Below are 72089 nucleotides of genomic sequence, written 5' to 3' on the forward strand. Positions count from 1 at the left end.
GTAAAAGATATGGGCATATCTAACATGTTGGGAAGAAAAATGGAAAACACTAAAATTTGATTCCGATGGATTCAAGTTGTTAATCTCCAGATATCAAGTGTATTATATTCAAATCTTCAAGGGGACATTAAAGTCATGAGTTGAAGGTTCACGCTGTAGCAGATTACTATCGAAGACATCTATGAGATTCAGAGTTAACTCTAGTTAGATTCACAACGAATAAGATTATTATGATTGCAAATCTCTATCTAATAGTGAATTTGCTCACCTCGGGATTGATAATGTCAAGTCCCTCTAGATTTTTCCTATGAAATGGTTTATTTTATTCGTTTCTAGGTCATCATATCTTGTCTCATTTATATATCCACACTTACATACTATTGATGATTGTTTATTTAACCTAAGGCCTCCATAATTAATCTAACTAGTAAGTTACCCATGTGATGCACGATTAATGTTGTAATGTTTTATGTAAGATGATTTTAGAGAATGTTGTATGAGTAATATAGCATAATTTTTATAGAACTTTATTAGTAATGAGTTCATCATAAAAAACAACTATAAATTGCACACACATATTCATTATAATTATTCAATTAAGTAATGAGAAAAAAAAAACAACTTTAGAGGAATATTATAAAATAAAAGTTGATATAGAATGCGTCTTCTCTTTCTCTTTAATTCTAAAACAAAATACACATCCTAAATACCCACAGACAATCACATCATTTACAAAATTCACAAATCCACAGTAGCCGACCTTAACATCAAAATCGAATTTGCCGTTTTCACTCAATATAAAATACAAGCCGCCTTTCCTTGGTTGTAGATGTGGACAACTAAATTTTGAGTTTGAAATAAATCAAACATGTAAAATAGTTTCACAAATGTGATGTTGTATTGATGAATATATGTGGTACAATTCTTTGTGATTACAAATGAGTCATCCTCTGATTCAATCTCCTTGGAAAGGTTTTTTGATTGGAATTATAGTAATGTGATTTTGACTCGAACACCAAATATCTTTCAATTTGGTTGAAGGATGGATCAAAGATCTTTGAAATAGAATTACAACAAATCTTTGGCTATGATCTTGTTAGAAATCCTTTGTTCTTTGCATTCTTCAAGTGTTCTTCATGTTCTTTGTGTGTTCTTCATCTTCGAAGGTTTGTGGTGGAAGTTCTCCAGGGCTTTGGAGGCTTGAATCTGTAGAGCTTCACTGGGTTTGTGGTTTCTTGAAGTTTTTGGAGGCTTTTGGGCTTGATTCCAGCAAACTTTAAGATCTACGCAGGTAGTTTGGATGGTTCTACTTTGATTTCAAGGTTTGAAGTTCTGGAAGTTCTTGAGGGCTTTAAGGCTTGATTCCAACAAAGTTTTTGTACTTTTGAATGCTTTTGAATCTTCTTTGATGCTACTTGTGGTCTGGATGTCTTGGTACTTGTAGAAATGTCTTAGGAAGGCTTCTATTTATAGGAGTTTGGGGGTGGGTGAGCGACACGTTGTCGACGCCTTACTACTCCATCGTGGCAATGCCTACGTGCATATGTATGAGTATATCTCTCAATGCGAGAATGTGGAGGTGTGTCGTACCTCGGGTGTGTGACTGAAATGTAAGTCAATTTTAAGGGAATTACCAAGGGTAAGTGAATTCTCCACCAATCATTGGGTTTTTTCTAAGGTGTGATTGGTCACTTGACTCTATTTGATTTTATTATTGATCCTAGGTTAGGAAAAAGAAAAAGGACGTTTTTCCTAATCTAATGTTAAAAGAAATCTTTATTCTTGAGTTCGGAAGTCTGGTTACATGTGGGGAAGGTGTTAGGCACCCCGCAACACCTATCTGAAGACAATCCTTTGTTTTGGTAAAATCATAATTTTTAGAAAATGGCAATTAAAAACAAACTATTTCCATTAGCTTTCAGGGCTTTAAATGTGTTGGGCTTTGAGGTTTGGTTTCAGAATGGGTGTGGTCTTGATTGATGCTGTCCAAGAATTTGAAGTTACTACCAAATTTTCACAGTGAAAATTCGGCAACATTTCGCCTTATTTTCGTGGCGAAAATCTAGCAGCACTTCGCCTTAGATGCGTTATAGCACACCAAATGCTATTATCACTAAGCTTTTTAACGTGAGAATACGACAATGGGGATGCCCCATTTTTACAAAGAAAATCCGGCAGTGTTTCGCATTTGGTGTGCTATGGCAGACTGGCAGGGTTTCGCATCTATGTATACAGCGTGTATCGACATGCTTGCACCATGACGAGCCGAAGCCCTCCAAAGTGTTAGAACATGTTGATACATGTCACATACATGGGGAAACCAATGTCACTTGGTGACATGGATCAAGACAATCACATCGCGATGATCATGCATACAATATAGCATGAATATGCACCTATGACAATCGCCTTGAGCACATACCCATACTATAAGGTCAAGAGCTCTTATGACTAGAGAGGGTCGCTCACGTAGCCACTGGAATCCATCATACAAAGTGCACAATCTCCCACACACACATGCATCATGCACAATACTATCACACAAACTAGAATAGTAAACTAGACATTGCCAACGTCCCAAGGGTATGGTCGAGTAAGGTACAAAACCTGTAAAATAGACATTGTCATACCCAGGTAACATGACCCAAGCAAGAAGCAGGAAAATAAAAGGGGGTACATGGATGGGGACCCTAATACATGCTCTAGAGAAGAGGCTTGAAGAGAGGGAAAGAGAAGACTACTCTGGTAGGGATAGGCCCCTTAATCTACCGATCATTACCATTTGTGGCTTGCATCCTTTCACTTGCATCCTTACCCTTTTTGCTCGCACCTAGGAGGTCGTGCCCTTGCTCCAAGCATCCTTGCTTCATGCGTGTACATGCAAAACAAAAGAAATAAGCCAATAGACAAGCAAAGAAACACATAGAAGGGGAATCATGATAAACACAAGCTGGAAAAGATGCCAAATAGGAGCAAAGAAGCATGTGATGCACACGAAAAGGCAAAGAAGCATGTTATACATCTTGAAGTTCCCATTCTTTAGCAAAAGTAGCCCCTTTGTTAGCAGACTAGCCTACGTGGTCTTCAAGTGATGCATGGGTAGTCAAGATGCACTCTAGCCAACTAATATGTAGTTTTTTTTTTTGTTGGTAAATTGCAAAGTACACCATGTAGGCACCCAATTTTGTTCCGACCTATAACTAAGGTCCCCGGTCTTGATGACGAGAAATCAAATCAATACCAAAATTAACAACATTGTGTCTGGAGCCTAATCACTTAATAGAGCCCAAAATATGACCCAAGAAATGAAGCCTAAGCCCAAAAACTATTTTCAAGCCCAAAATCCATTTTTTAAGCCCAATTTCTAGGAAGCTTACAAAATATGTGTAAGCAGGGTTTTAGACGTATACGCACCCATTTTGTTGTGTAAGAATCTTTTTGAACAAAAGCCTAAATTCACTTATTTTCCATTTTGGTGGGATTTTTAGTCAATCAACCAGGCCAATTAGCTAACTAAAACCTCCTACCAAACCCTAGCCTTCACTAAGCCTATAAATACCCCCATTTTCCACAATCCAAGGGATCCCATTTTTTCACCCAGGACAGAAGCTCTGCAAAATCACTCCAAAATACTTATTGAGTTTCAAATAGTGTAGGAACAGGTTTTATAAGATCTTGATTGATTTTTTTAACATTTCGTAATTAGAATATTAAATTTTTCTCATGTTTTCTTAATTACACTCATTATTTTTATGATTCTTTATTCACCATTTTATTAGTCTTAGGTTTCTTCATCAAATACTCAAATATTCACATTTTTTTTAGTTGTTAATTTACACACAAAACTGCGGTAGTGTATTTCAGCCAAAGGACTGGTCATCTACATCTTTGTAAGGTGCTAAATGGGAGAGATATGGGTCTTTCCCATAACCCATATTCTCACCTTTGATTTTCTTTATTTATTTTATTGTCTTTTATTTCATCTTTTATTTTATTTGTTTATATGTTGTTCTTATTAATATAATGTGTGATATATTGCTTTTGAGTGATAACATGTTGTTTGATTGTGCTTTAATTTCATTTTTTGAGTATAATATAAATTTGGGAATCTGTTTGAAACCCAAATGCGTACACTGATATGATGGTGTGTACACGTTCATTATACTTATTTACATATTTTATTTTTAATGAAATTGAACAGATTTGATTTCTTTTCATTTAAGTAATTTGTTGTTTGTATGTATATATCTCTTTGTTTGTAATCTTTTATTTTTTTTAATTAATAAATCTAAAATACCAAAAAATTCAAAATTGTGTAGTTAATCTTCTTTTATTTTTGGGTGAACTACATAGTTGGTCCCTATCCTTTACACCATATGTCAATTTGGCCCCTAACTTTTCAATTGTATCAATTTGGTTCCTAATGTTTTAGTGTCGTGTCAATTTAATTTTTATCATTATCCACTTAGAAGGAAAAATCTAATGTGATGATGCACAAAAATCGTTAGTGAGTTGATCGTCCACACGTATCAATGGGTGCACCTGAAAAACAAAAGAGAAGAACCAATCAAAGGGCACCGGTGGGGTACCGGCCAAAAACCCTCCGAAGGTTAAGTTAGAAGAGAGCTCCAAAAATGCTAGAGAGTATAAGCTTTAGAGAAATTGTGCGTACCTTGATTTATGAGGGTTTTGGGGTATTTATAGTAGTGTGGAATTGACATCCGTGTCTTGGCCAAGAAGTTCTTTCCTTTCAAGAAAGAACCTCTTGGATTTTGTATATCTTCTAGAGTTCGTTTCTTTATAGGAGTCTTCTTGATTATGGTTAAGCGTGTGGCACAAGAGCTCTCCTTATACATGTATGGGTGGAGATCAAGCAAGGCTATAGATGGAGGATCGATACCTTCTTCAGCTTGTTCTCATCTTTGTAGGTCTAAAAATACCTTATCATAATGTGTCAAACAGAATAATAAAAGATGATTTTTCATGCCACCTCAATTGCCAACTATACTGCTAAAATCCCTAAAAGTCTCTTTAATCAGATTATCCTCTCATCTAACATGCTTCAGAATTTTCTTTAATTTTTTTCCTCCTGCATTCACTTTCTTGGAATCCAAACAGAACTCTGTTAGACTCACACATGACCATCTTGATTGTTCCTTCAAAATTTCACCTTAAACCATCATTTGGATACTCTTCATCGTCGAATCTCTCTCTTTTGGACTTCACATTTTTCTCTCTTTGAAGCCTTTTTTGGTGATCGATCGGAGTTGCAGTAGTTTGCTTTGAGTGAATGTCTCTGAAGTGAAGTGGCAGTGAGTTCTCTTATGAGGTATGTAGGAGATCGATTTTAGTTTTCTCATACTTTCTTGCTAGCCTATGGCCAAAGATTAACTGAGACAAGAAGAATCCAAGGGCCTACTTCTAATGGCGCTACAATTGCTACATAGAACTCATTGTTTTACATCTCTTCACAACAGATCTCAAGTCCAAGGAAGTGCTCCAAGATTATCTATATTACTTACTAGATAAAATTGGCGTAATGGTACATAAGTGAGGGAGATGTGATTATGAGATAAAGATTTAGGGATATTAGAATTTTTTCTGTAAAGTTGATCTCACGTGGGAATAAAAAATTTGGTTTAAAAAAAAAATTGATGTGGTCGTACAGTTGGCAATTAACATGGCATGTGAAATTTTTTTTTTTTATTATTTTGTTTGACATATCAGATTTTTCCATCCAAGGGAATAACGGTAGAGACCAAATTGACATGATACTGAAAGGTTAGAGACCAAATTGACACAATTGAAAAGTTAGAGGATCAAATTGACATATGGTGTAAAAGATAGGACCAACTATATAATTTACCCTTCATTTTTTCATAAAATCGTCTTTAATTTTAGGGTTAGTCAAATGGTCATAAAATTGAAAGGCTAATTATGAAAGGTAATCAAGCATTAATGGAAAGATATTTCCTAATGGATAATGGTCTTAAATGTATTAAAGACTAAAATATTTCCCATAAAATATGATAGTCAATTAGTATCAAATCCCATATTTGAATCTAATTCATTTTGTTAAGGAAAGTCTTAATGATCAAATATAAGATTATAATATTTCTAAGTTTGTGACAATCAAGCTTTAATGACAAAAGATGACTAATTTAAATGCGACTGAAATGTCAATTTACGAAATGATAAAGCAGTTAATGACTTAATTAATGTAATGATCCTCCCTAAAATATTTGAAGATATGGATTCAAACTAAATTGATATCTGTGGCGATAAAGATTAATTGATTGAAGAGATGTCATTAAAAGACAATAGCACATTTAAAGATTAAGAATATGTTTGACAACTAATGTTAAGTTATTAAAGGAAAGATATTTAAGACTTAATGAAGACTCCATGCTAATTAAGTGTCACTCTTCATAAGGTTTAATCATTAATTTTCATTAAACATTCAACCATTTGTTTGATGTCCACATGCATGTGCATTTGCATAGTTGCATACTCACATGCTCACATACTTGGGTGATAACATGTTTATGTTACTGGATGTTTATTTATATGTTCATATGCTTGGATGTTCACATTTTCACATGGTCACATATTTGGATGTCTACATGTCAGCATGTCTACATGTTAGCATGTCTACATGTTAGCATGCCTATGTGTTCATATGATTGGATATTTATGTGTTCACGTGCTTTGGTGATCATGCTTAAATGTTCACATGTTTAGATGCCAATGTGTTTTGATGATTGTATGTTCCATGCTTGTAGGCCAATATGCCTACACACTCCCATGCTTGCACGTCCAAATGCTCACATGTTTACATGCATATATGCTCATACATTCACATGATCGCATGCTTAGATGTTCATATCTTCGTGTGGCTTCATGCTTGGATGCTTATATGTCCACATGCTCAGATGTTTATATCCCATATCTTTATATGTCTACATGCTTACATGTTCACATGCCTAGTCACTCACATGTTTCCATGCTTGGATGCTTACATGTTCTTACATGATTGAATGCTCACATGTTCATATGCCCATATGCTTGTATGCTAACATGTTCATGTTGTTACATGTTTTAATGCTCCCATGTTCACATGTTTGGCTGCTCACATGCTTACATGTTTGGATGCTCCCACGTTCATATGTTTTCCCATGCTCACATGCTCGAGTGTTCAAATGCTTACATGTTCATATGCTCACATGCTTGGTTGCTCACATGTTCACATTTATGGACATTCCCATGATCCCATGCTTACATGATCAGATGTGCATATACTCATACATTCCTTTGATCTTCTCAGGATTGGTTATCTTTATCATGTTCCCTTTTATGCTTTCTGATTTATCTTGACTCACATGGCCTGTAGACAAACTCTCGGGCTTAAAGCATGAACTTGTTCATATAGGTTCATTAGGTAGACACTGCTTCATAACTATCCAATAACGATATATGAAGGCCAACTGTGGCTGGGTAGGCTTGGTGTTAAGTTCTTGGTAACTCAATGACTAGGAAATAGAAGATGGGAATTGAAGGAAAGATTGATAGTTACTTCAAGGGTAACCAACCTCCTGAACATGGGGAAGAAGATAGAACAATTTTGGCTAATTTTCTAAATAACCTCTCATTGATCTGGTTGGTAGCTTATATACAATACTATCCTATTTTCCTGCCTAAAGCTAACTAACAAATTAACTGAATTCAGCTTAACAGTAACTAGGTGAATTACTGAACTAACTTCCTAACAATACTAGCATACAATACACATATGATAGTTTCAATGCATACGTGACATTTCCAGTACATACAATAGATAGTTGATATAGCTAGTTTCCTAACACTTCGGGTGACATCCTTTTCCCATCATGTACCCTAATTTTGGACCTAGTTTGGTAGGTAGACCTTCATGGAGTCATGTTTTGGTTCCTAGACCTATAACCAGGTGGTGACTCCTTTATCTCTTTTTTAAGAGGCTCCACATACTCTTAGGCTCACAATGGCTTTTAGTCTAAAGTCTCTTTCAAGAAGATTGAGTATCGCGTATCTCGCTTTCACAAGAAGGAATTGACATGACGATGTGTCATAAAGGAGGTATAGTGCACAAAACTCACACACATCTAAAGTTTGGGGTTGTTTGGATTTTACACCATGAAATTTGAAAATTTTACATTTTACACCTTAAAGTTTCCCTTTGTTAGCAAAAGCAGCCCCTACATTAATGGACTCGCTAATATGGCCTTCAAGTGACATACTAGCAACTGAGACACACTCTAGCCGTTAGAAAATCACTCACCATTGATCTGGTCTTCTTGGACATGATGTCACATGGTTGAGCTGGAATTGTTACAGATGGAGAGATAGATAGCTTAAAGTTGAGAGCTAAGAAAAACAAGGGTTTGTGGGGGTTGAAAAAAATGAAACATGTTTGGGTTTTCATTTTTTGGAAAATAGTATTGTTGATTGGAGTGACACCAAATTTGAGATTTTTTTTTTCTTTAGTGAAACAACGTCGTTCAATGGGGTTGTAGCAGTGGAATTTGATTGAGGTGAAGCGGTGTTGTTTTAGGGAGGCTGCCTTGGCAAAAAGAAAAAAGGAAAAAGAAAAAAGAAAATTACATGTCAAATAGCTATAGTGTCTCAACAACTAGCGTGTCAGTTGACGGCCAAGTAAGTAAGTTCACTAATGTAGGGGCTGTTTTTGCTAACAAAGGGAACTTCAAGTTGTAAAATTTAAATAACCCTACACTTTAAGAGTGTATTTTGCAATTTACCCCAAAAACAATTTACACATCAAACAGTTGGAGTGTGTCTCGGCTGTTAGGGTGTTACTTAATGGCCACATTAGTCTACTAATGGAGAATCTACTTTTGTTAATGGTGGAGAATTTCAGGGTGTAAAATTCTTTTTTATTTTAATTTTTATTTCAGAGTGTAAAATTTAAATAACCCCAAACTTTAGGGATGTACATGGTAATTTACCCAAAAAAATAAAAGCGAATAATCATTGAGTTCCAAGTGAAAATTAGGTTGGACCAAGATCTTTCTTTTTCTTTTTCTTTGGGTGGGGGTGGGGGTGGGGGCGGGGCTAGTGGGTTTACGCTGATACGCATGTATGTACAAGCCAAGATTTTCTACTAGGAGGTAAAGAAAATTTCACAAGATATAATTAAAAAAAGAACAATAGTAACACTATTATTGTTTCTCTTTGAAATAAATAAATAATACTTTATAATTATACTGTCGCATAGTTAATTGAGCTCATAATGAAAATTTATTATCACCACTGCGCGTCTAGCGCGATAGTCACTCTACAAGTATAAGTGTTTGTGAGATGTGGGGGGGTTCAAGTCTTTAGGAGAGAACTTTACACACATATATACTTAGATTAAGGTAGAGTAGAATTTCTATCTTATATATAAAAAAATTATTATCTAATGTATATTTTTAGCCAAGCGATTATTTTAGCTATAAAAAATTATCACATAATAAATATTCTAAGCCATCAACCAATTTCTTTTTTTAGAGAGTTTCAACCTATGACATCCGCTCCTGATGATATCTCTTTATCTTTAAACTAGCCATCAACCCACTTCGTCATAGTGAAAACAATAATTATAGTCTATTAAAAATTATGGATCATAATCATATCACCACATTCATTGCATACAAAAATTAAGCAATTAACTTCATCGGAGTAAAGATTAGCTATAAGTAATATTGGTTGAAATTATTTTATTTTATTTTGTTGCTGTTGTTGTTGTTTTTTTTTTTTTTTAGAAGAGTAATATTTGTTGATTACATTAGGATGGTATCTTTTATTTAAACAAACAAAAATTAAACCAAAGTACACTTTTGAGCCTTAAAACTTATTTTCATTTGGTTTTTTACATCTTTACATTTTTTTGGCCCGTCATGCTTGATTTACTCTTTATATATCAATTGTCCATTTCTATAAATAATTTGGTGACACATGGCAATATATTGATGATGCGGTTTAATGGACAACTTATCTGATACTTAACAATCAGATTACTAACAGATATACATGACATAACCAATATGAAATCTATCTCTCTCTATAGTACAAATTTCTAAATAAGTGCTTGACTTAAATCTTTGCATTCAAACTTGCATTTTCTCTAAAATGTTAAAATCCAGAAAAGTGAATCTTTTATGGGTTTGTATTGTAAAAATTACATTTATATCCTTTGTTTATTGCTTTGATTTTTTTTTTTTGAGAGAGAGTTTCAACCTATGGCGTCTGCTCCTGATGATAATTCTTTATCATCAAATCAAGACACCAATCAGTTTTTGGTGTAGGCAGAGATTGAATTCTAGATCTCTTATTCAACCATCAGAGACTTTACCAGTTGAGCTAGCTGGAACCCACATGCTTTGATTTGATCATCATAAAAAAATATTTTATACCCTTGCACACATATGAATGCATTTATGAATAAACTCTTTTAAATAGATATTAAATGTTCATACCTATATTTAATCTTTGTTTTTACAATTGTTTTTTGAAAAAACCATATGATTTGATAGAATGTGCAAATTGTTCATTTTCTATTGTTTCATTTTAGGAAAAAATAGTTTGTTTATTAATAATTTTGATTATCTACTTGGTTTTACTACTTAACATAATTTTCATTATGATGATACAAATAATATTTTTAATATTTACATTTTTCAAATAAGTTATCAAAATTGAGTTTCTATGAAAACCTACGGATAAGGAACAACCAATTATTTCAAAACATGGTAAAACATTTCATTGAAGTTTATAATTGAATTAAAAATAAATTATAACAACTTCCCTTGAGGCTCATGTAGTGACACCTCCTTAATGTTTCATGAAAGGTTCCTATTAATTTACACATACCCAAGGAAAAGGGGAGAGGGAGTGTCATTTTGTCTATAGTTTAAGCATAATTCTTTTTTGAAAATAGAATTTCAGTTAGTTTAATCACAACTTTCGATGACATATGACATGGACTTAACTGATGCATGTATACAAATCTCAAAGGAGGTAAAATCTATTCAAATGTTTGATGAGAGTGTCAATTTGATAAACCTAAAAAAGAGCAATGTAATTTACTCTTGAATTAATAATAAGTTTTGTGAATAAGTTTGGATTAGTTTCAAATAGGTAGAATTTTTTTAAATGTTTTGGAAGCAAGTGTATATAGGTTTTAAGTAGAATAAGCTATAAATAATTTGAAACGGGCTTGATGTTGTTCTGAATTGAAAAAAAAAAAAAAATACTTGACACAAAATTAAAGTATGTGAAATTAATTGAAATGAAACTCGACACAAAATGACCAAATTGCCTTATTTTAAATACTTCCTGATCATGAAAGGCATTTTCCTAAAGAAATTTAGAATAAAAGTCAAATCTAATTTGGATTCTATATTGATTTCCACTTTAATATATCAAAATTAGAGCATATTGCCTGTAATTAGGTGATATATGTCTTCTAAAATAAAAAGTGATATATATGGAAAATCAATAATAAAATGCCAAGTCAATAAAATAGGCAATAAAAAAAGAGAAATGATATGTCCACAATATTTTCATAACATTTTTACAAAAAATTCTAAGTGGCAGGTTGTTACGGGCTGTTATTGTTGGGGCAAAAAAGTAATCTTAGTGTTATTTTCAAATTTGAACCAATAACAATTAATCACCTATGATTTGTTGTAAAAATGTTGCATGTCTCATAAAAAAAACGCACCCTAATTCTAACTCATTAAGCTAATATGACCAAAAAAAAAAAAAAATCTCAATCTTTCTCTATTCCCCAAAACCCTAAACTTTCACTACTTTTATCTATAACCAAACACGCCTAAATATCCGTTGTTGGAGGCACCATAAATTGGTGTTGGCCGTGGTGTTCACTTCAACAAAGTTATCGTTCACCCCCTTTAATGATTACCACTAGTTCTTTGCCCTCTTGATGGTTTCCCGACATTCTTTACATTCCATGAGAATGTATTGTATGCAAGCAGTAAAGACTAGGGAATTTTAATAAGTTTTAATTGTGAGCATGAGAGGTTTCGCAAACATCATTTTCACTTGGGATTTGCAATGGAAATGACTAATAGTGTTGTAACTTAATTAGTTGACACCTCTTCATATTTCTAATTGAAACATCTATAGCATTTTATAGATAGATAATATATACTACTCATGTTATGCATATATGGCCAATATTATGTTATTAAGTTATTTAAACTCCTTGGTTGATTTACAATGGAATTGGTAAACTTCTTATATTAACCAATCATGAAATATTGATTTGTACAAGTTAATTATCATAAATTAACAATCATTGCATGAAAAACAATAACAATAAGGTAAAGAACACAAGCATAAAGTGATGAACTGGAAAACCCAAGGACGCATTCAAAGGACAAAAAAATAAAAATAAACAAATAAACACTTCCAAGGGTCCCCAAATCCCTAGAGAAAATTCACTAATAGAATTGAAGTTTACAATCTAAAATAAACCCTTATTCCTAGACTCTATCCCGTAGAAAGCTTACTAACGTGATGCCATCATTAGCCCCAAATCACTTGGATTCTTTTACTCTAAAACCCCTAGAGAAAATTCACTAATAGAATTAAATTTTACAATCTAGAATAAAACCTTATTCCTAGACTCTACCATGTAGAAAGCTTACTGGTGTGATCCCATCGTAGCCCAAATCACTTGGATTCTTTTACTCTAAATTTCTTCCACAAACTGAGTCCATGACTTCAAGGACCACCTTGAAAATTTGATCTTCTCAATAAACACATACTGAGATGCTCTGTGGCTTTAGCCTCGATCATCAAACTGAAACTCCATGTTCAAATTCAATATTGGTACAAACGGGTTGTTGAATCTAGGTTTGGGGGTAGTTTGTGGTTCAAATTCTTCTAAACATCTTCCAAGCTCTCTTTAAGCCGACCTAAGTGTGTTCTTTTATAGTTATGCATACAAACACGATTTCCAAGCCATCAGCTGACTTAATTAATTAAATTATAATTCGGGAATTTTGGGTCTTGATCAAGCGAGTCTTAGTCAAGAGTGAGTTAAGAGTAATTCAGGAAATCAAAAACTTTTTGTCTAGCCGAGCAGTTAATAGTAATTAGGTGTTAATTGTTTGTTGTTGTTGTTAGTTACAAGTTATTAGCTACCGGCTATAGTTTCTTATGAATAGTTCATTGTTTTTTACATCTTGGTTGTCAATTAAATTCTGATTAAGCATCCAGGGTATGACGTCAGCATAACAGAATGTATAAATATGTAAGTTCTAGACATTTTGTAATTTAGGAGTTACAATACGATTATTTTTTTTAGTACTAAATTTCTGAGGTTTGTTTGTTTGTTTGTTTTTTTTTTTTTTTTTCAACCTGTTACTTTACTCTAAATTCAAGTCTCTCTTTCTTTTGAAACCTAAAATATTTTCTTTGCATCATTTTAATATCAGAGTTTCAGGCTTCGATCAATCTTTCCTGCATGTAGATAATATGTTGAACATCAAAGATTCTCTCATCTGTGATTCAGTTTGTTCTTGATGAGTCAGAAGTGTTTAGAGCATTATTTGCTAATTGATATGGCACTAAGAGTAAGAGCTCGATGTGGTAAGGGACAAAGGAATGGAATGAATATTGACCATAGAGTAGATTTATACCCACACGTTGGTCAGAATGATGATCAACAACAAAACCAGCCCCAAGGAAATGGTATCGAGCAATTAAGTAGGCAAATAGCTGCCTTGATAGAGATGGTGCAACATTTACACCTCCAAGTGGAAGGAGTGATGAATATGATGAAGATGCTCAAACCAGCTTTAAGAATCCTTTGAGTTCCTGAAAGCGATAGACCTGCTGTTGAGAGGTATGAGCATAAATAAGAGCATTACATCAAGATTGAACTTGTAGAATTTCAAAGAAATCTCAACTCTAATGAGTTTGTTGACTGATTGAATTATATTGGAAGAGTATTTGACTACTATAAAGTTTCTGAGGAGAGGATGGTGAAATTGGTGTCGGTTTGACTCAATGGAAGAGCTTTTGTATGCTGAAAACAATTGCAAATGAGTCGATAAAGGAGAGGAAAAGAAATATTAAAGAATGGGCAGCAAGAATAAGTAAAAACTCGAGGAACAGTTTCTTTCCTTGAATTATATACATGCTTTGGACAAGAATTAATTAGGACAGTGATCTTAAGCAAATTAGTAGTGTACAGGAGTACACAGAAACATTCTATCAATTTGTGGCAAGGGCTGAGTTGAATAAAAGTAAAGAACAGATGGTAGCAAGGTATTTTAATGGCTTATTGTCCTTTATTCAAGATATCTTTGTGTTACATTCGCTGTGGAAAGTTTCAAAGTCTTATACGAGCTTTGTTGGTGGAGAAGATACAAAATCCAACTATGACTAAGATATATTCGCCCATCCTTGAGAAAATATGAGGGAAAAAAAAAAAAGGCTGGGAAAGAAAGAAAATGCAAGAGATTAATGTTGTTTCTCCTTAGAGAGTCCTATATGTCTCAAACGGGAAAGCTCTATGAGGTTACATATTTACTATTAAGCTCTATGTCTTATAGTGAAACTAACTCAAGAATAATCATATGATTATAGTACTTTTAGCATATTTATAATTAGTTAATTACTAGCAATACAAGTAGGATTAACAATACTTCTAATACAATGAATATGGAGTAGGATAATACAATTAACTTGAGCATTGACTAAACTAATTCAGTAAAACTTGGGTTTTGATATCGATAACACTTACAAAATTGGATTTTAATTTATTTTTAGTTTGAATTAAGAGAGTTCATAGTGTGCTAAGAAATTATCAGGACCTTGGCGTTTTTCCAGAAATTGTTAAAATTATTGGGTCATATTGATACTAGAGCAGGCAACGGTATTACTATTAGAACAGGTGTTAGGCATAACTTCAAGCCATTAAGAGCGTCACAATCTTCAACCAACTGCCCAATAAAACAATGATTTCAACAAAGCCGTTCATGCATAACAAGTTAGCATAATTAAGGACCTACTACTCTTGCCAAAAGCTTAGGCCACATCTTACTAGGAAAAAAAATCATGAAATGACAATTATGGCTGCAAATAACGGGAAAAATAAAATTACGTACTAGGGCGTGTAAATGGGAAGCTTCTACATCTAGAAATGGCAAGCTTCTACTCCTAGAAATGCAATTGTTACACACCCACCCACACAAAAAAAGAAAAAAAAAAAGTTCATCAAAAAAGAAAAAAGAAAAAAGTGCCTTTAATATGAATGTCATCTAATTAAGATGAAAACTAATTTTGTGAAGTCTTAAAATGCTCTTTTTACAGATTTCTGCAAAATATTAGAAAGATCGATCCCAGATTCCAGAAATACCCATCGGCAAGGGTTAAATTAATGACATCTAAGTAACATTAGGGTACAGATCAGGTTGGTGATCCTAAATATAGAATGCGGAACTGGTTAAGTTTCATGTGTCTTTTAAAAGATCTGAACTGTTTCATATGGGAAGAAAGCCCACAACTGAGAATGTTGAAATGGTAGTCACCAACTAGCTAGGCCAAGGAGATATAGAATGGTATAATAATCTATCGGTTAATGGAAAAATACTTGCATGAATAAAAAAAAAGGGGAGTGATTGTCGCGTATGTTGAGAGTTTGCACTTATTTTTTGATGGGGAAAAAAAAACAATATATATATATATATATATATATATATATATATATATATATATAGACATATGTAAAAAAGCTCATTTACTAATAGAAAGTTAGAAAACTTATAAGTACTTGCAATTTTTAATCCTTAAATTATTTGTGCAAGGTGGGGTGGCCATGATTCCGTGGCCCATCACTATCTCTTGAGTATAAGGAAATTGTTTTTTTTTTTTTTTTTTTTTTTATATATTTTTTTTCTAAAAGTATTTTACCAGGATATACCACTATTCAGTTAAAACAACTACAAATTTATCAATTATCTTCTCCCTGACCTTACCTTACACATCGTTTCTCTTTCTTTTTTATTTTTTGGTTTTTATTTTATTTTTTTTCAATTTCCCTTGAAAGATCTTTATATTTATACCTACATGTTTCTGTTGTATTGTTTTTAATTTTTTAATGGTCATTCATTGTTCCACATTTTTCTGGTTGTCTACAGCCATAATATAGTTCAACAAATTAGGTCTCTAGAAATTCTAACTAGTTTGATTTCTGCCATGCATATGTGAATGACCTTATTTATTTAATTTTCCAACTGGTCACAAGAAAAACTGCTTGTGGTTTTACTTTACGACTCCATCTAGTGGACATTTTTCTGACTTAATTAATTAGCACTTTTTCTATTTGCTCTAGTTTCTTCATAATTAATAGGATCTATTGCATATATATATATATATATATATATATATATATATATATATATATATTCTTTTTCATTGATTGCCAAAAAGAAAGAAAAAAGGGTTGGGAAGGCCTAACTTTTTTCTTATAAAATTTATAATTTAATTATTGATAAGTGTTTGAAGGAGATTTGAAGCTTGCTTCTCCTCATCATAAAGGAGACCAAGCAATACTATTATTACATACTTACTCTAAGCATTAATCTATAGTTTTTAGTAATAGATGTTTAGGTCCTCTCAGTGTTGATTTCTATGGTTACACACTTAATGTGTTTTCCATAAATGTTGACTCTTATTATACTAGATTTGGAATGGTTTGTTGTTTTTGTTGTTGATGTTGATGATGATAATTTAACAGTTGGAGGAGAATAAATTTGAAATTTGAATGACTATGTTTGAGACGTTAATAAGTACTGGTTGAATTACAAATATTTTTACACTATACTTAAATGCTTAAGTGGACAATGAAGCATCTTAAGACAAATAATGCAATGGGAAAGATCTAATATTTGAAAGGAGGACCTAACATTAACTCTTGTGTGTGGTAGATATAACGTAGGCTAGACTGACATGAAATGATCCCAAAATCTTTCAATATTTAGCATGTTGAAGCAAATGGATGGTAATGCAATTGGTCTTATATAAATTTGAAAAGAGGGACCAATTGATTGTGGAAATCGAGGAAAAATGCTGATTGCGTCAAAGATATTATGTAATTAATGAAAAGACCAAAGAGGAATCCAATGATATTTAAGGTTAACCAAATTAAATTATGAAGCGTGGGACATCACGTTATAATAGTGGGGGAATACTACAACTTGGGAATATCTGACTAAGAAAAATGTCTCAACAATCTTTCTTTCTTTCTTATTAATGCGGGTAGGTTTTCCCATTATTTAAACATGCAAAAGTTTTATTAAATTAATTATAAAGATAGCCAACTAGTAATTTGGGTACTTTCATGCAATCGCGTATCATCTACGTATCAATGGTCTAATGACATCCATCCCTTTCATTGAGATTTAGTTTATTTGGGGGGGGGGGGGGGGGGGGGGATGGGGAGGGGTGTTTAAATCCTCTTCATTACTTGCACTTAGAAAAATTAACAACTTTAGCATAGTGGTCTTAACTAGAATCATGCAAAACTTAACTTGAAGGATGGCATATATATGCATCAATAAACATAAACTTGGGAGATAGCTAGTTCATGGTATAAAGTTTACTACATTGAAAATGTACCGATTAACCTACAAAAAACGTGGATAAAAGATAGGAACTTACCCAGCTCATTCAGTTTTTCTTCACCAACTTCATGCTAGCTATAATTGTCATTCAAACAATAAATACAGTGCTTGAGCTATATAAAAACATCAAAGGACTTGATCCAAGGAAGGCTTGAATAGAGTTATAATCTCCACTTCAGTAGAGCTTCAAAATATGGTGGAGAGTTCATGACCTGGGAATTAATTATTTAGGGACCTGTGAATCAGAAATTGGAAACTTAGTGAGTAAACGAAACAATACACACACATATATATATATATGGGATAATACAAACAACTAATTCAAACTATATATATATGACATAATCAGGTCGATAAGAGAAACAAATTATGCATTTAAAGTTGAGCAATTGTGTTGTTATTTTAGAGCTGCATGATATTGATTAGTGAATAATTTGGACTCCTTGAAACTCATGTGCATGGAATGTTTATGATCCTTAAAGAAATTATTTCACATATTTGGTCACACATCCATATATTAAAATCAAGTTCACATCTGCCACATGATTAATCATAAAGAAGTATTCAAAAACTCCAGTAAAATGTTAACTGCAAACTATACAATATGGGGTAATACAATTGGATGCCATTAGGTACTATCATAATCTGAAGCAGACAAGACAATCTGACTAATGTATATATGTCAAATACACGAGCATTAATGCCAAAGGAAAGGACATTCATACAATAAGAATTAAATAAGAAAAAAAGGATAGGAAAAAGAATAAATTGTAAATGAGAGCGAGCCAGCAGACAACAAAGTAAATAGGCGCGCATTTGGTTTATTCGACTGGCCCTGAGATCTTCAATCACAGAATTGTAGTAAATTCAAAGAAATACATACTTGTGTGTGTATCTATTGTCTTCATTAGACACTTAAACTGCAAAACATAGGCAATCAGATTTAATATATGTCCATTCTTGGGAGGGCAGAAAAATAGTGCGAAATTCTAAAGGAGCTAGGACCATACACTGGCAAACATGTAACGGGGAATTATTAAATTTGGAAAACGGAAAAAAGAAAAAAGAATAGAAATTAAACTACAATTTTGCATGAGAGAGAGAACCTCCCATTATCATTATTGCATCTGATATTGTCACCGATGATAAGGTAAAGTTACTAAGTACTATTATAATGTCTCGATAAAAGTAAGAACTACACAATTAGGGTTTTAAGGCCCTTGGCCTAGGGTTTATTATGAATGGATTGAGATTATCTATTCAGCAAAAAATAGATGAATGAATACACACAGTACTGTAGCAAAAAAATTATCTAATTCAATTATATATAATGAATTTTCCTCTGCTTAAGATCCTAAATTGAACATTTAAAATAAATTAAATAGTTAAATTATGCTATAATCTTATAGTTTAATTTGTTAGTACTCTCTAATATTTTTAAGAGAAATATCTAGATATCAAATATTTTTTTTCTAGTTAAGAAGTTAAAAAATAAAAAATAAAAATAAAAATAAAAGTTACAAAAGCCTAGGTGTTTTGACTCCTCTAGTGTCAATTATGTCCTATATCATCATGTCACGAAGTTAAATTTCGTACTATTTTCAGATCCAGCTCGAAACAAAGTTTAACAAAGAGGAAATGAATAAATTTACCATATTTTGATGGGACAGGAAAGGAAGGGGAAGGGAATACCCAGATAGAGATGACTACTGCATAGGAAAGTTGGAATTATCATCATGGTTGCTGGGCTTCAATATTGGATTTCTCTTCTTCTTTTTCTTCTTATAAGGAATTCCACGAGCCTTAGCTTGGGAGTCCCTCACATCACGCAAGTAAACTCGGATAGTACCACTTGCAAATGGGTTGGCCTCAGGCAATCCACCATTTTCTTCAAAAGCAGCTCTAAGGCGACCGATGAGTGCATCAAGGCTACCCCATGCTTGTCTGAGTGGGCAAGTGCAAGGCCCTGGAGGCTCAGGCTGACCAAAAAACACACAACCTTGTAAGTGCACCTTAGTCTTTCCAAACTGATCTAAGTAGCGCAGAAAATCAAGCACATGATTGGAGTTGCACTGTGAAAGTGCCACTGGAGGCCTTTGGTTCCTCAGGTACTGACCAAACGTGTTCCAGTCGCGCCTCTTCTGTGACTCATAGCGGCTAAGTGGAGGTGCCTGTTGTTGCTGATGATTATGCAGATCACCGCTACCACTACCGCTACCACCTCCAGCTCCAGCAACAGAAGCAGAAGATGATCTCGATGATCCTTCTGCTACATCTTTGCCTTTGTTGCTGCTTGACATCGATCAGGGCTAGCTAGCTAGCAGCACAATATTAAATTTCTTATAATTTTTCTCTCTCTTGTTTTTTTTTTTTTTTTTTTTTCCAGAAAGAAAAGCAAGAAATATATAAGGGTAGAGAGAAGAGAACAAAATATTTAGTGGGTGAAAAAAAATTGAAAATCACATCATGGGTCTAATGAGGAGACATGGTATGGGATATGGGTCCTATTAAGTGCTTTAGCTCATCTTTTTCTTCCTCTCTAACATTATTTCCTTGCTTTAATGGTACTATTAGCATTAAGTATACTTTTTAAAAAAAAATAATTTACATATATATTATTTATAAATATGCTTTAATCATCCAAGCAATCATCATCCAGTACATTAGCGTAATTAGTACTGTGAGTGGATGACTAGGTAACCAATGCTAAATAACCTGAGTTAGGGTAGGTTGGTTGGGCACGGAATTACCAATTTGGGAAGCCAAAATGGACGGCATAGATTCCACGACCTATCCCTATAATATGACAGAAAATATGATATTACAACACACGCACACACGAATATATATAATGCTCCATGCCGAATGGGTGAAAGTTATCACGTCTACTCTATAAATTAATATTTACGGAATAAATCCTATATGATTTTTTTTTTTTCTTTTGAGAAAAGATCCTATATGAGTTAGACGACAATGAAAACAAGTAAAACTGTTTAAAAAGAAATTGATTATGTAAAGAGAGAAAAGCGGAAATAAGGCAAAGAGGAAACCCAAAATAGTGCAATTATAGTAGACCTTATTTTTGTTTTTTTTTTTAAATGTTTTATTTATTTTATAATAGTAAATTAAATCCTAGGGTTTTCAGCATTAAACCAAAATGACAAAATTTAGGTCTAGTGTCTAGCTGTATTGGACTCATCACGATGGTGATATGTGTCCACTTTTGACCATATGTTATCATTCCAATGGATTTAGTGTACCAACACATTGAATCTAAGCCAAGTCTAAACCAAAATTACAATAGTCGTTATACAAGTAGAATTAAAATTTCTCTACTTGTAACCCAAGTAGGATTAGTGAATTTATAAATGATTTTTTTTCTTTGTTTATTCTATAACCATGTATTTATAGTAGATTAAATTCTAGGGTTACCAACATTAAACCAAAATTACAATAATTGCAATACAAGTAGAACTATAATTTTTTTACCTGCAATCCAAGTAGTGTTAGACTTGGGTGTCCACTAGGATTAGACATTAATATCTTTAACATCCCCTCTAATTATTAATTTTATGATATGTTCAAGCCCATAATACTTTTCACAATTAATTTTGATATTTGAGCTTCCCCTTTTACAACAAATGACATGTTAAAACAAATGCCGGATTCTCACTATGATTGAGGCTTGAATGTTGGGCATAGTAATGCAACCTAAAGATGGTAAAGATGCATAACGAAAAAAAAAAAAAAAAGGCTACCAATTAGCATGATCCATGATATTCGATCAAGGTAATTGAAGATGGTTAATCAGAAGAAAAACTACAAACTAGGTGTAGAAGAAAGATGCACATGACCATTGAATATAGTTGAAATTGAAAAATATCATCTTGTGGGAAACAATCCTCAGTCAGGGCTGACTCTATAGTATAAGCAAATGAGGCAGTTGATTAAGGCCATCAATTAGAAAAAGGCCCCTAAATTTTAATCAATTAAACCCAAATATTAGTCAATAAATAAAATAATATTTTTTATCAAATGAAATACAAGAAAAAAGAGAGAGAGAGAAATGCTACGCTTAATAGTGGGTTGTTATTAGCTGTAGTTGGTGGGCAAAAAAGTAATTTCAATGGTGAGTTCAAGTTAGAACAAATAACAACTTAATACTTAAGATTTGTTATTAAAATATTGTGAATGTAGCACTTCAAAAAAAATAATACAAAAGCATTTCACAACTATTGATTTGACAAAATTTTACTAATTCTCATCTATATTTACACTAACATCATAGTTTTACTTACCACTATCAATTTAATTACCACATCAATAGATGTTAAAAGTTTTGACAAATATTGTCTCTATAGACTTTCTCAACAAAAAAAAAAAAAAAAAAAACTACTTTGTTTATGTTTATTAGTAATTTTTCATCTAAAACAAGTAAGAGTCGTCAATGGGCCGGGTCGGGCCGGCCTGGCCCATTTTTACTTGGCCCATAGGCATAATGGGCTGGACATAACGAGCTATTAACTAGTTAACGGGCCGGGTCAGGTTGGGCCGTAAGAGAAAACCTCAGCCCATGACCCTGCCCATGGGCAATGCCCATTTTTTCTTTAGCGAGCTGGGCTATCAGGTTGGGCCTAATGGGCTACCCATGGGCTTGTATTAGCATATTATTTTATTATTTTTATAAGGAAATAATCAATTTTTTATAAGGGAATAATCAATCTATTTTTTTAAAGGAAAGAATTAAAGAATTTAATACTTAATTACAAATTTTTTTACATTCAAATCTATTTAATTTTTTGTTTTGTTGATAGAAACCTATTTAATTTTTTTTATTAAGGCTTTAAATAGTTTTTTATTTTATCTTTAATAAAAAAAATGTCAAATGGTTAATTCAAATTTGCTAGACTACTAGAAAAATATATATTTAGTAAACTAAGTTTAGTACAATTACTTTGAGTATCTTAGTGGTTGAGAGAGTTTTCTTAAAAAATTCCTCTATAATATCTCAAGATCAATCCTTCATACGCTTCCTATATATTTTTGTTATGAATTATGAGTTATTGGGCTAGGCCAATGGGTTAGGCCAATGGGCTGGGCAACAGGTTGGGCTACTAGGCTAGCCCATCGGGTACCCATGGGCATAAAAACTAGCCCATGACCTGATCCATTGGGCTAGTGGGCTACCCATGAGCTTCAATAACAAGGGGCGGGCCGCCCATTAGCCTGGTGGGCCGTTGGGTTTTTGAATCGGGCTATGGGTCATGGGCTATTTGATAACCTTTAAAAACAAGAGAATAAAATTTAAATAATAGTAAATTTTTTTATAAAAAATAATAGTATTATATAAAAAGTCTTAATTTATTTTTCGCTTTATACCCCAAACCCGTCCACAGTGAGGATAATCCCGTAATATGGTTGGTTGCAACGGTGAAAATGAGAACCTCCGTGGCGAAATTTAAAGATAGAAGGTAAGAAGCCTGTATGGCACATGGTCTCCGTAAAGATTATAAGGAACATAAAAAAGGTATTGTGAATTGATAAATTGGCAGTACATGTGAAAAGAGAGATCTCTTGGTGGCACATGGCTGACTTAATTTTTCTTTCTATTTTTTTTTTTTCTTTCACCAAATCCAAAATTTGTGCCACAGTTTGAACGCAATAGGGATTAGTTGTAGAAAAGAATAAAGAAGACCCAATTCATAAGCGATCCAAGATAACTCTCACGAGACCGATCGATCGAGTTGGAAGGAACCAACCCAGTAGCCATGTGAAACAAACGTAAACCTCTTTGGTAATGATTTAAGAGATCAAAACAAATCATCACTCGGAATTAAATTTTTGTTTTGAAGCTAATTAAAGAGCATGAGTGAGTAATATTATATATTAATCTTCTTCTTGTAATATCTATCGCATGATGCACTGGCCAGAACTTGCCACTTCTTACTCTTAGTGCACGTTTGGTACATTGTAATAATTATTACATGGGAATAGGAATAAGTATTACAAGGAATACATTAAGTTGGAGTGTAATAAGTATTACTATACATTAGTTTGGTGACTATTTAGAAATAAAATCCTGAATATGCATCTACAATTTAGTAGAGTATAAAAAGAAGGATTAATTAAATCATTTTTAAGTCAAATTTCCTAAAATACACTTATTTTATGGGGTTCAAAATAGAGTTAATAATTAACAACAAGGAAATTTTATTTTCTTTCCTTTTGAAGATATGACAATTAATGGCTTTTTAGGAAACTTTTTAAAAAAGCTATTACAGAAGGTGAAATAATAGATATTCAGTACTTTTGATAAGGAATAGTTATTCTTTATTTTGTAGAATAGCTATTCATAAGGAATAACTATTCATTGTAATAAAAACATAACCAAACAACCGAATAGTTATGCCATAGAAATATCTATTACATTACAGCGTCTATTACAGTCTACCAAACGTGTCCTTACGTACGTCTTTTTTCAAAGAATATTTCAGTTGATGATGAGTTGAATCCTCATGATCCACCGCCAAAGAAGCCTGCCCAAAAAAGAACAGAACCCACACGTACGGGCGGCAATTTGTTGCTTGGACACTTAATTAAAACCTCCTAGCTCGCGATTCCTTGTTAGCTAGTTTCCTAACAAACCCAGCAGCAACCCAAGAATTTGCTAGTCATGGAAATCCTCTCCAATTATCAAGAGGATCAGCAATATCAACAATCTTCTTTGCTCTCTCTCAATCTCAATGTCGTTCCTAAACTTCCAACCCTCTAGAGTTCTAAGAATACAATCTGCTTCAATATATTGCATCTTAATAAATGTCCACTCTGTTCAAGAGCTATTTAACTGAAAGAGACATCACGATGTTAATTGGTTCTTTCAGTCAAGGAAATGACTAGGGAAGAAGACGTGGAAAGTTTTTTCATTGTAATAAGATGTATGAACAAAATTCTCAATGCCAAGATGTTACAAACCCAAACCCAATTGACCAATTGAGTTTGTTGGTTGCTTTGAAAGAACCAAGACCTTCTAATTGATAAATATACTACTTCAAGCTAGAGAGTCTAGACCTCTAAAGTGAATATTCACTCAATAATAATATTTTTTGAGTTTTTTTTTTTTAATTAATAAACATCAAGCCATATAAATAGATGGCTTTAAAAGGTAAAGCTAACATTTAAATTCAAAAAAAAAACCTAACCTTTCTACAACAAGAAGATAAGAATTATTCAAATGCTAAACTAATAATGTATCCTATTTATTATATGATTTTCTAACTCCTAATAACAAAAATAAAATCTAGAATAATTAAATACAAATTAAGCACGTAACACAAGAATTCTAAAGCCACGTACTAATGTGGCTTAGGTTTCAGGACGATGGTTTATGAAGATTTGGCTGGTTGGACTCAAGATTGTGACATGTAAAAAAAATTGTGCCGTGGGTTAGCTAGGCTAGATGATCAAATTTCGGGTTTCATACTAGGTGAGAATAGAAATAAAACAACACAGAAGAAAGAGAAAGTGAAATAACAATCACAAAAAAATAATAAATAAAAAATGATGGCTACACGTAAATTAAATCAAGATTATAATACTGGCAATACAAGTAGAATTATGATTTCATAATACGGTTTTTATAATAGGTTAAATCATAGACTAAACACAAATATTTAAACCAAAATTATATTACTCGCGATACAAGTAGAATTATGATTTCTTTGTAAAAGCTCAATTAGTGTGAAAACACTAATACTTGTTTAGACCCCCAATTTTAAACTACGACTTAATTACTTTTACTTTAACTTATCCAAGTGCGGAACAAAAGTAAAGCACGCACAATAAACCAGTAACACTACTCTAAGCCATAAGCAAGTACAATAAACAATAAATGTAAAGCTTAAAGAGTATGAAAGAGGGGTGCAAACACAAGATAATACCAAGATGTGTTATCGAAGAGGAAACCGAAGTACTCGGCAAAAAACCTCTCCACTGTCCTCCAAGCCGAAATCGATCATCTAGTGAATAAGTTGGAATATACGAATATCAAAAAAACCCTTCAAGCCTAATCTGAGCCCTCCAAGCTCTTGCTACTAACGGACTTCTTAAGGTCTTGTCTTCACTAGCTATTTAGATCCCGCAATTCTGCCTAATTGCATCCGCCACTCAATGGCTTCTTCTAGCGCTTTCCAACACTCAAAATAGGTAAGGTAAGTGTTTGGATTAAGAACCTCTCAATGATGTGTAGATGGAGAGGTGGGCGTAGATGGAAACTTTAGAGAAATAATATAGAGGATTGTGGGTAAAACAATCTCTAACTCTCAAGTGTTTGGCTAGGGTTTCTCTCTTAAAAGTTTCTTCAGAAAATACTCATTCTTCTTACATTTCATGGATAATGAGAGTTTATATAGTGTTGGTAAAACATGGGAAAAGACATACTCTAAAAAGCAATAGGCAGTGGGTTTCGGTCACTCACGACTTGGCCTAAGTCGCAAGTTACTCGCGAAATCCAGCATGTCAATGACTCTTCAAATTCCAGCATGTGCTTCTCATGTAGCTTGTTTCCCGGGTCAGCAGTCGTGAGTCAGTCACGAGTCACGTCTTGAAAACCACTTATTCACAAATTCTTCACCAAAGTCTCACACACAGTTCTTATATTAAATCCCACAAAAATAAAGAAAATTATTGAACAAAATTACAATCAAATTTGACATGGAATTAAAGCCAACAAAAAACATAATTGTAAATCACGACTTTACACTTTGTTTGCATCCTAAGTAATAACTTCTAGCCTCTTTCCATTCCTTTAGTGTAAATGTTGTCATATTTTTATTTTTGGTTAATAACTTAAAGGGAAATTACACTTTACCCTCTAAACTATACGACCCTTGTTTACACTTATCCCTATAAATTATGAGAATGCATACTCTATCACCTTAAACTATATTCCTTTTACCCTTATCCCGCTAAATTAAGGGAATACACACTTATTTTTCGAAAATATTACCCATGGGATGTGGTGCAAAGGTAATAGTTTAGTGGAGTAAGTGTGCATTTTCATAATTTAGAAAGATAAGTGTATAAGAAGATATGGTGTAGGGGATAAAGGGTAATTTTTCTATAACTTAATGTATTGTCCTAGTTCTTAAATTTTGCATAAAATTTGTTTTTTATCCTTAAATTATTTAAAATATTATATATTTTATACTTAATCTTTAAAAAAAAATTCATTTTTTGTCCATGGATTATTGAAAACTTTTCACCCCTAAACTGTAAAAAAGGGGGAAAAAAAAAATCATTTGGTGCATGTGACCAACATCTTTAAAATAAATAAATATACAATATTGGCTACTTGTTCACCTCCTTTTACTTTTTTTTTCCTTCCCTTTTTAATGAAATGGTCTATGTCTAAAAAGCCAAATTCTCTACTACTAAAGTGTCATATAGTTGTAAGATCTAATTAGCTCAATTGGTAACATGTTTTATTTTTGAATAAAAATTTTGAGGATCAAACCCAACCTACACTAAAAAATAAATTAGTGTCTTCATCTAGTAATAAAAAGTAGTCATCATGGAGGACACCATTGGCTGAAAAGTTATTGTCTCTCTCAAAGAGTGTCATTTTAGTTAGATATGTAAGATAAAAGTTAACGAGAATGAACGAAAGGAATTTATAAAATATTTTTCCTAAAAAATAGATGTGTAAATCATTTTATACCAAAATGTTCCAAATTTTACAATCAACTTGAAAATAATTTTAGGTTGAAGTGGCAAGGATTTCGGCTCTAGTTGGTATCCTTTGGCACCTTATGAGTGAGAAAAGCGTAATGAATGTTTATCTGCCTATAAATAAATTAGACTCATCACACACACTTTGCGCATGTAATGATACTTTCTTCTTTTCTTGGTTTTAGTGTTATAATGTTTGAACTGATATATTGTATTTTTTTTTTTTAAAGAAAGGTAAGGTAACATAGAATATTATTTAAAAATGAGATAGAGATAGTGTCCTAAGTTTTAGGCAGAATGAAGAAAATAAAGGAAAAAGGCTAAAACATAATTGAAGTATTTGAATTCAAATAAATAACTAATACAGATAGGAATCAGACATTTGAATACAGGATAAGAATTGGTAGTTTTTACGTGAGGTAGTGGATTTGTTTTCGAAGAAGTAATTTTGTATTTTTTTAATAAAGGTATTTTAATTCAAATAGATAACAAATGCAAATAGGTATTAAACATTTGAATGCAAATAAGAATAACTGTTTTTTTCCCCTTTTGTACATGAGATAGTATTACTCTTTTAACCTTTTTTTTTTGTTTTTTGTAGGAAAAAAAATTAAACTAAAGGGTATGTTATTTTAGAATTTGTACAAGGATATTTTAGTACGTCAAAAATTGAAGACGAAACAAGGGAATTCTCTTATTAGTATTATAGATATAGGAAAATTTGGCTTCATTTATAACATAATAACACACATGAGATTGGGGACGATGTTGTGCATAGCAAAATAGAGCAAGTTCTTAATACTAGTGATCACTAATTACACAAAGCTTACCAATGATCATGAGACTCTTCTGAAAGCTCGGATTTATGTTAAAAACACAAGAGCTATTTAGACCCCAAATTAAAATATTACGACTCGATTGATTTTACTCTAACTTAAATTAAGTGCGGAATAGAGTAAATACGAGCGAACAAACAAAACAACTACTTTAAGCCATATTCATTAAAGCACAATAGTAAAATAAAAGCTAAAAGAGTAGAGAAGAGAGATGCAAACACAAGATAACACTCCGATGTGTTTTCGAAGAGAAAACCGAAGAACTCGGCGAAAAACCTCTCCGCACCTCTCCACACGGTAAATCGATCCACTAGACAATAAGTTGGGATACACAAATAGCAAAAGACCCTCCAACCCTAGTCTACCCAGTGCACCTAAGCCCTCTAAGCTCCTACTCCAACAAGGTTTCTCGGATTCGTGTCTTGTCTAGCTTTCTAAATCTCATAATATGCCCGATTGCATCCGCCAAAGCTTGGCTTTTTCCAATACTTCCCAGCAGCACCAAAAACTCACTGGACACTCAGTATGGGTATGGTAAGTGATGATGCAAAGAAAATCAGTAAGCTGGATGCTTCGGACTTGGATGGACCACTTGCTCTCTCAATGGCCTGAAAAAGAAAGAAAAGCGATCAAAGGTGACCGGGGCTGTCGGCCAAGAACCCTCCGATGGCGAAGTTAGTTTTCTCTCTATATTTTTGTAGTTCCAACTTTTTGGGAGCAATCAAAACGTCATCGAACAGACTCCCCTTTCACAGCTTCCATCAACAGTCATCCTCTACCCCCAAAATTCAAAATGCCTTCTTTGGACTCGTATGATGGAAATCGCGACCCTTGCGATCACATTACAACTTTCAAGACGACCATGCACCTTCAAAGGGTCCCGGAAGAGATTATGTGCAGAGCTTTCCCCACCACACTTAAGGGACCAGCGCGGGTGTGGTTCAATAAGATACCCCCAAACTCGATGGGATCGTTTGAAGAGTTGAGTAAGTTGTTTGTCAATAACTTCATTGGAGGACAGCGCCACAAACATTCATCTTCTAGTTTGCTGACTATAGAGCAAGGGGAAAATGAGAGTCTGCGATCCTTTATTACCCGATTTAATAGGGGAGCCTTGACGGTAGACGAGATGGACGACAAGTTGTTGCTGGCCACCTTCCATAACGGGGTCAATTCTGACCACTTCATTCACAAGCTCTACGAGCAGGAACCCCAGACTATGGTTGACCTCGTCCATTCAGCCCAAAATTTCATGAATGTTAAGGACGCTATCATAGCCAAGAAAAGAAAAAGGGCAGAGCGCTCGGCAGCCCTAGTCACCTTTGATCGCTTTTCTTTCTTTTTCAAGCCATTGAGAGAGCAAGTGGTCCATCCAAGTCTGAAGCATCCAGCCTACTGATTTTCTTTGCATCATCAGTTGGCACCGTCTGTGGGAAGAGCAAACAAACACTATTCACTGTTCTTTTTATTCGACTGTGTTTTTGTTGTCAAGGATTACTCTGTCCTAGACAAAAGGCTGAATGGTTCGAACAAGATCAAGAGCTACCAGCCTAGGCCACCAGGAGAGTAGGGATGCATCTAGTAATCCCCTTCCCAATCGCAGGTCAGCGCCTGTCATGCAACCGCTTTCTATTCAACACATACAATCCATGGCTGCCGCTATGGCAGAACTGACACGTCAGAATCAGGAGTTAAATAGGGAGATCAACCTCAGGAGGCAGCGCCAAGATGGGCACATGGAGGGACGGGCACCGAGTCAGGAAGGAGAAAATGTCGAGTCCGAGAATCAGACAAGGGGTACCGCTTCAAGAAGAATGTCACACTTGGAAAGAGAGATGGACTAGATGAGGAAAGCCATGGATGAGATGAGGGAGAATATGAGACGGGTAAACACAGTGGATGATATGGTTCACCGAACGGACTCCCCTTTCACAGCTTCCATCAACAGTCATCCTCTACCCCTAAAATTCAAAATGCCTTCTTTGGACTCGTATGATGGAAATCGCGACCCTTGCGATCACATTGCAACTTTCAAGATGAACATGCACCTTCAAGGGGTCCCGGACGAGATTATGTGCAGAGCTTTCCCCACCACACTTAAGGGACCAGCGCGGGTGTGGTTCAGTAAGATACCCCCAAACTCGGTGGGATCGTTTGAAGAGTTGAGTAAGTTGTTTGTCAATAACTTCATTGGAGGACAGCGCCACAAACGTTCATCTTCTAGTTTGTTGACTATAGAGCAAGGGGAAAATGAGAGTCTGCAATCCTTTATTACTCGATTAAATAGGGAAGCCTTGACGGTGGACGAGATGGACGACAAGTTATTGCTGGCCGCCTTCCATAACGGGGTCAATTCTGACTTGTTCATTCACAAGCTCTACAAGCAGGAACCCCAGACTATGGCCGAGCTCGTCCATTCGGCCCAGAATTTCATGAATGCTGAGGACGCTATCATAGCCAAGAAAAGAAAAAGGGCAGAGCGCTCGGCAGCCCCGGTCACCTTTGATCGCTTTTCTTTCTTTTTCAGGCCATTGAAAGAGCAAGTGGTCCATCCAAGTCTGAAGCATCCAGCCTACTAATTTTCTTTGCATCATTAGTAAGTGTTTGGGCTATCAACCTCTCAAGGATTTGGAAATGGAGAGGTAGGAGTAGAGGAAAACCACAATGGATGGTGTGTAGAATTGTGGGTATGACAATCTCACACTCTCAAGGGTTTGAGGCTAGGGTTTTCTCTTCTGAAAAGCTCTCTACTCAATATGTGGGTAATGATGGTATATATAGTGTGTATGAGGATGTAGTTGAGCAGATAGGACAAAATAGAAAAACAGACTATCTTGCGGGTATCTCGCGGGAAGGCCTTACCCGCGTGAAACTCGCAAAAACCAGCTGTCACCATCTGTAATGACTCTTCACATTCCAGTCATGTGCATGGCACATGCATCACTTTGCGGGATGCTTAGTCGCGAGCTACCCGCGAAAACTCTTTTGTTTTCAAATGCTTGAGTCTTCACACACACTTTCTCTCTCTATCACACAACCCTTACAATTAAATCCCACAATAAATACAGTGTATAAAAAATTGAATAAAATTACAATCAAATTTGGCACGGAATTAAAGCCAACACAAAATAGTTGTAAATTACAACTTTACATCTTCTAACTTCTCACACATGTCATGTTGGGATTCAAGATCCTCCTATCCATTGGAATTGTATGCTTTACTTTCATTCTCTGAGAGAGCGTTTGGTTTGTCATGATGTTATATTATACCGTAATCTTACATTATTGTAATCTTACATTAATGTAATCTTAATACAAGAATACAAGATTACATTATTTAGGAAGGTGATGAGATTAAGATGTGATATATTTTGTAATTTTAGATTATGGTAATGTTAGAAAAAATAAAATAAACCAAAAACCTTAATGTCACATCATCGTAATGTACATCACATCAAGGGCACATCACAGCGAACAAAACGCCCAAGTCTTAAGTCATCCTCTGTGACAAATTTACGTTTAGACTAAGGCCTCCTCTAGCCCCAATAACTCTTATTAATTTATATATTTGATTTTACAAAATAAAAATTTTTAAGTGAATAACTTTTCCAAAATATATGAATTTCCCCCCTTTAAAATAACTACTTCTTATAAGGAGCTTAAAAAGTTTATAAAAATTATAGAACCTCATTAAAAAAAAATATTACAAATAGAATATAACAATTTTATATAAGCTCCACTCAAATTCATTAATTTTTTAAAAATGATACACAAAAACGTTTTTAAACACTGTAGTATCTCATTAAAAGAAACAAAATTACAGTTAGAATATAACAATTTTATATAAGCTCCACTCAAATTCATTAATTTTGTAAAAATGATACACAAAAATTCTTAAGTGGTTCTAATACAATTAAAAAGAACAAGATTACACAAATTTTATAAAACCCCAATCAAATTCATTACTTTTTTTTTTTAAGTCAAAGATCCTTTATGTTAGCAATTGGACAAAACTAGTAAAAGAATGGTCTATTTGCTACATTGTAAAAATTTATCTATCAAATTGAAAAAATAATAATAGTAAGAGGGGCTTAATTAATACAACAACACAAAAGCTAAAAGGTCTAATAATAATTAAATTTGTTAATTACATTTTTTGTTTGTGTTTAATAGTCTCTTGCAAGATGTGGGAGATAGACCATACGGATACAAGAATGTTACTATGTATATCAAGTGTATGTAGTGAAATACTCAAATATATGTGGTTTCATTGGTGTATAAGGTTCACAAATTGTGAGAGCTCTTGATACACATCATATGTTGGAAAATATAGTAATATAAAGTATAAACAGGCTTTGATTCAACAAGGTAAACCCTAATATAATTAAATTTGTTAATTACATTTTTTGTTTGTGTTTAATAATCTCTCACAAGATGTGGGAGATAGACCATACGGATACAAGAATGTTAAGATGTATATCAAGTGTATGTAGTGAAATACTCACAATATATGTGGTTTCACTGGTGTATAAGGTTCATAAATTGTGAGAGCTCTTGATACACATCATATATTGGAAAATATAGTAATATAAAATATAAATAGGTTTCGATTCAAGAAGGTAAACCCTAATATGTTAGCAATAACATAAAATAAATAGAGAGTTAGAAAACAAACCCCCAGAATTAGACTATAATAATATCTTCTAGTTGGACGCATTGCATACAAGAATGTTAAGATGTATATCAAGTGTATGTAGTGAAATACTCAAAATATATGTGGATTCACTGGTGTATAAGGTTCATAAATTGTGAGAGCTCTTGATACACATCATATGTTGGAAAATATAGTAATATAAAGTATAAACAGGTTTTGATTCAACAAGGTAAACTCTAAAAATTTAGCAATAACATAAAATAAATAGAGAGTTAGAAAACAAACCCCCAGAATTAGACTATAATAATATATTCTAATTGGACATACTTTTAAGCAAAAAGAACAAAGAACAACCTTCGTTAATGCCCTACAGGCTGATCCAATGTTAGGCTAAAGTGATAGGAATATGCCCAAGCCTACCTAACATCTACCCCATTACTTTAAGTTGTCACTTAAGGAGGGCAATGACTTATAAACCCATAAGAGAATTCATACCTAAGCAATGTGGGACAAGCAACAAAAGGGCAAAATGTTTGGAACATGCTTACCCACACTATTATTATATAGTTTTTTGTATGGATACTCCATTCCACACAGTTGTGAATCATGAATCATCCATGTTTAAGCGTCCAATACTTGATCTCCAGGACCATGAAATTTGCATAAGTCTACAGTCTAGTGATTCACGTAAGCAATACCCAACAAACAAAACACAATTCAGGTTTTGGTTCGGCATTGAATTTGGAGTCCAAACCCCATCCACGCCAATTTAGTCTTTCTAATTCTATTCGAATTCCACTATTGTGTACGCCCTCGGGTGGAGGGGTTTTTCGAAGAGCATGTTTCCTCGAGCTTTTCTACATTGGGTGCTTGATAACGTGTCAAGTGTGTGTACATGTTATTAAGGTGAGGTGTGTGTGAGAGGCTCTATATTTATTTTATTTTAAGGAGTCACCACCAACCATCGGTTTTATTCTAGGTGTGATTGGTCACCTATTAATCTAATTATTTTTAATTACCTAACTAACTAAAAACCAATTCAAATATTCTTAAATTAATTGTGGTAACCAAAGTCTCAAACCAAAGATTCTTGGACCCAGGAGCTCGATTACAGGTGGGGAAGGTGATAGACACCCCACACTGCCTATTCAAAAGATAGTACCTCGTTTTCAATTTAATCGTGATGTTCACATTTTGAAGAATAAATTAAGTACTAGGCATTTTTTTTTTGAAAGAGTCTTGTACATACAATAAATATACATAACATGTTACTATTTTATTTATGCATGTAAATAACATGTGATATTATTGGCAAGAAATATATCAAAGCAAACATGTGAATATATACATAAATAGCATGGGAAAGCTATTTACTATGTTACAAGAAATATGTATAGCTAGCTTGTGAATATTTTATTTACTATGTATCTAGCACAAGAATATATATATATATATATATATATATATATATATATATATATATATATATATATATACTATTCTACAACATAAAGAAAATGGAGAGAGATCACCTAATGCACTTTAAAATAATAAGCATATTTATTTTCCAAGTATTATTCTCATGCATAAACACAACAAACAAAAACAGTTAATGTAGATAAGGGTGAATATGTTAGCTTGACCATATGCCATTAACCGTCTATTGCATTAATTTTAGACGATACTCTCCTTGAGGACAAGAAAGAAGCCAAACAAGTAAGGAGAAAATCCCTTGATTCTAGTTATTAGCTGAGAATAAGCTATATAGAAGGTTGTTTGGGGGTTTGTACTTGTTGTGTGTCCATCCAGGTGCTGTTGAAACCCTTATCTATGAGCTACATGAGGGAGTATGTGAAATCCACATAGGGGGTTACTCTTTGGCTCATAAGGCGATGAGACTAGGATATTGGTGGCCGAACATGCAGAGAAATGCTCAAGAGTATGCCAAAAATTTTGATCAATGCTAGAGATATGTGCCTAATATCACCAGCCAGGAAGAGCCCTCAACCATTTGTCCGGTCTATGGCATTTTGCTCAATAGGGATTAGATATCACGAGACCATTCCCAAAGGCTACAAGGAACATGACATGGCTATTGTTTGTGTTCGATTACTTCACGAAGTGGGTAGAAGCCGAGCCTCTGGCAAATATTTGAGATGTTGTTGTCAAGAAGTTTGTATGGAAAAACATAGTAACTTGGTTCGGCATCCCTGGGACTTTGATAGCTGACAATAAGCTTTAGTTTGACAGCAAGGTGTTCAGGAGGTTTTGTATTGAGCTCGGGATCAAGAACATGTATTCTGCACCACAGGCTAAGGCCACAAACAAGGTCATTATAAACGATTTTAAAGAGGAGGCTTGAGGAGTTCGAGGGGAGATAGGCCAAGGAGTTGCCAAATGTATTGTGGGCCTATAGAACTACCCCCAAGAGATCCATAAGCGAAACCCCCTTCTCCATGACCTATGGAACTGAGACAGTAATATCCTTAGAGGTCGAGCCTCCCACTAACGACGAATAATTTCTCTCCAAGCATAATGATCAAATGTTAGCCAAGTAGCTAGACCTCATTAAGGAAAATAGGGATATATCATCGATATAGCTAGCTAATTATTAGCAAAGGCTTTGCTGAAGATACAATAAGAATGTTAGGCCACGTGAGCTTGTCCCTAGAGATTTGGTCTTGCAAAAGAACAAGAAATACTAGGGATCCTAATTGGGGAAAACTTGGCCCGAACTAGGAAGGACCATACCATGTAAACTCAGTAGCAGGAGTAGAGAAATACTACTTAGAAGACGTGGAGGAAAAGTTCATGCCTCATCTGTGGAATGTGAACAACTTGAAGTAGTTCTTTTTACTAGTATTTTTCAATTTGCATGTCATCTCCATAAATCAGCATGTATTGATATTAATGGAATAAATGAAGAGTGATGTTATTCATGAATTTTATTTATTTTACACCTTTAAATGTTATCTCTTTATAATCTGTCAGCTCTCCATATTAGGGCTCACATTTGTCAATATTGAAGATTGATGGGATAAGGACAAAAGCCTAGCCTCATCTTGACCATAGTAATTGACTAGGTGGAAACCTAGCAGATCTATTGTTAAGGAAAGAAGTTTAGCCTCAGTCTGACCTCAGCCACTAATTAGGTGGAAACCTAAGAGTTCTTCTGATAAAGACATAAGCCTCACCTTAGCCTGACCATGGTCACTGACTAGGTGAAAACCTAGCAGATCTTTTGTTAAGGACAAAAGTCTAGTCTTAGCCTGAACTCGGTCACTAACTAAGTAGGAATCAAAGAGGTTTTTTTTTTTTTTTTTTTTTAATTTTTTTTTAAGGATAGAAGTCTAGCCTCAACCTGAGCTCGGTCACTGACTAGATAGAAACCTAAGAGTTTTTTTGTTAAGGACAAGAGCCTAGCCTTAGCTTGACTTCGGTCACTGACTAGGTGGAAACCTAAGAGTTGTTCAGATAAGGACAAAAGCATACCCTCAGCCTGACCCTAGTCATTGACTAGGTGAAAACCTAACAGTTCTTCTATTGAGGACAAAAGTCTGGCCTCAGCCTGACTATAGTCATTGACAAGTTGGAAACCTAAGGCTTCTTTTTTGGTTAAGTACGAGTTTGGCATAATATTGACTTTGGTCATCTACAAGTTAGAAGCCAAGTAAATCTCCCTTTTTTCACATAATACGATTCTCGGTGTGTGATGAATTTCGTCGTTGGAATAAAATGTGAAGTTACATCAAGTACTGGGTAATAATGATTGGCAATATTTTAATAACTAATGAATTGTTTCCTTTTGTTGTTTAGCCGAGATAAGAAGACAAGTATAATGAAGATAGACGAGTAGTTATACTTCAGTCAAATAATGCAAAAGTGATTTTCATTGATAAAGATTGTGGTAGTTCTATCCCAACGACTTTGGGCTTGTTGGGCGTGGACCCCTAAGTAATTTGTATTATGTATAGGGTTTAGCCCACAATGGGAGGTCATAGAAGAAGTTTTGCTGGTGATGGTTTAAAACGGTTGTGTTGTGGTTATTTGCTAAAAATCTAACTGATCGATGAGGAACTCAGACAGCCGAGGTGCCCTTTGGGTGTCTCGAGCTGGATCACCTTTCCCAAATACTAGTTTCTCATTTCTCTCTTTTCTCTAGTATTTTTCTCCCTAGAAAAACATTCAAACCTCTAATTCTGATCCTTCCTCCCCCTTATATACCCTCTTGTGAGTGGCTAAGTCATCATGATGGAAGAATGTTCTATGTGCCTGTGGGTCCCCCCACCTGTGGGATCTGGGTGGCTTTACGAGTCTAGGTCACTATTTAATCTTGTCAAATTGCATGTCAGGGACTAACCCTACAACCATACTGTTGAAATGACTCTCTAATAACTTGTGTCAAACACCGAATTTTGTGTTTGGCTGGCAAATTCCCCCAAGTAACTACTTTCCATTCATAGAAATAAGAGGGGCTTGTTCAGACATTCCCACCGAGAATACGTCCATCAGTGTAGTAGCTTGGCATTCATCAAGTTTGGGCTGATCTTGTACATAAACATGCTCGGCTTGCACTTGATATGGGCTGAGCTTTTGCCCTCCAACAATTTTATACCACCGTATGCTATGGTAGTTTTAGAATGATCATATTTAACCTAATGCATTTTTTTTTATATATACCTTTCAATGAGTACATCACAAAAGATTGAACTGAATAAAAAAAAAATGTAATCATTTAAGATTCTACGTTGTCAAAGAAGGTCAGTTAAGGTCAAACCATATTCATTCTTTATTCTTTTATGTTCTTTCTCTTTCTTCTTTTCTATAATTCTTAAAAATATTTTATATTTAAAAAGTTGGGACAATTTTTGAATTTATGATATACCACACGTTTTCAAACCTTTTATCACCATTTGTGATGATGGTTTCACTTTGGTAATGGGTCCAACCTAACCGTAACGAAGGAAAATATAGGTGCATCCAAATGTTACATAGTGATTGAAAACTCAATCCTAAATTCCTAGGTTGAGCAAATTGATTTTGACTCTTACATAGGTGGGAAGGTAGGCAGGCACATACATTATTGTAGACTACATGATCGGGTTGGTTGACCATCGAAGAATATCTATATATTATATTAATTAAACAGCAATCACATACCAGCAAGAAAATTTTTAAACCTTCCACTAGCAATACCTCACACAAGCTAAACAAATTCCTTGCCACGTGCATCACTACAATTGGGCTGTAATAGTTTGTACAAGACTGTCCCGTATTTGTAAGATATTCTCAATATGAAAGCTACCATCACTGCTAATAATGCTTAGTGATGCTAAATAGTAAATACTCCTACATAAAAATAAAAATAAAAAGCACTGGTGTTAGTGATGTTTTTGTTGTTGCCCTCCTGGTTTCCTTTATCTTTCTTGGCTCTTGGACTTTTTATCAAAAACTTGCATTCATGCTATTATAAGATATCAGATACATCCTTACAATCTGTTTCCAAAATTACAGTAATACATCAATTTCTTTCGGTCGCATTCGCATGCATGCAATTTTGGGCTTTCGTATTCTTATGAGAGCTTGTAGAATGATAATGGCCCAACTACCCAACACATCAATTCTTTTGACAGCACCTGAGCTACTTATATTTCGAATATTTGGGCGTGTTTTTAGAGAAGCAAACAAAGATGCTGATATTATAGCTGTAAAGTTGTGATTTCCAACTAACTTGTATTGGTTTTAATTTCGTGTCAAATTTGATTGTAATTTCTTTAATCATTTCCCTGTATGTACATGAGTTTATTTGTAAGGGATGAGTGTGAAAAATCAGTGAAGAATCAAGCTTCAAAGATGAATCAGTGCAATTCATAACTAGCTCGCAAGAAGCTTGCGAGAAGTAACCCGCAAAAAGACCACGTGTGAAGCACATGACTAGAAGTTGAAGAGTCATGCTAAGTTGTTAAGTTCGCGAGTGTTTCGCAAGAAAGGCCATCCCACAAGGTATCCGTAAAACTCTCTATTTGCCAAAAAGATAAAGTGCTTTACCAAATTCTTTACCCACACTATAAATATACTCATTACCCATGAGTTGTAAGGAGTGCTTTTCAGAGAGAAAACCCTAGCAAATTCACTTGAGAGTTAGAGATTGTCATACCCACAATCATCTACACATTTCCTTATAGTTTTCGTCAACTCTTATCTCTCCATCTCTAGATCCTTGAGAGATTTATAGCCCAAACACTTACCACATCTAATCTGAGTGTTAAGTGAGATTTTCATGCTATTGGGAAGCACTAGGATGAGCCATTTAGTGGTGGATGCAATCGGGTTAAATTGCGAGATCTAGAAAGCTAGAGAAGACATGACTCCGAAAAGTCCGTTGGTAGCAGGAGCTTAGAGGGCTCAAGTACATGGGGTAGACTAGGCTTGGAGGGTCGATTGTTATTTATGTACTCCAACTTTATTCTCTAGTGAATTGATTTCAACTTATAGGGTCGCGGAGAGGCTTTTCGTTAAGTTCTTCGGTTTCCTCTTCGATAACACATCTTGGTGTTATCTTGTGTTTGCATCTCTCTTCCCTACTCTTTAATCTTTCATTTTATTATTAATTTTTAATGGATATGGCTTAGAGTAGTTTTATCGGTTCATTGCGCATATTTACTCTTGTTCCGCAACTTGTTAAAGTTAGAGTAAAAGCAATCTAGTATGCTTTTTTGGAATGTACGTATGCGTGCTTTTCTGTGTGCTATTGATGAGACCATTTGGGATTCCATTGAGAATGGGTGGGTGAGACCCACAACAACCAAATCTGAATGGTATAAGGCTACTCGTGTTTTGGCAAATGTCAATAGCAAAGCTATTAATAATATTTTTTTGTGATGTTTCTATTGATGAGTTTCACACAATTTCGCATGTGAAGACCGCGAAAGAGGTGTGGACCATTCTTGAGACTACCTATGAAGGAACTGTTAGGGTTTGTGCCCTAAAATCCAATTTATTGACATGTCATAATTAATTAAATTGTTTAATTATATAAGACTATTTATAAATGAACTAATAGGACATTATCATAGTCCATGAGATGCATTGTATGTGATTTATGTGATTTAGTCATAGAAGATGTAAGTCACAAGTTCCTTGTAAACTCAAAATGTAGTTCGTAGCCGGTGATGAAATTGGGCGTTTCATCTGTAAAGACTATAACACATCAAATAAGATGATTTGTCTTGATCATGGAAGTGGAGACTTCTAGTTGTTGTGTTGATGTGTCTTAAGAGTTAAGACATATTGAACTGGACTACTGTGAGATTAATTATTCAATTAATAACTGTCACCTGAATAATTAATCTCACGACTTTTAATTTCATAGACTCTCAATCTTGAGAGGGTAGTGAACCTAATCATGAAATGTAGGTTACTTTGATATATCAGGAGTGAGATCTAATATTCACAATCTAAGAAACACTTTAAACAAAACTCATCACGGCATCTTAGTGTGAAACAAAAATAAAAGGTTGCATACAAAGAAAGAAACATGTGTATAAAGATAGAAAAAAAACAACACATGTAGAGATAGGTGAAGAAGACATACATCATATATATATCAAAAATAAGCACAATATATGTAAACATGGTCACAAGACCGGTGTACAAGAAGAAGGAGGTAAACACTACCCCTAACAAGATGAAACACAACTCCCTCTTACAAGGGTATGTATTTCTCCCCTTAACATGTAGAATCTTAAAAAGAAACCATATATTCTCCACAATTTCTCCCCTTTTTTTTCATGATTGACAAAGGGTAGAAGAAGGTATAAACCTTCACCCAAGAAATATAAAGATGATCAAGGGGGTACAAAGAATCCATATAAATGCATGAATGTAATGAAACAAGATGCTATGGATGACAAGATAAAAGAAAGATGCAAAACATGTGATAAACAATGCATGCAAGAGGATCTCGACAGATCGAGAAGCTATTGAGTAGAAGCTAACCTCGATGGATCGAACAGTTATTAAGCATCTATCGAGCAGACAGAAACTTTCTCGATGGATTGAGAATCTTTCAGAAGCTATCGAGATTGTGATAAAAAGAAGCTGAAGAGCTCGATAGAAAGCCTAGCTGTCGAAAGGTATCGAGAAGCTGTAGAGCTTGATAAAAACAGATTTTTCAAAGAGAAGAAAAACATACAAAAGAATGCAATCAAGCAAGATACTCAACCAAAGATCGAATCAACATTTTAAGCTCTCAAAAACATCTCTCAATCAAGAAAAATTTCAAGCATTTAGATCCAAAACACACACACACACACTAAACAAGTCTAACCTATTTTATGTTTCAAAAACAAGTCAAGATAGTTTAGTGGGTATATATTAACACATGTATTCCTTGTGATGGCCAAATCACATTGTACCTGCACATGTATTAAAAGTAGCAAAGAATATTTCGTGTTGTGTGTGAAAAATATCGCAAGATTGCATAAGTGTCTACATGTTATGACGATTTGAGATATGAGCAAATCAATTTAACTCACACATGATCATAACTGTTTGATAGGCATTATCACCTTCGAGGTACATCCTATGACTCCTACATCTCCTAGAAGACACGCTTGCAATCATATTTTAAAGCATTTTGATTCATTTTGCTTTAATTTTTCTTTGCATATTTTCTTTTATGCATATCATGCATGGGCATATAAGAGAGAAAAAAAATTACCTAATTATGTTAAGCTTTTGACATTGCACTTTTACTATGTCGTAGCATACAAATGTCATTTCATAATAGGCAGGCAACAGTAGTGAGATGGTTATTTATGCCTTTCTTTTAAGAGTTTCTAGTCCTTCTCGTCAAAAAGAGTGATACAAGTGTTAAGTATAATAGATTACTTAATCTTACTCATCACAAACACGAGCCACAAAGCTCACTTGCTTAGTTATGCATAGAGATGCTCATCTAAGCTACAAGAGATAGAAAGTTTAGAAAAATTTGTTTCATTGGCCATTCAAGGTACACAAGTACCAATGTACACAAACACACACTGTTTTTGTATTTTTCTTATTTTCCTTTTTTTTTTTAAAAAAAAACTAAACAACCAAACAAAAACAAACAAACAACATGAAGGCATGAAAGATAGATGCAGATGCATGAAAGCATGATTCCAAGAGCAGATAAGAAATCACGCAAAGAGAGTCCTACTTTAGATAGAAAGAATTAAAGTAGAGGACAAAAGAAAAGACAATTAAGTCTTAGGCTTCTTTCTCACTCACACAACACGAGTGTTTAGCCGTGAAGATGAAAAGGCATGTGTCCTAGTATGTCTACTAAAGGACATAGCAGAATTAAGATTCTCCTGAAATTGAGTTAAAAAGCTAAAGGCTTTTAATAACTCTCCAAACAAAGGTATAGGTCATTGAGAGGAAACTTGTGACCGTTTGGACACTTGCTTTTAAGAATACAACTTAAAGCAATTAGGATGAATGTGTCCAGAAATACCAAAATGATGACAAACGTGAGGTTTAATGAAGGATTTAAAATTAGCCAAATCAGTTTTGGATTTCATACCTTTATCACCTTTCTTAGATTGAGGTACAATGACAGTCCTTGATCTATAAGCTGTGGAAGAGGAGGGGCCCGAGGAAACAGATTATCCTAAGCCAGTCTTATCAGAACTAGGCTTTTGAGCACTCAATAACTCATCAAGCTTTGCACTAGACATCCTCTCTATTTAAGTTCTAGCTTAACTAAGCTTAATCTCGAGATTCTTGGCCTTTTCTTCTAATGAGGTGTTCTCTACAACAAGAGTCTCAACTAACCTTGTAGTCTCATCTAGTTTGACTAACAATTCAACTTTTTCAGTTTTTACCTTATTAAGCTCTTTTTTACAACGATGAGAATTTTTTTTAAATTTTATAAATTCAGTGCATAGCTTATCATAGGCTTCTTGAAGGGTCATCTTCTTGGGTACTTCATCATCAAAAGAATCCTCACTGTCACTACTCTCCATAATCACCTTATCAGTTGTGGCAGAAAAAGCTGTAAAATGACCACATTCATCCACATGCTCATCAGCAGAGTCATTCTTAGTATCACTCCATGTAGCAACCAACCTTTTAACTTTTGAATTCTTGGTCTTTTCCTTCATAAGATGGTTTGGGCACTTTATCCTTATATGACCAAAACCTTTGCACTCAGGCACTGGATAAGGGGTTTCTCACTCTTACCCTTCCTAGAGGATTTAGATTTCCTAGGAGATTTGTCCTTATCATTTTTCCTAAATTTAAGAAGCTTGATAATCTCATCAGCTTTGAAGGTTAGATCCTCATCCTCATCATCATCTTCATCTTTAGAGTCATCAATCCCTTCCTCTATACCCTCAAAAGCCAACTTTCTACTCTTTCCACCTTTTCCCATTAAACCCAATCTCATCTCGTAGGTTTAAAGGTTCCTTACAAGCTCAGTTAAAGGAATGTGATCAATGTCCTTTACTTCATCAATGACAGTGATCTTGGCATGAAATCTTTCAGGTAAGGATCTAAGGATTTTCCTAACAATTTTGGATTCTGCTATAGATTCTCCAAGGTTGAAGGCAGAATTCACAATATCCTTGAGTTTAGCATGGAACTCATCAAAGATCCCATCCTCTTCCATCCTTATTTCTTCAAAACTACTAGTGAGTTTTTGAAGCTTCACAGTCTTTACTGCCTTGGTACCTTTATAGGTGGTCTCAAGAATGGTCCATGCTACTTTAGTAACTTCCGTGGATGATATTTTTTTGAATTCCTCCTTGGTCACCCCAAAAAATAACGCATTCAAGGCCCTACTGTTGAAATTTTCCGCTTTGATTGTTGCTTCATCCCAATCTACCGGCACTTCCTTTGGCTTAATCCAGCCAACTTCAACAGGTTGCCATACTTGTTCACCTAGAGCCTGCAAAAAAACTTTCATACGAACTTTCCAGTACGCATAATTAGTACCATCAAATAAAGGAGGAATCAAAAGAGATTTTCTACAATCCATGACAATGGGGGTCAAGGATCACATTCAAGAAATTAATTCAATCAGACTGTACTTGCTCTGATATCATTTATTGAGAAATTTATACTCTGGTTGATAGAATTAATAAGTTTTAAACCCAAGTTGTTAATTAGATTTATTATGTATAAAACTTGTTAAAACAAATAAACATCAATATCATGTCAATATCATGCATAGTGGAAAAGTAAATAAGACAAGATATGATGACCTATGAAAACCAATGAAAAAAACTAATTTCACAGTTAAAAACCTGGGGGAAAACCTACCCGAAAAACAATTCACTATAGTAAAGAGAAGTTTCAGATCTAGTACAAAACTTTTGTCCCTAGACTCTACAATCCCCGTAGATGTACTCATTGCAGAAACCTTCTACAGCTTCAGAACCTCTAAACTCTTCAATATATGAACACCACCCTTTTGATGCACGGATCCCAGTACGTGACTAACTCCTTTGTATGAATCCCAATTCGTGACTCACTCACCAACTTGAGGAAGAAGAATGTTGGTTGCAAAGTTCTTCACTTCATCAACAATGAAGCATTTGGTTACAAAACCCTAAGGCACAAAGACGCAGTAGCTTCTTTCAGAGAGAGAATAAGGCATCAGTCACCTTTTTCATGTGTTTTCCTTGAATTCTCTCATGTGACGGCCTTTAAAATAAGCCTTAAATATGTCTAAAGTTGTGAGAAAAGAAATCCTACACAAATACATAAGCATAGGTCGAAAATCAGATCTAAAAACTGATTTTCATAATTCTCGATAGATAGAATCTATCGAGACCTCGATAGATAGAATTTGTCAAGAGTTGTCGAGACTCATTAAATCTCGATAGATAGCTATCTATCGAGAGCTGTCGGGAATCTGTCCAGCTTTAATGAATAGCCCTTCTTCACTTGTTTCTTGGTCCAATCTTCATGGCTTTAATACTTGGCTTGAACAACGTGTTTCTTGAAGTATTAAACACATCTTAGATCTACCCAATTACAAGTAAAATGCATTTTGTCAAAGGATACATAAAATATGTCCTTAACAAAACTCAACCTTTGCATTATCAAACCAAACTATATGCAATTAAAATAGGCCAAATAGACAACCCAAACATTTTCATGGACATGCCAAATTGCTCAAAAATTTAAAAATGTCCCAAGGCCAAGATTACAAAATAATCATGAGAATTTCCAACCCAACCATGCAATATGCAAAATTTCAACAAAAGCAAACAATAACCAAATGACAATGTCTCAACACCAAGCTCTTAACAAAATATGAAATCAAAAAATTTCCCAACAAAGAAAAAAAATGAGCTCACCTTGAAGTCCATTTTGGAGTGTGGAGTATGGGCCATGGGGTCTTGGAGGAGCCCTTCTTCCTCGTTCCATTCAAGGGATGGGTGATATTTTATTCCCATTAAAAGTAAGAAAAGATGGCCAATTGGAAAATGCCATTGTCAATGCAAAAAAAAAAAAAAAAATGGAGGTTTGGAGATGGGTTTCAAAAAATGGGTTTGTAGCTGTCGACGCCCTACCTCGATCGGGAAAAAAAAAACCGATGGGCCTTTGTCCAACCACCCATCGTGGTGACGCTCCTGCGCTCGCAGGGCCTGTTGGAGGCCCCTTTCAGGTACTCTCTCTCTGTGGAGGAAGATATTTGGTAAGTGAAGTCGATATCAATCATTGGGTTTTTCTAAGGTGTGACTGGTCACTTGTCTCTAGTTGATTTTATTACCAATCCTAGGTAAGAAAAAGGGCATTTTTCCTATTCTAATGTGGATGACAAAAAATCTTGATTCTTGAGTCCGGAAGTTTGGTTACGTGTGGGGAAGGTGTTAGGTACCCCATAACGCCTGTCCAAGGTGATAAAACCTTAATTTTTGGAGATTGGTAGTAAAAAACATGATTTTGGCATTAGCTTTCAGGGCTTTGCATGCATGGGGGTTTCGAGGTTTGGCTTTGAATGGGTGTGGTCCCAATCTATGCTTTCCTAAGGCATTCGGGCAAAGTACCAGATTTCCATGGTAAAAATCTGGCAACGTGTCACCTTACTTTCACGGCGGAAATTAGGCATCGCTTTGCCTTAGGTGACATGGACTGTGACAATCACACCAGAAGGAGCGAGAGGATATATATATACATACATCATGCACAATGCAAAAACACAGAGTAGAAAAGTAAATGCCTACATCCCTAGAGCATGGCCCAAAATATAGGTGCTGGAAAGTAAACATGGGTCTCCATACTCTAAAGATGAGGACGAATGGTACACGGCATGATATACCTCATACAACCCATCTAAAAGAGAAAGGAGGAAGGAAGGAAGGGGGTTTAATAGAGTACATAACCAAATAAGAGAGGCTAGTGTTAGGATTAGTGCCCTTAAACCCTATTGTATGATGCTATGTATGATATTATGTAAGACATTTTGTATGACATTATGTATGACTTAATGTTGTATTAATAAGGTCGTTTTATTATAATCTAAAATAATGGTGACATGAATATTGGACATTATTATATAGTCCATGAGATGCATAGTATGTGATTTATGTGAAAAGTCACAGAAGATATAAATCACTAGTTCTTTGTAAACTCAGAATTATAGTTCGTAGTCGGTGATGAAATTGGGCATTTCCTCTGCGAAGATTATAACATATCAACTAAGATGATTTGTCTTGATCATGGAAGTATAGACTTCTAGTTGATATATTGATATGTTTTAAGAGTTAAGACATATTGAACTGGACCGCTGTGAAATTTATTATTCTCCTAACGATTGTCAAATGAATAATAAATCTCACAACTTCTATTTACATGAACTCTTAATCTTGAGAGGATAATGAACCTGATCATGAAATGTAGGTTGCTTTGATATATCAAGAGTGAGAACTAAAGTAACGGTCAAAACCTTAATATGTTGGGCAGCCACATTTAGTGTTGATAGAACATATATTCTCAAGATGGAATTCATAGTCTCTTAATGGAGATATAAAATATTCCCTTGAGATAAGTTTAATGGGTTCAGTTATTCAGAGAGTTAGGCCTAATCACTTTGGTAAGAAGTTACTAAAGTATATATTTATGAAATTGGATTTCATAAATATATGATGAATAACTTTAAAGGATTAAACCGAGTATTCAATGATAAGATGTAGTAATTTACAAAGTGGCAGTCTACATTCATGACTTTGTATTACTACGAATATTTTATGAAGGGGTTGCATGTATAATAAAGTCTTAGGATATAATTTATAATAAGGCCTAGAGTACAACTATATTTATATAGTGGTACTAAATATAGTTAATGGTAACTTTGAACTTGTCAAGAGTTGACAGAAAAGCCCAAGGCCCATTGGAGCTAGTGTCTTATTAGTCCTTTTTGGTCCCACTCCAAGCCACATACTAAAGCCCAATTGGAAAGGCCCAAAAGGCTAGCCCAATTAGATAATCAGTTATAAGGAGAGAAACATACAGAATTTTTATGTATGAAAAAGAGAGACATCATTGTGAAATGGTGTGTATGTTAGGGTGAGAGACACTCTTCCATTCTCCCTTGGAAAACTGATTGAGGGGCCACACTTCTTGGGCGTAAAGTGGAATTGGAGTGAAGATTAAAAGTATTCACGAGTACTTCTGATTCTTGTTTTGAATTTCACCGCACCAAGGTACGCTCTCTTGTTCCAGAATTCTGAAATTTACATAGTACATGTTATCAATTGCAAATGAAGGTGATCCGTTAATTTTCCGCTGCGTATGTTTTGTATGTGATACAAACATGTATTTTTCCATCAGCTAGCCCCCTAATCCTACTGAACATAGCCGCTTGGCTCATATTTACATGCTTGCATCCGCGCCCTTTTTGCTTACTCTTGGGAGACCATGCCCTAGCTCCATGTGTCCTCGCTCTATGTGTGTACATGCAACGGCAAAGACAAGAAACCAGCAGACAAGCAAGGGAAGGAAAATATTCATAGATAATGCGCAATGGAAGCAAACAAGCATACAAGCGAAGCAAGCATAGGTTGTAGCAAGAGACATGAGAAGCAACAAGATAAGCAAGCAAACTAAAAGGCAAACAAACAAAGAAGTGAGCAAACAAGCAAACAAGAATGAAAGCAAACAAAAGGTGGTGTCCACGAGGGATAAATGTAGGTTTGGATCGAATGCCATAACTTCATTGTGTTGAAGCATGGGCGACACACTAGTAAGCAAGTGTGTAAAGATGCATAGAAAACCAACTGGTGGCAAAAACAAGCATGGTAAGCATAGCATCGCACGGAGCGAAAAAGGAAGGGTATGCACGAAGCAACCCAACATCCAGAAATGCCTCTCAAATGGTTACATCCGAACAAGGCCTCATGGGCATCGGATGTAGCCAAACAAGATCCAGCCTATGGAGGGCGTCAAGCATGACAAAGCCTAGAACAAGAGAGGCTAGCACAAGCAGAAAGCATAGAAGCAAGTAAGTATAGACATGCAAATAGGATGATCCAAACCTTTTGATGTGGGCCTTGGTGTATGGACGATGACAAAGACCATAGGGTCCAGATTGGGTCCAAACCATTAGGCCAAATCATAAGAAAATACAATAAAAGGGACAAAAGGGCTACAATAGCACATGGCATTAGGCCTAAGCACATAAACATGGAGTGAAGCACGCAAGCACATAGATGATGTTGGAAAAATACATGTTTGTATCGCATACAAAACATACGCAGCGAAAAATTAATGGATTTACTTCATTCACAATTGATAACATGTACTATGTAAGTTTCAGAATTTAAGAACAAGAAAGCGTATCTTGGTGCGGTGAAATGGCAGTATTGTAGAAAAAGAGCGATCTCAGAGGTATCTTTGTATCTTGTCTTGGACACCGGATCCATCTAATTTTCAGATCTTGACCAGGAATTCAAGTAGGCACAACTGACTGATTTTTCTATAAAGATGTGACCGAACCGAGATTGCTGCCTATGTACCTCCACTAGGAAGGATCAGGTCATCATGTAGTTCAACTGACTTTTGATTGCCTTAATTGTTTCTAGATTGCCCTTTCAGGTTTTCAATTTAGCAGGCTTTCTCACACTCTTTCTTTTGCTCTCCTTTTGCGTAGACCGCCTTTTTGAGTTTTCAATCTACCTTTTGTATTTTCTCACGCTTTCTTTCTTTTGGCTCTCCTTTTGCTTTGACCGCCCTTTTGGCTTTTTGATCTACCTTTTTACATATATTTTTTTTTTGTTCTTTTTTCCTTTATTTTTTTTTGGTTAATATAAAAATATAGAAATGAGGTGCATTGAGAGGCTCCTTCATGCAAAGTACCATATGATGGTGTCAGAATTGGTGGCCATATTGAAGTCATGCCCGTCCATGTCGGCTAGAATCGAGGCTCCTTCGAAAAAGGCCTTCTTTACCACATATGGGCCCTCATAAGTTGGGGTAAACTTTCCTCTGTGATCAGGCATGGCCTGGTTGTGCTTCTTCAAGACTAGATCACCTTTTTCTAAGACCCTGGGTCTAACTTTCTTGTTGAATGCTCTCTCGACGCGGCATTGGTACAGTTGTCCAAGGCACATTACGGTCATACGCTTTTCATCTATCATGTTTAGTTGTTCATATCGGGAATAGGCCCATTCAGCTTCTGACAGCTCTGTCTAAGATAAAATCCTAAGAGACGGGATCACTACCTCTACGGGGAGGATGGCCTCCATGCCATATACTAATAAATACGGGGGCACACCCGTGGAAGTACGCACAAAAGTGCGATATGCACACAAGGCAAATGGCAAGTACTCATGCCAATCTTTGTATGTGTCTATCATCTTCACCAAGATTTTCTTTATGTTCTTGTTAGCAGCTTCCACTGCACCATTCATCTGAGGGCGATAGGGATCTAAATTTCTGTGCTTGATCTTGAATTGTTGGCAGAGTTTCTGGATTATTTTCCCATTTAGGTTCACCCCATTATCTATAATGAGCTCTCCTGGCATGCTATAAGGGCAAATAATGTTATGTTTTTGAAACCGGGCTACCATTGCTTGAGTGACGCTTTTGTACAAAGCGGCTTCCACCCACTTTGTAAAATAATCAATGGCCATTAAGATGTACTCATGACCATTTGAAGCTTTTGGAATCACAAGTCTGATGACATCCATACCTAAGGCTGAGAAGGGCCATGGTTCTGCTAAAGAGTGCAAAAGATGAGGAGGAGCATTCTTCCTGTCTTGATAGACTTGACAACGGTGACATGTCCTCACATGTTTAATGCAATCACTTTTCATGCTGAGACAATAGTATCCAGCTCTCATAATCTTGCAGGCCAATAGGGGTCCACTAGCATGAGCTCCTAGTAAGCCTTCATGCATCTCTTCCATCAGATGATTAGCCTCGAAGGCATCTATCCATCGAAGAAAGATAGAATCATGGTTCCTTTTGTACAGGACTTCTCTACTAAAGAAAAATTGGCAGGCCATGCACCGGATAAACTTCTTTTCACTGTCTGTTGCACCAAACGGGTATTCACTATTCTTGATATAAGCTTCGATATCATGATACCATGGCCTTCCGTCGGCTTCGACTTTGACACTCATGTATTCACTATTCTTGCTACATATCATCTCTTTTTGATAACTTGACCATGCTAGCCAGGGTAGTCAAGGCGTCCGCAAACTAGTTGTGTGCTCGAGGCAAATAGGCAAATGTGATGTCTCAGAATTTTAGAATCAGGCGATCGACACATTTCTGATACAGAATCAACTTAGTGTCTCAGGCTTGCCATTTTCCTTTAGTTTGGGAGATGATCAACAGGGAATCTCCAAAGATGCTCAAATCATAGGTGCCGCACTCTAGGGCCACTTGCAAGCCGACTATGCACGCTTCATATTCTGTGACGTTGCTGGGGCAATCAAAATTCCGCTTGACTGAAATAGGGATTTGTTGGCCTTGGGGGAAACTAGGACTGCTCCCACTCCATTTCTGGTAAAATTGGCGACTCCATCAAAATAAAGCTTCCAACACCACAGTTCCACACTGTCTGGTTCTAGCTCTAGTACCATGACATCCTCATCAGGGAAAAGGGATTCTAAAAGTTCTTGATCATTCAACCGATGGTTCACTAGGTAGTTGGTTATAGCCTGGCCTTTGATGGCCTTTCTTGTCACAAGCACAATGTTAAATTTAGAGAGCAACATTTGCCAACGAGAGATCTTCCCTATAAGAGTTCACTTTTCAAAGATGTACTTAATGGGATCCATACGGGAAATGAGCCGCGTGGTGTAATAGAGCATGTACTGCCGCAATTTGTGCGAGGCCCACACTAAGGCACAAACACTTCTTTTCAAAGGCAATGTAGTTGATCTCACAAATGGTGAACTTCTTGCTTAAATAGTAAATTGCCTTTTCTTTCTAGTCAAGCTCAGCCAATTGGCCTAACATGCAACCCATGGAGGTTTCTTGTACCGCTAGGTAGAGGATCAATGGATATCCTAGCGTCGGAGGAACCAAAATAGAAGGGTTCAACAAATACTGCTTCATCTTATCAAAGGCTACTTGGCACTCATCCATCCATTCTATCTTTGTGTCTTTCTTCAAGAGCTTAAACAATGGATCACATGTGGCGGTCAACTACGCTATGAAGCGAGCTATGTAATTGACCTTTCCTAAGAAGTTGCGAATCTGTTTCTCGCTTTGCGGTGTCGGCATGTCCTAGATGGCTTGGACTTTTGCTAGTTCCAGTTCAATTCCTCTTTGGCTGACTATAAAGCCGAGTAATTTCCCTGAACTAGCTCCGAAGACGCATTTGTTAGGGTTTCATCTCTATCTGTACTTTATAAGGCGCTTGAACAACTTTCTCAAATCTATAAAATGATCCCTGGAAGTGTGGGATTTGGCAATCATATCGTCTACGTAGACTTCAATCTCTTTATGCATCATATCATGGAACAAGGTTACCATGGCTTGCTAGTAAGTAGCATCGGCATTCTTTAAGCCAAACAGCATGACATAATTTGCATAGGTTCCCCAATGAGAGGTGAATGTTGTCTTAGCTTTGTCTTCCTCAGCCATCTTGATCTGATTATAACCCAAGAATCCATCCACAAAGGAGAAGACCATGTTGGTAGCGATATTATTGATGAGGGTATCGATATATGGCAATGGGAAATTGTCCTTGGGGCTGGCCTGGTTCAAATCTCTGTAATTAACGCACATACGTACTTTCCTGTCTTTCTTAGGCACGGGAACAATGTTGGCGACCCAATTTGAGTAGGCTATCGCGGTAGGGAAATAGGCTTTCAACTTCTTTTCTACTTCCTCCTTGATCTTCAAAATGATCTCAGATTTCGTCCTTCAAAGAGCTTGCCACACTGGAGGGCATTTTGGCTTAACTGGAACTCTATGCACAACAATCTCAATATCCAACCTTGGCATATCTTGGTAGGACCAAGAAAATATCTCTTTGAACTCTTTGAGTAGCACTGTGAGCTCAGGCTTCATGTCTTTAGGAAAGTTTACCCCAATCTTGATGGGATTTTCATTCTCACCTTCATCAGCAAGGTTAATCACTTCAGTTTCTTCTATATTGGGCTTGGACCCTTCGCTCTCTCTATTTAGATCTTCCAAAATATCATGAAGCAAACTCAAAATCTCCTATAATCCTTCAACATCATGATCCAACTCTATTGTCTCTTTCCCATCATCAATACCCTCATTATGGCAATAGGACGATGTAACCGCTTGGGAATCAGAATAGATCCTATAGAACGGAACATATACAGAAAAACATAAGATCATTTGCACACACATATTCATAGGAAAACAAATAAAGAGATAAATCAAGGATTTCCTAAATAATATGCTGGATAATTTCATTAATGGGTAATAGATAGGGGGATAACAAAGTTCATGCCTGATAATGATAAAAGGGAAATGTTTTCTTTTTCGGAAATAAATTGGGGAAATGCAAACAAGGAATGTAGAAAATAGGAAATAAACATGCAAAATAGACTAGATATGCTATTCCAACTCTTTCGGGAAATTGGACGACCCAACCACACGATAATGGAATACTCTTTACTCAGCCAGTACAACCAAAAAGCAGGGCTCGCTAGTCCAATGGCCTATTATCTCGCCTGGCACACAGGGCCTAATAGTAGAAGTCAGATCATCCTCGGAGGATATGATGGCATTCACTGAGAATTCTTCAAGGCAAAGATGGATGAGAAAAGCTAGATCTAATTCCTCCTCGCGTGATTCCTGTACCATTTATTATCTAATGACCTCGATCGGAGTTGAAAAAGTGACCCTGATGTGGGGAATGGACATCCATTGTCCAGTGCACTTCCTTTTCTTTCCTCTAGAAGCCTGGAAAAATTCTTCATTGGAGGGATCATAGCCTAGACCAAATCCTCCTTTGTTGTTAGAGAGTTAAATTAAAGAGGCCTTCCTATGTCCTACGGCATCAAGGCCATGGCCTAACTGATAGCCAAATTTGAGATGTAGGTTGCTTTGATATATTAGGAGTGAGATCTATTAGTTACGGTCAAAACCTCAGTATGTTGGGCAACCACATTTAGTGTTGATGGAACATATATTCTCAAGATAGAATTCATAGTCTGTTAACGGAGATACAAAATATTCCCTTGAGATAAGTTTAATGGGTTTGGTTATTCAGAAAGTTGGGCCTAACCATTTTGGTAAGGTGTTACTAAAGTATATAATTATGGAATTGGATTTCATAAATATATAATGAATAACATAAAGGATTAAACTGGGTACTGAAGGATTAAGATGTAGTAATCTTCAAAGTGGCAGTCTATGTTCATGACTTTGTATTACTACGAATATTTTATAAAGGGGTTGCATGTACAATAAAGTCTTGGGATATAATTTATAGATAAGGCCTAGAGTGCAACTATATTTATATAGTGGTATTAAATATAGTTAATGGTAACTTTGGACTTGTCAATAGTTAACAGAAAAGCCCAAGGCCCATTGGAGCTAGTGTCTTATTGATCCCACTCCAAGCCACACACAGGAGTCCAATTGGAATGGCCCAAAAGGCTAGCCCAATTAGATAATCAGTTATATATAAGGAGAAAAACATACAGAATTTCATTAAGGTTTTCATAAGACCTTTTCATAAATGTTTTCAAACAAGGAATGAAATGGTTTGTATGTGAGTGTTGGACACTCTCCTATTCTCTCCTTGGAAATTGATTGAGAGACCACACATCTTGGGCATTAAGTGGAATTGGAGTGAAGATTAAAAGTATTCCCAAGTGCTTCTGATCTTCGGTTTTGAATTTCACCGCACCAAGGTACGCTGTCTTGTTCTCTAATTTTGAAACTTACATAGTACATGTTATCAATTGCGAGTGAAATAGATCCGTTAATTTTTCCGCTGCGCATGTTTTGTCTGAGATACAAACAAATATTTTTTCCATGTATTTTTCCAACAAATGGTATTAGAGCGGTCTTCAATTTCGAATTGTATAACATGTTTTGTGATTTTTGAAGTTAGGGACAATAGTTTCATGATGTTAGAAGATTATACATATTTAATTTTCTACATGGTTCTTGAAACTATGATTTGATGAAAATTGATTTTAATGTTATGATGTTTAAATTTTGAGTTTAAGTATGTTAAACTTAATTTTAAGGCTATAGCATCAATGATATTCAGTTTAGATATCAATCTCTGTCCATTATGTTCATATGATGGTTGTTTTGTTCATGAAAACGTTAAAAACCTATCTTAGAAAAATTCTGGGAAATTCAAAATTCGTGACACTGGATCGATCGAGCATCTATCGAGCATCGATCGAGCTGGCAAAACTTTTCTCGATCGATCAAGGATCTATCGAGCATTGATCGAGCTTCGTGGAATTTTTCTCGATTGATCGAGCATCTGTCAAGGATCGATCGAGCAGCCAAAACTTTTCTCGATCGATCGAGAACTGGGTATTCAGAATTTTTCTAAGTGTTTTTCACATATATATATAAAGAACAAGGATGTGTGTGATGAGATTACACATGGTTCTAACGAAAAGACCTAATGAGATCAATGATATTAGTTAAATAGAACTTTTAGTCCTAAATAGTTTGGGATTTGACTTCTAATAAACATTCTAATGAAATTGGAATTGTTGTATGTTTAAAAGTCCTTAATTTATTTTAATTAGAAGTTTTAATGAGATTAAAGCTTAATTAAAATGTATATAGTTTCTAATGAGATTAGAACTTTTCATTTACGAAATTAAGGATAGAGTTCTATATAACTAATTTTTGATTCATTAGTGTTTAAGGAATCCTAAAGAGTTTAGGACTTCCATTTTAGTTAGTGATTCTAATGAGATTAGAGTCTTCAACAAGTGCAAGGTTATGAGTTGTGATGGGATCATAATTATTTAAGAAAATCCCAAATAACGAGTGGGAGTGCTTAAATAACCCTTTTGTTAAGTTTATTGTAATGTGAATAGATACCTTGTCTTGACTTCGAGTCTTGCATTTCATGCGGAGGGTATGTACTTCATGGATTACAAGGTAAAAGTTCTTTGTGATTGTGCGAATGTTCGTTATGCTATTGTGACGTGACTTAGTAACATCACATCGAATTTAAACAATTAAACACATTTGATGTGTAGGGTTAAAATTGTGATGAGATCACAATGATTTCAAAACAATCGACTTGTTTTAAAATTTCTAGTGGGAGAGAGATACAAGGGTTGGATCTCACGGCCTCCATTGCTGGTACATAGTAGTGTGAAATATATACTTTGTCTTTGCTTCGAGCTTAGCATTCCATGCGGAGAGTATTTATTTCATGGTACTACAGGTTTGAATTCCTTGGTTTATAATAGTTTGATCAAACACCTTGTCTTAGCCTCGAACTTTGCATTCCATGTGGAAGGTGTTTTGTATCATGGCACTGCACAATAAGCCTGTTAAGGGGATGAAATGTGGCTACATATGATTCTAGGCAATGGTGTACACTAGACTAAGTGTAATGTTAACCTCCCTTCAGAGCTATGTTATTATTACTTAGAGGCTAAAGGAAAAGTGGCAAATTATTTTTGTTTTGTAAGAGTTACCATGATAGCATTAATAATGAGACTAATTCTCGCCTGATCATAGTGATTGGTATGACCTCGCTTCCGAGGAATATTAATTGCAGGATTAGGTTGTCGTTGCACCTAGTATAGTATGTTTTTCGAGTTTTATACTATATGGTTATAGATGCAAAATATAATGTCCCTGTAATTATGTTCATAGTCTCAATATGAAGTTGTCATAAATTTTGTTCTCAAGCTACTATTTTAATTGAATCACATTAACTAAGAAATAATTTTGGACATGGTGCTTAAAGGAGCTGAAGTACATAATTATGTTTCGATTCAGCATTGATGGAAGATAGCTTATGATATGATCATAGTCTCCTTTGAAATGCTGAAATGTAACATTGGCTTCTATCTCAATTGTACTACAGCATGAGATGCAAGACTTAGTACTAGACTTAGACTTAATATTAAGTCTGAAGCTCCAGAAATCATGGAAACTAGCTCGAAACTGTGGAAAGTTGCCTCTGGAAAGGTGTTAGTGTTGGCATTTATGCCCTAAAATCCAATTTATTGGCATGTCATAAATAATTAAATTATTTAATTATATGAAACTATTTATAAATAAACTAATGAGACATTATCTTAGTCCATGAGACGCATTGTATGTGATTTAGTCACAGAAGATGTAAGTCACAAGTTCCATGTAAACTCAAAATGTAGTTTGTAGTCGGTGATGAAATTGGGCATTTCATTTGCGAAGACTATAACATATCAACTAAGATGATTTGTCTTGATCATGGAAATGGAGATTTCTAGTTGCTATGTTGATATGTTTTAAGAGTTAAGACATATTGAACTAGACCACTGTGAGATTTATTATTCTCCTAACGACTGTCAATTGAATAATAAATCTCACAACTTCTATATACATGAACTCTTAATCCTGAGAGAATAATGGACCTGATCATGAGATGTAGGTTGCTTTGATATATCAGGAGTGAGATCTATTAGTTACGGTCAAAACCTCAGTATGTTGGGCAACCACATTTAGTGTTGATGGAACATATATTCTCAAGATGGAATTCATAGTCTCTTAACGAAGATACAAAATATTCCTTTGAGATAAGTTTAATGGGTTTCGTTTTTCAGAGAGTTGGGCCCAACCACTTTAGTAAGGAGTTACTAAAGTATATATTTATGGAATTGGATTTCATAAATATATAATGAATAACATAAAGGATTAAACCGGGTACTAAAGGATTAAGATGCAGTAATCTTCAAAGTGACAGTCTATATACATGACTTTATATCACTATGAATATTTTATGAAGGCGTTGCATGTACAATAAAGTCTTAGGATATAATTTATAGATAAGGCCTAGAGTGCAACTATATTTATATAGTGGTATTAAAATATAGTTAATGGTAACTTTGGACTTGTCAAGAGTTGATAGAAAAGCCTAAGGCCCATTAGAGCTAGTGTCTTATGGGTCCCTTTTGGTCCCACTCCGAGCCACACACAAGAGCCCAATTGGAATGGCCCAAAAGGCTAGCCCAATTAGATAATCAGTTATATATAAGGAGAAAAACATACAAAATTTCATTAAGGTTTTCATGAGACCTTTTCATAAGTGTTTTCATACAAGGAATGAAATGGTTTGTATGTGAGTGTTGGACACTCTCCTATTCTCTCCTTGGAAACTGATTGAGAGACCACACATCTTGGGCATTAAGTAGAATTGGAGTGAAGATTAAAAGTATTCTCAAGTGCTTCTGATCTTTAGTTTTGAATTTCACCGCACCAAGGTATGCTGTCTTGTTCTCTAATTCTAAAACTTACATAGTACATGTTATCAATAGTACATGTTATCAATTGCGAGTGAAGTAGATCTGTTAATTTTTCCGCTACACATTTTTGTATGAGATACAAACAAGTATTTTTTCCATGTATTTTTCCAACAATTAGCACCAATGTAAGGGATAGAAGTCTCCTTGAAGATGGTTAGGGGCTCTTCAGCCATAATAGTGATCATTTGATCCTCGAAAGGGAACTTGAGTCTCTAATGAAGGGTAAAAGAAACTTTGCATGTGGCGTGTAGCCAAGGTCTCCCTAGGAGCATATTATATGGGGAATCCACCTGGATGACTTGGAAGATGACCATGAAAGACTTAGGGCCAACCCCAATCATTAACTCAATATCGCCTTGCACCTCTCGGAGAATGCCATCAAAAGCTCTAATGATCATAGTGGTAGGGCAAATAAGAGAGGTATCCACATTCAAATACTCTGGAGACGATCATGTCTTCACACTTCACCATAATGTGCATGGGCAAAGTATGCTTTCTACCCTCTAGTGGTAGCTTATCATCTGTAAAGGAATTCTGGTCGGTAGCCAACACGGTGGAGACCATTCCCTCAAAGGAAGATTCTATGACACCTGTAGGAACACATGTCTCTTTCAAGACTTTCAAGAGAGCCTCACAGTGGACATCAGAGGATGGCAATAGTGCCAAGATAGAAATCTGAGTTGGTTACTTGTTTAACTGCTGAATCACACTGTATTCTGAGTTTCTAATAATTTTCAAGAATTCCTCGGGTTTTTCGGTTGTAACCCTATTCCAAATGGGTTCGGTTGTACCCTTGCCAATCTCTTTCCTTCTCTTTTCTAGCTCCTCGGGAGTATAGCAGCGGCCATTCTTAGTAAGCCCAAATAGACCTGAAGAGATATTGGAGCAGATTTTCTCTTTTTTGGTTCGAGTGGAGATCAAGGACACATTGTATTTCTAGGGGACATGATGGCTATCTTCATAAGGGAATGGCTTTGGCATGCAAATGACAACGCCCTCATGAGTTTGCAAATTGGTTGCTATGGAGAACATTTTCGGATTAATGACCATCGGACTTAGCAGAATGGCTTCAAGGGCCTTTGAGCCTGATACACCAACGATTCCTGAGGTAGGCCTTGGTAGAATGAGAGGATCAAAACCTTGGATAGCAGGGACAATGGTAGTTTCCTCCTGAAATGATGATAAAGCTGGCCCTGCGACTGCAGGCAATGCAAGAACTAGAGTAGTAAATCCCTTGATGGCTAGCAAGGCTTGTCCTTTTCCTGAATTTGATGACCCTGAATCCACAAGTGATTCTATGATCTCCTCCATGACTACTGAAGAGGGAGGTACTGAAGTAACCTTACCAAGGCGTTTCTATAGATATTTGTCCCAATCTTTCCTTGACCCAACCGATATAGCATTGCAGCTAGCTAGAGGACATAGGCTGGCTGCCATGCAATCATTTCTTCGCACAATTTCTTTTTCGATCCAGATAATACTACGATCGGCTAGACTTTGAACTTGTGCTCAGAGTATTTTACAATCAAACAGGGTATGCCTATCTCCACTGTCACAGAATGAGCAGATTCCCCAATCAAATCCTGGGGTTCCTATACCTTTAAGATCAAGGTGGCTCTCTTGGACCAAGGCTCGGAGTATGGCCTTCCATGAGAATGACGGTGAGGAGAAATTTGGGACCCTTTCTTCCACTGTGATGATGGCATTTACATTCCCTTCCTGATGGGGAGGCAAAGAGTTGGTGATGATGTTTAGAGCGGCTGCATTATCGAACTATATCAACTTGTTATCGATGAGATCCTAAACATAGTCTCTCAACTCGTAGCATTCTTCCAGAGTATGCCCCCTGGCCCCAAAATGGTGTTCACATTTCTTGGACATATCAAAGCCGGGTGGGAGAGGACCTTCTCTAGGCCTTACAAACATTAGGGTTACAAGCTTTCTTTCCAGTAGGTAAGTATAGAGATCTACCATGGGCATGGGTAATGGAGTGCACTTCCGGTTTTCCCTCTTAGGGGAACGAGGTAGGTCTGGCCTCCCTCTCTGATTAAAGGCTTGGTTAGGTGCTTGAGTAGACTGAGCCTGTTGCTGATAAGGTCTAGCAGCTGGGGTTGGATAAGCAGAATTAATACCCCTAGGCCTTTCTAATGCATTGTCAACCATGTGCACATTGGCTTCCTTAGTCTTGCAGCCGGCCATTTCTAGACTTGTTGTTCAACCATGAAACTCAAGGATTCGACCCCACAATCTTCTTGCTCCTAATACCTTCGTCAATACACTCCCCAATAGGGATGAGGCTAGCAAAATGAGTGACTTGGGTGCTAATCAGTTTCTCATAGTAAGGAGGCTTGAGGCTGTCAATGAATCATTTGATCATCTCATTTTCAATCATAAGGAGTTGCACTTGTGCGGCTAGCTCTCGCCACCTTTAGGCATATTCTCGGAAAGATTCCCCACTCTTCTTCTCTATTCTCATAAGGACCGTGCAGTTAGGAGCTCTCTTGGTGTTGAACCTGTAGTATTCTAGGAAAGAGTTGGCCATTTCCCTCCAGCTAGAGGTCTTTTCCAATCTCATGTACCATGTGGCCGCAAGGCCGGTCAAACTATCAGGTAAAATCTGGCAATGTAGAGGGTGATTATCCCCATAAGGAGTCAGCTTCCTACAGAACATGTGCAACCACGCGCAAGGGTCTCAAGTACCATCATACCTAACGAACTCTGGTGCCTTGAACTTGGGAGGCATAATGACCTGAGGGAAGTTGGTTAGACAGTCTAAATCAACACTTCCATGGGTGCTGGAGCTCTCTATGATACGAAGCTTTTCAGCTAGAGTTTCCACTTGGCTGTTGATTTAGCCAATCCCAGATTCGGGGTTCTTAGCCTTAAAAGGATCTGTTTCTTTGTCATTACCCTGGGGTGGTATATTGTGGCCCTGATCCTGTCCCTTTGGGGGCTGATTTTCATTTTCAGTTCGAGGACCTCCCTGACTATGACCAGAGGAGTTCTATCCTCTTCCTACAACCAGCTGCTGTACTATATGCATCAATTCTAACATTTGCTCTTTCAAAAGAGTAATTTCCTGAGCATTTTCCTCATGGGGAGAAGTACCACTAGTAGACATCTCTCTTACGCAAGACATAGTGACAATGGGATCACAACATGGTGGTAGCTTCGACTATCTCTTTTTAGCAATCTTTTGATCCTAAGAGGAATGTGAGGGGAAAGACACAGGGTGTATTTGACAATGTGGATACACAACACCAAAATCAAGTTAGTTTATGCCCTTGCTATTTAACATGCACCTACCATTTTCAGAAAAATTTGGCTTTGCACCATTGATTGGGTATTTATCATGTTGAGTTTCCACTATGATTTAAGATTAATGCATGAGACTGGCAAGTAATTGAAACTTTCATGACGTGTTGGACAATGCCAAACAGGCCTTCTTTTGATTACATGGTAGAAATTTTGTCCAAATTTTAGGTGATTACCAAAGGTAAGTGAAGTCGCTACCAATCATTGGGTTTTTCTAAGGTGTGATTGGTCACTTGCTTTTAGCTGATTTTATTACCAATCCTAGGCTAATAAAAAGGTAATTTTTCCTAATCTAATATGGATGGCAAAAAATCTTGATTCTTGAGTCCAGAACGCTTGTCCAAGGATAGTCTTTGTTTTGATAAAACCTTAATTTTCGGAGATTGGCAATAAAAAAACATGATTTTGGCATTGGCTTTTGGGGCTTTGCATGCATGGGGGCTTCGAGGTTTGGCTTTTTAATGGGTGTGGTCCCAATCTATGCTTTCATAAGGCATTCGGGCAAAATACTAAATTTCCACGGTGAAAATCTGGTGACGTGTCACCTTACTTTCATGGCGGAAATTAAGCATTGCTTTGCCTTAGGTGACATGGACTGTGACAATCACACCAGAAGGAGGGAGCGGATATATATACATACATCATGCACAATGCAAACACAGAGCAGGAAAGTAAATGCCTACATCCCTAGAGCATGGTCCAAAATATAGGTGCAGGAAAGTAAACAGGGGTCGCCATACTCTAGAGATGAGGATGAATGGTACACGGCATGATATACCAAATATAACCTATCTAAAAGAGAAAGGAGGGAGGAAGGAAGGGGGTTTAACAGAGTACATAACCAAATGGAAGAGGCTAGCCCCCTAAACCTACTGAACATAGCCGCTTGGCCTATATTTACATGCTTGCATTTGTGCCCTTTTTGCTTGCGCCTGGGAGACCATGCCCTAGCTCCATGTGTCCTTGCTCCGTGTGTGTACATGCAAAGGCAAAGAAAGGAAACTAGCATACAAGCAAGGGAAGGAAAAGATGCATAGAAAATGCACAATTGGAATAAAGCAAACAAGCATACAAGCGAAGGAAGCATAGCATGTGGCAGGAGACATGACAAGTAATAAGATAAGCAAACGAACTAAAAGGCAAACAAACAAGGAAGTGAGCAAACAAGTAAACAAGAATGAAAGCAAACAAAAGGTGGTGTCTGCGAGGGACAAATGTAGGTTTGGATCAAATGCCATAACTTCATTGTGTTGAAGCATGGATGACACACTAGCAAGCCAGACTCATGCATGGACATGTAAGCAAGCCTGTAAAGATGCATAGAAAATCAACAGGTGGCGCAAGCAAGCATGGTAAGCATTGCCGTGCGCAGAGCGAAAAAGGGAAGGGTACGCACAGAGCAACCTGGCATTCGGAGATGCTTCCCAAATGGTTAAATCCAAACAAGGCCTCATGGGCATCAGATGTAACCAAACAAGAACAAGCCCACAGAGGGCGTCAAGCATAGCAAAGCCTAGAACAAGAGAGGCTAACACAAGCAAAAAGCATAGAAGCAAGCAAGCATAAACATGCAAATAGGATGGTCCAAACCCTTTGATGTGGGTCTTGCTGTTTGGACGATGACAAAGACCATAAGGTCTAGATCGGGTCCTAACCATTAGGCCAAATCACAAGAAAATGAGATAAAAGGGACAAAAGGGCTATAATAGCAGGTCTAGGCCTAAGCACATAAACATGGCGTGAAGCACGCAAGCACATATATGATGGCATAAAGCATGTAGAGAACATCAATCTAAGCATGTAGACACATCGATCTACACATATAAGCATGGAAAACTGCATGAGGGCATGTGAATATACATCTAAGCATGTGGATGTAAGCATAAAAGCATGGAAGAACACAAATCCAAGCATACAAGCATGCGAAAACATAGATCTAGACATATAGGCATAGAAACATGCATGTAAAGATGTAGATCTAAGCAAGGCATAGTCGGAGACATCATATCAAGCATGTGAGCATGTAGACCCGAACAACAATACCTGGGAAAGAAAAGATCTAAGCATCTAAAGCATGGCATAAAGCATAAGACATGTGGAAAAGGAAGCTAGCACATGGACAACATGAAAACACATGGAAATAAGCTTTAAAAAAAAGCATGCTAAAAGCAAGATAAAGCAAGAACAATACCTAGCTTTGGGTATAAGAACAATACCTTGTATTTTTGGTGAAGGAGGAAGAATCAAAAGGCTTTGATGTGTTTTTTTTGTTTGGAAGGGAGGACAATGTGCAGAAAGCATCAAGGCAGAGAGAAAAACCTAGAAAAATCTTTTCTTTTTAGTCTGGAGGTGCTTGGGGCCTTTTATAGCCTCAACACGAATTACGAGGCGGTGGCCCTTGTAGGGCCACAGGCGCACCTTCAAGGGCTTCCATTTGTGAACCTCCTCAGATCAAGTTGATCTTGACACCTCTATGAATATCTTGACTTCTTGTTTCCAAAAAGGTTTGGAACTTGAAAATCAAACGGTTGAATCAAATGTTATGGCTCCTGGAAGTTAGCGGTGCATCGATCGGTGCGTTAGCCCAATTTTCATGATATCTCGATTGTTCTAACTCTGATTTCTACCCATGAATATTCGTTGGACTAAAAATTTGATAAAATTCACAATGGCATTGGTTTCAACCTGTTCTGACAGTCGGATCAAAATTAGGGTTTCTAGGCTCGTCGGGAGTAAACTATAAGTCAAACCTTGTCAAACTTGGTCAAAGTTTCCAAAAGTCTCTGAAAAGCTTGGGTTTGACATAAAACTATGAAAAGTGATATTTTGTGGGGATTTTGACTTTGTTTGACTTTCGATCAACTCAGGGTTGACTAGGGGCATTTTGGTCATTTTAGCTGAAAAAGGCACTTTGGGTGCTCCGGTATCCGAACAGGTTGCGCCACGTCATTCTAGATGTTCTCAAGGCCCTATGGAGAGAAAATAATATTTTTCAATTTTTCAGGGTTCAGCATGCAAATCGAGGGCAGATAAAATACGGTATCCACAGTAGCAAAGGTGGTCAAGAGCACAAAGATCCGAAAAGATATTGAGGGAGATGAATGAAAGTTAGTTTAGAAGCTTAGGGAAATGATTTTCTAGAGAGAAAATGGTGTAATGAAAGGGAAATGCAAGTGAAAGAAGAGAGTGAATAGTGACAATAGAGGAAGAGAGAAGAATGAGAAGGGAAGAAAGAAAAAAGAAAAAGGAAGACAAGCGAGATGGGGGCCAAAAATTTTGGCCCCCCCATTTAGTTGCCTAAGTTGCTAAGTCAACTCTCCAAAAAAAAATTTGAGAAAAAATTTTCTTTTGTTCTTTTTCATAAGAAAGGAGATAAGAAAAAAAAAAAAAAACCTTTTCAAAGATTCTCAAAGAAGATAAAAAATAAAGGGTATCATCTTTCAAAAAATAACTGAAATTTTCAAATTCTAAATTCCAAATTTCAAGTTTAAAATTTCAAAAAAAAAATCTTTTTCAAAAGGACTACAAAAATCAATCAAGGTTTTCTTTCAAAAGAGAAAATTCAAATCAAGAAAAAACAAATGAAGATCACACATCTCAAAACCATGGGACAATAAGGCATTCATCATCTAAAGTCTAATTCCAAATTTTGATCTTTTGTAGGCGAACCCCAGGTTTTGAGGAAAAGAAGCCCCTTGGTTACCTCCATTCAGATTGAGGTAGAGAAGCCCCTTAGTTGTCACAAATCAAGATTGAGATAGAGAAGTCTCTCAATCGCCCTAGGTTCTGAGGTAGAGAAGCCCCTTGGTCGTCGTCATTCAAGATTAAGATAGAGAAGCCTCTCAATTGCCCCAGGTTTCAAGGTAGAGAAGCTCTTTGATTACTTACCATTCAGATCGAGGTAGAGAAGCTCCTTGGTCGTCAAAAATCAAGATTGAGATAGAGAAGTCTCTCAATCGCCCTAGGTTCTGAGGTAGAGAAGCCCCTTGGTCACCTTCTATAGATCAAGGTAGAGAAGCCCCTTGGTTGCCTTCCATAGATCAAGGTAGAGAAGCTCCTTGGTCGTTGCCATTCAAGATTGAGATAGAGAAGCCTCTCAATTGCCCCAAGTGTTGAGGTAGAGAAGACCATTGGTTACCTTCCGTTCAGATCGAGGTAGAGAAGCCCTTTGGTCGTCACAATTCAAGATTGAGATAGAGAAGCCTCTCAATCACCCTAGGTTCCAAGGTAGAGAAGCCCCTTGGTTACCTACCATTTAGATCGAGGTAGAGAAGCCCCTTGGTCGTCACAAATCAAGATTTAGATAAAGAAGCCTCTCAATCACCCTAGGTTTCGAGGTAGAGAAGCCCCTTGATTACCTTCCATTCAAATAAAGGTAGAGAATCCCCTTGGTCATCGCCATTCAAGATTAAGATAGAAAAGCCTCTCAATTGCCCCAAGTGTCGAGGTAGAGAAGCCCCTTGGTTATCTTCCATTCAGATCGTGGTAGAAAAGCCCCTTGATCGCCCCTGCATATAGATTGAGATAGAGAAGCCTCTCAGTCACCCCAAATTTCAAGATTTATTTCAAGTTTATCAGTTATCAAGTAGGCCAAATATTCATAATTTTCATTTTGTCAAAATAGAAAAACACTAGTTCTATGTTCTAATGTTTTAGGTTCTAGGGCTAGGCAATCTTTGAAAAGTTAACCTCTATTAAACCATGGCTACTAAAATCAATGTCTTTGCTTTACATTGACATTCACTTTACAAGCTCTGTCAATGAGGGGTATTCTGTAGACACTCGATTTTGCACCCATAATTTAATCTTGGAAGATGATTAGAATGACCACTCATATACCGAAAATTTAGAGTTGATTACGTGCATTAATTCATTCATTTCATATGATAAAAATGATCTTGAGGTTCTAACGGTCACGAAGGAATGCCTGATTTCAAAATTGGACCATTGGACTAGAAGATGTCACATGATCAAGTTTGCACGGTCTGCATGCATTTTGTTTGGGTGGAACTGACCATGTATTAATTTAAATTAATTCTGATTGGCTAGACAATTAAAATTAATTAAATAATTTGTGATTGGTTGTTATTTAGTGTTAAAAATAGGCTTGCTTGAATGAGAATAAAGCAAATAAAATGATAACATGGAAGTTGAGGATTATCAAGCCTTTTGGAATATTTATCTACAAGATAATTATCACTTTAAAGACCTAAATATCCAGAAAAAGTGACTATTTTTTAGAATACAGATTAAAAATGAGTCTAGATACAATTCCCGGCCCAAAAATCCTCAAAACAGGAGTCTGAATTAGACCAAAACTCAAACGCGGGCTGGCACCCAAGAGGGCCATTCAGCACTTCCTAAGTGCCGATTAGCCAAAATTTATGGCTCAACCCGAGGACTCCTTAATTGAGATAAGAATTATCTTTTTCAACTTTTTAGAGATAAGGACGCGTTCCAATTCATATATGATCATTCAACTAATTTTTTGAAGCATCCCAACCTCTATATATAGAGGAAACAAATCAGAATACATGGCTATTCTCTTCTAACTTTTCAATTCCCCTTACTTTAAAGACATTCCGGAAGCTTTTACTTTAGGAACTCCTTTTTTGAAAGTAAAGTATTTTAGGCTTCAAAGAGGTGAACAAACTTCTTTGATTTCTAAAAATATTCTTTCATTAGAAGAGCACGCTCATTCAAGAGGTATTCTATTTTTCTTTTCTTCTTCTCTCTTTTCTTCTTTCATTGATTTTGTTATTGTTTGATGCATGAATATGTTTAACATGTTTTATTGTGTTTTATATAATTACCATGCTTTGCTAAAATTTTCTTTAACATGTTCTTAGATGATTGTTTATTGGTACCTTTTTTTTTTTAAGTTTCAAAATCAGCAAATGACTATTAAGGATTGCTTTTTTTAAAAACCGGTCTGTATTTTTCAAATCAAATTTTTTTAAAGATTCGAAAAACTGATTTGCATTTTCTAATCTGATTTTTTTAACTCAACAACTTATCTGTATTTTCAGATCTTTTTTTTTTTTAACAAAAACTGATCTGTACTTTTCAAATCTAATTTTTTAAAAGATTCAAAAAACAGATTTGTATTTTCAGATCTGATTTTTTAACACAAAAACTGATCTGTATTTTCAAATCTGATTTTTTTTCCTAAACTCAAAACTGATCTGTATTTTCATTAAATACAAATTTGATTTTTTTTTTCAAAACTCAAAACTAATCTGTATTTTCATTAAATACAGATCTGATTTATTTAACTCAAATTTGATTTTTATTTTCATTAAATATAGATCTGGTTTTTTAACATAAAACTGATCTATATTTTCATTAAATACAGATCTGATTCTTTCAGAAAAAGTTTTCTTTATTACAAAATTACAGATTTTGAAATTTAAAAGAAGGTATTGAAAGTTAGGTTGAAATGTTATTAATATGTGACGCCTGCATAATAAATTTATCTTATGAATCCTTCTCCAAAAAAAAAAAAAAATTATCTAATGAATGTGAATCCTCTTCAAAAAGTCCTTTTTTTTTTTTCTAAAAACAGATCTGATTTTTTTCTTACAAACCTAAAATTTTTTTGTTACTTTTCAAAATGGATCTAGTTCTTTTTTAACAAAACCTTATTTTTTTTATAAACAACAAATCTGATTTTTTTTTCCTTGATAAGATTTTTCTTTTTAACTTTACAAAATAAATCTGATTTTTTTTAACAAAATCTCTTTCTTTTTTTTTTTCTTTTTACAAAAAACATATCTTATTTTTTTACAAAAAACATAACTAGGACCCTAAGCCTTGCAAGGTTAATTTACCAAAATTGTATTTCATTGATTATTCAATCAATGACATTCGAAGTATTTTGAATATGTATTTTGTATTTAGTTTTTCTCATTTTTTTTGTAAAAAAAAAAAAAAAGTGGCGACTTCACACCACTACCCCAAAAGAGAGGTGCTCTTACAAGCACCCGAATCTCTTTTTGAGAGCACCCCTCCAAGAAGTACGGTCTCTCACAACTTTGTGAGATTATTTGAGAGGATACATTCTGATATCCACTGTGGATTAAATCAGAGGTTCTAATTTCTAGTATAGAACCATGCTAGACAGCTCTTGCAAATGGACACTGTGGGAAAAGATGAGTTACAGTTTCCTCTTCTTCATTGCACATGAGACATCTGTTAGTAGTTGGAATTTCTCTTCTATTTAAGATTGCAAAAATGAGAAGACTATCATGTAGAATTTTCCAAATGAAAGTAAGAATTTTCAAGGGTAGTTTCACTTTCCAAACAGTTTACGGAATACTAGAGGGTCTCTGGTTTAACATATATGTGGAAATGTGATTTTGATGAAGTAGAGAGTAGGCTTTATTCACTTTGTATTCTCCTGAATGGGAATGTTTCCTTAAGAACTTGTCCTTGTTGCCATTAGTTCTAGGGATAGGAAGCAGCATGATTTGCTTAGAAGAAGGGAATTGGTATAATTTCTTAACCAAGTCATTTCCAAGATTTTGTTTTCTTCTCAATAAGGTCAACCATAGTGCCACTAAGGAGATTGTTCTCAATTTAAGTATGGTTTGGACAATAAAACCAATCTGGGTGGGTGAAAGGGATTTGATGACCATTTCCTATCAACTAATAACCCTGGTGTAAAGAAGTTAGTTGTGGCACTGTAATATTTTTCCAAATCCAAGAGTGATGGGATTTTGGCTTATAGTCTTGTAAAAAAGATCTAGGGAAGTATTTGGCTTTGAAGGTCTTAGCTAACAAGGAGTTGAGATAATTCTGGACTCTTAAAAATTTCTTAGAAATCATAGCTTGATTAATAAAATTGAATTTTTGAGTCTAAGTCCACCCATACTCTTTGGTTGACAGATTGTATCCCATTTGACCAAATGCAATTTCTTAACTCCAAGATCATGCCCCCGCCAAAAGGCTTTAGTGATAGCATCAAATTTGTTACAAATTGTCCCAGGGACTCTAAAGCAAGCTTAGGACAAAATTTTCGCTTTCCATCCTTGAAGTTTTGTTTAAACTCTATCAATAAGGTCTTGGAAATCAACCACTCTTCTCCCTCTAAGTTTAAAATTGATACCTAGATACTTATTTAGGTTCTGAACAAGGTTAACCTGAAGAGTAAGGGCTAGGTAATATTGTATATCAGGAGGTATATTAGGAAAATAGAAGAGGTCAGACTTATTAAAGTTGATGCATTGTCCTGAGATTGAGCAATACCACAAAATTGTATACCGTGAAGGAACATTTATCATTCTGGAAGAAAAATAAGGAATCATCTGCAAAGAATAAGTGTGTGAAAGAGACACCACTCCTTCCTACTATGATACCTTTAATTTTCTTCTGGTTCTCTTCTTTGGTGAGAGAAATAAATAGAATGCTAGCACAAAATAAGAACAAGTAAGGGGGGATAGGATCACCTTGTCTTAGACCTCTAGACGAACAAAAAGGCTATGTAGGACTACCATTAACAAGTATAGTATATTGAACAGAAGTAACACATTCCATAATCCAATTCACCCAGGTGTTACTAAAGTTCATAGATAGTAAGACAACCTTAAGGAAATTCCAATTAACCTTATCATAAACCATACATATATCAGTTCTCTATAACCTTTCTTCCTTCCTTTCTTTTTCCACAGGGTGTCAAAAATCTCATGAGCTAAAATGATGTTATCTATGATGTTTCAGCTTTGTATAAAAGCATTATGGTAAGGTGTTATGAGCATATCCATGAAAGGCTTTAATCTAGACACTAAAATTTTGGAAATGATTTTGTAAATGACATTGCAAAGGCTAATTGGTCTAAAATGAGATACATCCTCAGGAATCTTGACTTTAGGTATAAAAGTAAGAAAGGTTTGGTTAAAGGATTTAAGGAGAGAACCTAAATGGAAGAAAGTATGCAAAAAATTGAGAATATCTTGCTTTACAATGTTCCAGTATTCTTGATAAAAGAAAGCTGGTATCCCATCTGGGCTAAGAGCCTTATGTGGACCCAGTTGATAAACTACCCATTCAATTTCTACATTTTTCATTGGGCTGTCAAGGTAAGCTTTCTAGTGTTGATCAATCTTTAGGATAGGCAAGACTGCTAGCTCCTTTAGCAAGTTTTGTATAGATTTGGTGTCTATTTCTTCATACTGATTTTTGAAATGCTCCACTAGAGTACTCTCAATTTCCTTCAATTCTTTATTTGTATTTCCATCAGCAGTTTTAAGGTATAGAATTCTACTTTGAGCCCTTCTTTGTTTCACAGCAATTTGGAAATACCTAGTATTTTTGTCACCTTGTACAATCCAATCACTTCGAGCCTTCATAGCCCACAAGATTTCTTCTCTAATCATTAAACTCTCTATCTCATCATGAAGTTCTCTTTCATTCCTGACATCAGCAATAGTTTGAATGGAATCCGGGAGATCTTGGAGCTTCTATTGTTTTTCCTTGATTTCCTTTTCCACCTTTCCAAAAAGCTTCTTGTTCCAATCAATGAATTGTTTCTTTACTGTTGGACCGTGTGCCTTACCAATCCATCCAACGACCAATTGGTGAAGAATGAGGGGGCTCAAATCTTTTATAGCATTCGATCGCAGACCAAGCCCATTGGTATTGGAGCGAATTGTGAAATCCCTCACAATCCCTCCCTCACAATGCGGCTCCAACAACTCGAACCTATGACCTTGGCTCTAATACCACTTGAAAGTTGGGATTTGTGTTGAAAACACAAGAGTTGTTTAGACCCCAAAACAAAAAATTACGGCTCGGTTGATTTTACTCTTACTTAAACTAAGTGCAAAAACAAGAGTAAATGAGCGCAATGAACCGATACGACTCTAGTGCATAAACATGAACAACAAATAATAAAAGTAAAGCACAAGAGTAAGGGAAAAGATATGCAAACACAAGATAACACGCCGATGTGTTATCAAAGAGGAAACTGAAGAACTCGGTGAAAAAACTCTTCGCCGCCCTCCAAGCGGTAAATCAATCCACTAGAGAATAAAGTTGGAGTACATGAATAACAAAAGACCCTCCAAGCCTAGTCTACCCAATGTACTTAAGCCCTCCAAGCTCCTGCTACCAACGGACTTCACGAAGTCATGTCTTCTCTAGCTTTTCGAACCCGCAACACGCCCGATTGCATCCGCCAAGCCTCACCGGCTTCTTTTGGCAAATCTCCAAAACTTCCCAAGTTTCAAAACACTTTCTATACTCTAAAAGGGTGTGGGTTGTGTTTGGGTACAAATCTCCTCTCAAGGTATGACAATGGGAGAGGGAAGGAGAAGAGGCTAGGATGATTTCTCACTAAGGATTAGTAGCTCTCTCTCTAAAATATGGGTGTGTGTGTTGTTGAAAACCTATCTAGGGTTTTTCTCTCTGAATGACCTCCTTACAATTTCTGTTGGTGATGAGGGTATATATAATATGGCTGAAGGGTAAGAAAGTAACACTTAAAAAACCTCCAGGCAGAGAGTTTCGTAGGTATCTCGCGAGAAGGCCTTACCCGCGAGACACTCGTGAAATCCTCCAGGCTAGCACGACTTTTCAACTTCCAGCATCTGCTTCTCACATGCCCTTTTCGCGGGATACTCTTCTCGCGAGCTACTCGTGAGCCAATGTGAATATGCACTGATTCTTCATTTCAAGCTTGATTCTTCACCAACTTAATACTAAACCCAATACAATAAAATCCCACATAATACAAGGAATAAATTAAAGCAAATACAACACTTTTTGCCATGGAATAAAGCCAATATAAAACACAGTTGTAAATCACAACTTTACATTTACATTAATGATCTTTTGCTCCAATTTGAAAGCTCAAGAACCCTAAGTATGAACATTCCAAGAACTTTGAACCATATTCTTACAATCAATATGGGTAAGCCACATTCTTTCAAACCTA

At 35.6% G+C, this 72089-nt stretch overlaps 2 protein-coding genes across 3 annotated transcripts; both read right to left on the reverse strand.

Moving 5' to 3' along the window:
• Positions 1 to 17584: 17584 nt before the first annotated feature.
• Positions 17585 to 20243, reverse strand: LOC142640906 (protein LIGHT-DEPENDENT SHORT HYPOCOTYLS 10-like). 2 transcript variants are annotated; one of them, XR_012845279.1, is made up of 2 exons: positions 19346 to 20243; positions 17585 to 17928 (listed from the first exon to the last, which is right to left on the reverse strand). XR_012845279.1 is itself a non-coding variant. In XM_075815223.1 (2 exons), the coding sequence occupies exon 1, from the start codon at positions 19991 to 19993 to the stop codon at positions 19400 to 19402; it is 594 nt and encodes a 197-aa protein (XP_075671338.1). In that variant the 5' UTR covers positions 19994 to 20240; the 3' UTR covers positions 17585 to 17928; positions 19386 to 19399. The 2 variants fall into 2 exon arrangements, 1 of the variants encoding a protein (XP_075671338.1); XM_075815223.1 differs by having other exon boundaries at positions 19386 to 20240.
• A 29003-nt stretch (positions 20244 to 49246) lies between these two features.
• LOC142639707 (uncharacterized) lies at positions 49247 to 50527 on the reverse strand. Its single transcript, XM_075813850.1, has 2 exons — positions 49694 to 50527; positions 49247 to 49591 (listed from the first exon to the last, which is right to left on the reverse strand). Exons 1-2 carry the CDS (start codon positions 50525 to 50527, stop codon positions 49247 to 49249), a joined length of 1179 nt encoding a protein of 392 aa, XP_075669965.1.
• Between the last annotated feature and the right edge of the window lie 21562 nt (positions 50528 to 72089).

Source organism: Castanea sativa, chromosome 6, assembly GCF_040712315.1.
Source record: "Castanea sativa cultivar Marrone di Chiusa Pesio chromosome 6, ASM4071231v1".
In the NCBI taxonomy this organism is placed as follows: domain Eukaryota; kingdom Viridiplantae; phylum Streptophyta; class Magnoliopsida; order Fagales; family Fagaceae; genus Castanea; species Castanea sativa.

Coding starts and splice junctions, on each gene's coding strand:
- LOC142640906 (XM_075815223.1), bottom strand. CDS start 19,993: ATGTCAAGCAGCAACAAAGGCAAAGATGTAGCAGAAGGATCATCGAGA.
- LOC142639707 (XM_075813850.1), bottom strand. CDS start 50,527: ATGAGTGTCAAAGTCGAAGCCGACGGAAGGCCATGGTATCATGATATC. Junction 49,592..49,693: donor TGTGTGCATATCGCACTTTT/GTGCGTACTTCC, acceptor ATTTTATCTTAG/ACAGAGCTGTCAGAAGCTGA.